The sequence below is a fragment of the Sinohyriopsis cumingii genome, chromosome 2 (genome assembly GCF_028554795.1).
Source record: "Sinohyriopsis cumingii isolate HCF-2022 chromosome 2, ASM2855479v2, whole genome shotgun sequence".
Classification (NCBI taxonomy): Eukaryota; Metazoa; Mollusca; class Bivalvia; order Unionida; family Unionidae; genus Sinohyriopsis; species Sinohyriopsis cumingii.
The window spans coordinates 55,982,931-56,055,019 of NC_142962.1; the positions used below are offsets into that span (position 1 = coordinate 55,982,931).

Below are 72,089 nucleotides of genomic sequence, written 5' to 3' on the forward strand. Positions count from 1 at the left end.
TGTGTGTATCGTAAATTTCTGCGTTAATTGTATATTTTCTATAAATTAGTGTTTCTCTATGAGCTCTCTCGCCAATTACATGCAACCAAGTTATACAGGTAAACTTAGTCTATGTTTCACACAAAAATTAATATTAACTGAAAGTAGGCTACTTTAAATTTTGTTAAACAACATCGACAAAGTCAGTCATTATCCTGTCACAACACGATGGGTTTAGTTGTCCCCTGCAGATATAGGCTATGAACTCACATTTCTTGTTTAATCCTCGACCTCATATTTTATTTCTTTGCAGTCATATATATTTCAGACAAAATACGCTACACTTTGAATTCTGTATTTTAATTTTTATGTTGGTTCCTCTTTTCTTTTCTTTTTAATTTATGACCGGCAGTCATTGTGCAAAACAAATGATTGTGCTGCTTCCATATTAATTTGCATTCAAAGCCGACCCAAAATTTTTCACATATCTATGATGGTATAAATTAAGAAGGATTTCTAATGTGAGGTCTTTTAACGCTGCTGTACAAAAAAAGTAAAACAATATACTAGTATCAGAATCTAGCATCTCATTTCTTTACTTACTCGCGTAATGATAAGTGTTTACTCTTCCCAAGTGATATGTTCTCAAGTAAAGAAATGCACACGAGCTTTAAGGTATTAAATGGTGTTAATAGTCAACAAAGTTACTCACAATTCCATTTCATGATATTCGCTTTCTCCCAGTAACTTGTAAACAATAATTGATGCCATGGTTGGAACCATTATTATTGCAACGATGATACACTGACAATCAACTTTGTTAATAATAAATATTTATGTGTCAATCAAAGTTTTCATTTTGTCATTTGTTTTTTTATTACTGACAGACGATAGAGTGTTTGGTATAAAATACATATAGCAAAAAGAGATTCAATTTGATCACGCGGTGAAGGTGCAGCATGAGTCAGTTGACGGACGATATCATCATCACCCCACCCCCCATCTTCTGGCTTTATTTTTTCTTCTGTAAAATAATTGTGTACTTGGTAAAGCGGCCACCTGATCATTCGCATCTTTATGTGGAGTGCCCAGAATGTAACTGTTAAATACAAAGCTAATTATCATTTCACAATATCACTAAAAATTTGAAAATTCAATTATATTGATTGATTGAATTGTTTTCATTAATTACAAAATATCTCTGCGATATAAATTATTACTAAAAATTGACTCCTCTTTCTCGTGCCTATCAGAAAATGTATATTTTGATATCAACTATTAACAAGCATGATTACTCATTTTTTTAAAAGAATTAAGGTATCCTATCTTTAACTTACCGGAACATAAGTGATACAATTCTTTCACTAAAGAAATGCAGTTGTCTCCATTGAAATGCAAGGTGGACATAGAACACAATTAATTTTACTATATGTTTTCTACATTTGTTTCTCAAAACTGGCCATTCCACTGTGTGACAATCAATACAAATGATATGTTTATCTAAAATACCTTCAAAGAAGTTCTTGTCAAAGGTTGACCTGCATTTTTTTGAGAGGCTGGACTGTCAACAGAACAGCAAATAAACAGAACACAGATTTCACTTCCGGGTCATCACCAAGGCCTTATTACTAACTATGCACTGTCGCCGAAATACACACGGAACACCACACCCTGAGCTCATTTTCTCAAGAATAAACAATTACCTTTAAATCCCTACCAAAAATGCATAAATATAACTCTTCTCTCACCACCAAAATGAGAGTGGAAAAATGTTCTAAAAATAGACTAGAACTACATTCGTGGGTATTGAACTGGAAGTACTAATTGTGACCTATTTCCTGGCGCCTCTGAACAAATATCAGTTACGTCCGATTGTGCAACTAACACACTTTTGATCGCGCAGCGCGAGGGCATCAGCATATTTCTCTCTCTCTCTCTCTTTCTATATATGTATATATATATATATATATATATATATATATACGGTAAATATATGACAGGTAACTCTACTTGCCATCCCACCTAAGTCTACGTGGCTTGGAATGTTAGAAATCTTGCCAGTAGCTTCCCGTGGATCGGTGTTTCTTCCCGGGTTCTTCATCCACCAGTTATACTGGCCGCCATTTATAGCCTAGATTGCTCTGAGACATGGCGTCAAACCCAAAACATTGACATTGCTCCTCTGGTTTAACCTTAGGTCTCATTTGATAGTTTCGTATTTTGACATCACCCTAATTTTTAAGGTAGAAGGCATGAACCTAATTATGATAAGCCTAGCATTTATTAATTCACACAGAAGTTGAATCTGTAATGTGGTTTATATTTACTTTGAATTAGGCTTGACAATGGGTTGGCTTGTTTGGTGACTTACTGTCACAGTTAGACTAGCATTGGAGATCAGTTGCGTAACTTGGGCTGCAAATAAACAGCCGATTTGGCTTACGTATTTACGTATGTCTGCTACAGAGGTAAATATCTAAAAATTGAGATCGGTTGAGGGGTGATGAAAAGTATGATAGTTTGTTATAGTACTAGTGCATTTATTCATTCATTAGGCACATACCGATTCTTTTAGCTGCATTTCACAGGAAAATATTCAAAATAGCTCTTTGCTGTCAAAATTGAATGGAAAAAAAACAGGGATTGCCCTTAGGCAGTCGAAATCTTAACCCCCCCCCCATTGTTTATGTACTTTAAGTTGTCAATGGGTACATTACATCAATACAGTATTTTCTCTAAGGAGTCTTTAACGTAAAGTTGCGTTTCTTTGATTCATTTTTTCTATCTTTTGAAAACAATTTAAGAAAACTTGATTGTAATTTTATTTCAAGATCAAATTAATATTATTTTGATCCGTTGTCGCCGTGCCCCTAAAAGGCGTGGAGCCCATAGGCCGATTCCTACTCTGCCTATTTGATAATCCGGCATTGTATAAAAGCCACCAGTTGTATAAGGAATTAACCTGATTGCCGCAGTCAAAATTTCACATGCATGCTTTCTACAAAAATCATTAGTTTGTTTTTATTTTTATCTTCAATGTAAAATTATTCTCATTTTTCTGCAACAGCACATTGTCGGATGAAAATTCGCCAGATAAAACTGCCCAGTGAGACCTTAAATTATTTTAAAATGCAAGAGATTTAACTCCTTCAAACAAACAAAAATCATTAATATAAGGATAAGAGAATTATGTCCCTGACAAAATTTTCGTTGATTTTAAAACGCTCGTCTGCGAGCCTTTAAATGCACCGTGTATCTTTATTGTTGATAATAAGTTATACTACTGACGTCTTTTATATTAGTGTTATGAATAAACTGAACTAAAATCACTGGTTGGCACAAACTTCATACGTTCCGGTGTTTTTCAGACCACTTTCATAGCCGCGATGGTGCACGGTGTGACACAGATAATTTTAGCCTGGTTCCCTGTACGTTTGCGGATGCAGGATGTAGTGGTATTCAAGTCACAGTCTATTCGTCGTAAATAATGAGGTGTAGTCCAAAAGTCGGGTGACAAGTATACATAAATAGATTTTTACCAATCTACTGGTTTGAAATGGCAGATCAAGAACAGAAAGGAAATGAATATATGGCAGAGGCGGAAAAGAAGCTTAAGTCCTCACAAGGATTCTTTAATTCATTATTTGGGTGAGAGGATTTTAATCACGTATCCAACACTTCAATTTATTCATCTGCTACAGACCGGATCGTTAAAGTTGTACCATAGTATTCAACAGGGGCTCGGTTAGTTGCTTACAATCTCCCTGTTAGTCATAATTATAGCATACCATCCCCTATTGTTTATACCCCCTACCGATTTGTAAAACCAAAAGCGTCAATGATATCAAATATGCACAAAACTTAGTCCTACATGTTGTTGTTGTTGTAGGGTTTAACGCCATTTTTCAGCACACGATAGGCTATACATGGCGGCCAGTATTAATGGTGGAGGAAGAACCCGGGAAATCCCCAGAAAGAACCATCGACCCTCGAGAAGCTACTGGCAAGCTTTCTCACATACCCACATTAGCCGAATCCAAGACTCGAACCTACGCAGACAGAGGTGAGATGGCAGTGATCCGTAACGGAGAGCGCTTTAGACCACTCGGCCACTCGGGGCCCCAGTCCTACATCTAGAACCTAGCCACTGATATGTATGTTTTGCGCGTCAGGGTCTTACTGCCTAAATAATGGCGCTGTGTAGCATGTTTTGATATCGACTAACATCGGGGTTTCACTGTAGAAGCAATAAGCAAGTTTTGTTGATCCTTTTTGATTAGCTCTGTTGTTTTTAAATATTTATGAAGCTCTTCAGCACAGAGTTCTCAGTAGTACCATATTAAAGCTCAGACTCCGTCTAAGAGATTTCAAATTGTCTTTTTTAGAAAGAGCACAGCTTTCAGGCACATTTTCTGATTATACAGATTTTAGTTACTCATACACAAGATTGAAATGCCAGAAGAAAAGCATTCTGGGAGAACAAATTGGGAAATTATTGTATAATAAAATGCAGACAAACTAGTCCTACAATGTAAGACCTCGACGCCTATATTTGTTTTTGGCATCTGGGTCGTACTGCCTAAATAACGGTGATGTGTACTATGTTTTGATATCGATTAACATCGTAACGAAAGTAATATTTTCAGGAATTTCTTAAACAAGTAGCAACTAAAATAACAATGCTTTTCTACAAAGTAAAGTCATAATGTTTTAGTCAGACTTTACTTACTCTGATTTCTTTTCTCTAATAAATTCAAATTCTCACAAATGAAATGGACCTGTTTTCAAATTTGTTGGCCTACATTTTATTTGGCTGGAATGCTGAAATCAGGTTAAGTTGAAATATTATTCTTTAATGAAATGAATAAAAATATATTATGCCTATTGAACTGTAAGCAGCATTTTGTTTTGTTCAAGTAAGATATCTCCCACATGAACCTACTTGAACATACTTTGGCATACCTCAACTACCGTCGCATTTCAACAAATTCAAATGTATATCAACGGGAATATGAAAATGGGCCCATTTGCTAGTGTCAGATTTTGATTCCACTAGGATAAACACAGCACAATAAGTATATTAATTACATATCAATTTGTGGAGAGTGTTGATATGGGCTGCCAAGTTATGAGATATTCCTAAAACTTTGATTACTCATTCCAATTTCAACTGATATTTATGGTTTGTGGGGTCGAGGTCTTACTGCCATAGTAATGGTGCTCAGTAGCATGTTTTGATGCCAACTGTAGAAGTCACATGGGTCATGTAGGCATTCAGCAACAACTATTTCAGTAATGGGTGTCATTTTTTAGAATCTGATTAAGTGGCAAGTATTCACTTAATTTGGATTCATATACATCCATGTTCCTTTGAAAGCTCATCATTTAGATGCCCCCGAAAGGTGCATGCAGCAAAATCAATGTTAAAGTATGTAGACAGTTTTGGATGAAATGACCCTAAATGTGTGATCCAGTATAATCTGGATTGAATGTCATGCACTGTGATGTCATAATGATAGCTATGCATATTGATAAATTTGTACTTCCCTCGATTGTGACGATTCCACTTGGTGCTCTCTTATTTTGACCCAAGTTTAGTACCTTGCCACCATTGTAAAAGTCCATAGCCATAGATAATTTTTGTCTGGAAATTTTGTGGTGACAATTAAGGCCCAGAGCATTTAATAATCAGGATTGAGTAGACTTTGGTTAAAGAAAATTAGTGTTAGATGTTAAAAGAACAATTTATATTTAATTTTAAATGAATAAATGCGCATACATGACCCATGTGATTTGTAATATAACATCATAACGAGAAGTCAAATTTTCAGGAAAATCTCACACTTAGCAGCCCATGTCAATGCTTTCTACAAATTAAAGTCTTAATGTCTTAGTTAGACTTTACTTACTCTGATGTCTTTTTTCTAATAAATTCAAATTCTCATGAAATAAAAATGGACCGCTGTTCCAGTTCTGTTGGCCTACATTTCCATTGTCTGGAATGCGATGGTAGCTAGGAATGCTGAAATTGGATTAAGTTAAAGTATTTTTCTTTCATAAAATTAAAAAAAAGTATATTAATATTGAAGAAAGTGTTTAGATAGCATTGTTTCATTCAAGATACTTATCATCCTTTTAACTGATTTCAGCATTCCGGACTTCATCAATTATTTTTACGATGGCATATACTTGTCTTAATATAAGGATCTTGATGTATATGCTGCACAAATTGTAAATTAATTCAAAAATTGGATGCTACATTATTGGCTCTCATTTGATCACAACAGAAATAAATCTAACAGAATTAAAACAATGCAAATGCAACCACTTGTTATGGGGATGGCACCAGGATTGTCAAAGAGAATGGGCACACCATCATGAGCATGAAAGTACTTGTCAACCAGAGTTTGTTTAAACAGAACCAGGTGTTGCAGTGAAAAGTAATAAATTGTGTGCAACAAAGCTTTCAAGTCAATATATATCAATTGCAAAAGCAACCAGAAAACAACATTAACATCCTTCATATTTTGACTAATATTTGCTACCATAAATTTGACCTCTTGCATCTTGACAAATATGGTAATCATGGGACCTCAGTCTTGCATAAAATCATTGGACATTATCAGACAACAAACTGGTTAACAGATTCGTTATAGTGATATCAATTTTAAGAAGCTATATTTGTTTTTTTAGAACACGGGGTTTGGTCATGTTTTGAAAAAGTTAAATTCATGGGTGCATTTTTAAAATAGTTTACTTGCCAGCAGTTCCAGCACTTTCCTGAAATAAAATTGGTGATGCAAAACTAGTAATTTATGATCGTACAGTGTATATAAGATAAGCACATGATCGGTGATGATATGCAGAAAATTACTGAAAACAGAATACCACAGTACCAAAGAAGCTGAGTTTTAGGACACTACCATATACATGTGTTTAAAGTGATGTAAATCCAGAATTTATGGAATTATTGAGATTTTGAAAGATAGTGAACTGCATCACATGTTGCTTGAAAATATAGACCTGCCCAAGCATATATGGTGACCGTGTTGGTAAAGAAACCACATTTTGATTCAGACCACCAACAGTTGACAGATTTTGGATCCTATGGTGACAGTTAGATTAGAACTTATAAATCAGTGAATGATACAACTAAGTTTTGTGCATTTGTTAATCCTTGATGACATCTGATTTTGAAATCAGTAGTGGGTACAAACAAACAGGATAGTGTGAGAATACAATAGAACTATCCTTCATCTCCATCCCCACTAGCCTTACTCTTTTTCCCTGCTTTTTCGACACATAAACACACTCTCAACAATGGGCTTCCAAAGCTATCAAAGTTACCTTGTCTATATCCAGTGGTCTCCAATATTGAACCACTGAATATGCCATCCAGGATTCCTTCCAAGTCAAGACTCTGCCCTGTAAAGATGAATCCCAATAACAAAACCTTTTTATTTTTGCAATAATTCAGGACAATATGCATGCATTTTTGGGTAACCAGTATATATCATCAGATCACTAACATTCATTCTTTTGTGAAATATTTAATATTATGGTGAAAGAATCCACAGTTTTTCAGTGTTTTGTACCATCATTTTTAAATTATTTTCATATGCGCAATCCTGTGGTGGCAACTTTACATAATTACTTTGATATCAAATGCAAGGCTTTAGATAAGCATGATTCTCACAATGCTAGCTTATAATTATTAGTAGATGCATGTGGTTTTGATTAAGAAGACAGACTGCAAAGGAACTGAGAGAATCATGATTAAGAAGACAGACTGCAAAGGAACTGAGAGAATTGTGGGAATATATTCCCATGAGCCGCAAAATGACAAAACAATGGAACATTATTAGCCTCATGCAGATGGTGCCATGACTATGGAAGGAATAAGGCAATGGAATCCCAAGCAACACTGAATCTTCAGAGTTCAAAAGGAACAAAATTGATGGGGTGATTGAGGATGGTCCAGGTTTTAGATCTACAAACTCTAGAAAAATGTGGATGTAGTGTGTTGCTTAAAAATCAAAATGCAAAAGAGCATGGAATATGGTCATTTGTTTTTTATTTCCATGTCTTGAAATATTGTCCAATTTGAAATGGAATTAAGCTAATTAGATTAATACAGGAAAGAATGTGTAATCTATTCCTTGATTCCCTCTCGCTGCAAACAAAATTAAAGAATGGCAAGGTAATGGCATTGGGAATATGTTGCAGCTGTAACATCATAAATAGTGACAATTATCACTAATCAGCAATACTCATTGTGTTCTAAATCACTACATTGTCAGAAATAAATATCATTATTGGGACTGCGTGTTTAGTGCTGGGACTGCAACTTTTAAGATCCTGAGGAGAACCCAGAGTGAGATGAAAGAACGCCTGAGGTTCAATATAAATTAGTGTCAGCCAAAGACTTCATAGTAACAACATTCAGTCCCCACAAAAAATAACAATGTGTGTGGGATTTAGATTTTTAGCGTAGCTTTAACAATTTTTCAGTCATATCGTTACAATATCTGCAGTGTGACAGTTGATAGTGATATCTAACACTGGGGGCATCATGCCACAGACATGTAGCATGATGTCCTACCCAGTTACATTATCCTGACACCTGGCCAACTAGTCCTAGAAAAAAAATAAAGAATGTCTTTGGATATATCAATACTACAATCTACAGTAGGAATATGAATCAACATCTGTGTGAGTCCAGGCATAATATTTTATGTTTTGTGTCAAGCTGGCAACTTAATGTAGGAAATGGCAGTCTCAAAATCAGATAGCAGTTACGATGTGAATTAAATTGCATCTGACATGTTTTGACTATAAAGCATGGCAGACACTTTTGATTATATGGCAAGTGTAAACCATCGTCTATTGATACTTTTTTATCCCACCTGGCCAAAAGACGATATAAACTTATGTATATGCCTACTGGTGTCACTTGTTTTGTGTTGTCTGTCAGGCATCCATTACTTGTTGCCACATTGGATTTTTTATTTCTGATCTGACTGGAATCAGACTTGGAATACAAGCTTATATCATCAAAATCAAAACCTCAGTCATGTTTCTTAATGAACAGTGAAAAAATATGCAAATCCGAGATTAAACCAAATAGCATTTCCAGTTGTACTAAATATTGTCATTAGATCAAGACTCTGTTTTAGGTTAATTTGTGGAATAACTCCAGATAGCACTGGTGTATTAATAATGAACTCTACATAAACATCTGTAGTTTGTATCATAAAAGGACTTTTTAAAATTTAGCAACAGTTACCATAGTCAGAGTTGTACAGGTCACATAGGAATTCATCACTATTTCAGTAGTTGGTGTAACGTTTTAGAATTTGATTCTATATTCCTTTAATTTGCAATTATTCACTTTATTTGGATCCTCATACATCCATATTTCTTTGGAAGGCCATTATATGCACGGCTTGAGAATTATATATGGTTAAGTCAATGTTAAAGTATGTGGACATTTTTTAACAAGATCAACCTGAAGGTGTACAATTTGAATTGAATGTCACATGCTGTGACAGCACACCAAAAAGCTATGCATGTTGAGAAACAAATTTGCACTACCCTATATTGTGATGATTAGACTTAACCATTGTAAAAGTTCGTAGTGATCGATTATTTTCTTCTGAAAGTTTCTTGATGATAGTTAAGGCACAGAACATTTAATAATCAGGATTGAATGGACTTTGGTTAAACAGAATTAGTATTAAATTTTAAAATAATGATTAATATTTAATTTAAGATGAGTAAATGTACATACAAGTCTGTATGACTTTTATTATAGTATGTACTTGTTTGTGAAATTTATGTTTTCCCAGAAAGTTGTTAATTTCTCCCCATTTTGCAAGATCACATATCAGCTTAAAGGGACCCAGGATTTACCTTTTTACTGATCTTTCATTTGACTGAGGGGAAAACATCTCCATAAAATGTATTACCATATCAGGGATCAAAATTTGCAGTATAGTTTATGTAATATTCAAATTATACTTGAAAGGTAATGCCAACTCTCAAGTTTCTTTCAGATTTGTAATGTTGCACAAATGAAGTTTTAAACAAGTTACCATATATATTTGCTTATAAGATGAGTCCAACTGCAAACTGCACAGACCCAGATCTGCTGTCACATAATGCATCATGCAGTTTGTTAGGAGTAATCAGTAGAGAAACATTTGGCTATGGCAGATATGGATCTTTCTTGATTGCAGTTTGCTTTGACTTAAAAGTGGAACTTTTGTCATTTAAAATATGGGGGTTGCATCCAAAAAGAAAAACATAATTATTGCATTTAATTAGATCATAATCCAGGGTGGAAAGATGATTTAATAGTATAATTTGTGATGATTAATAAAGTCATATCTAATAATTAAGGACATATATTATTTATAAAATGCTTTTGATGCCAGCTTGTCAATTTTTTAATTCAATTCCTCATAAGAAATGAACTGTACATTTATCTTTACAGTGGGTCATCCAAAATAGAAGAGGCTGCAGAGCTGTTTGTACGTGCTGCAAATGCTTATAAGATGGCAAAAAAATGGCCTGGTTGGTAGTAATTTTAAGCTATATTCTTATATTACAAGCATTTTCATGTGTAATTTAAAAGCGATACCAATGGAGTGTGAGTGATGTATGCATACAGATTATTGCCAATAAATGAGAAATTTAGAAAGTATACTATAAAAACATTGATAAATCTGATGTGTGCATCTTTTTTTCAGAACTACTATTTCGATTTTAAAAAAATGACAGATTTATTTATGCTGACACACGTATACATAAGACCATTTTACCACTTATTCTGGTAGAATATTTCTTGGGACATGATAAATTAATAAGTAATTTTTGTGCACTGTTTGTTCTGGGACACATCAGGGTAGTTTTGTTTAGTCATAAGTTGTTGGATACCTTTTTAAATCATTGAAAAATTACATGTCTGAAAATGCTTTCGACTATAAAAAATTTTTTTAAAAATATTAAACTGTGTATTTCAGATAAAACTCTTTAATCCACTGCAGCATCACCCACATCAACCCAACCCTTCTTCTGCACATGTGTGAATCTTCCTTTCCATGCATGAATAATTTTTAACTCCCTCGTGCCATGAAAAAGTATAGTTGGAGGCAACACGTCTGCTATGGAAACTGCAAGGACTAAAGTTAGATTCTTTTATCTAAACTAGTCCTGCAAACTCTCACACTTTTAACCCCATTCTTGTTGACAGTCAGTCCAGAAATGAGATCAAAGTACACTGGAGTTTCATCCATGTTAATGTTCATATTATCTGTGAAATTATCTCCATGTCATCTTGCCTTCAAGAATTCATGGAATGATTTTATTTTCTCCTCCAAATCTTCATGGAAATGCTGGGTCATCAATGTCCATGCACAGAGCACTAGATTGTGTCACTTTAAAAACTGTTCCATTATTTCAGTTTATTTTCAAAAATCCCATGAATATTGGTAAAAAGGAACCAAAGTTGACTTCCCTATGTCGGGCAACTTTGTATGTTAAAAAATCAGCACACAAAAATGAATCCAAAGTTGGCTTCCGGGGTCAGACTGCTTTATAATAAATTAACCTTTGTATTTGATATCTTGCCAGTAACTTAAGACAGTGAGTTTATTTGTTTGCTACCAGTTGTGTTTAGTCACCATCCGGGCTTTATTTGTTTGGTGTCTGTAATTATAATTGATACAAGTAGGCATTAATGTCTGCAGGATAATAGTATACACAGCAATAATTTGATTTAATAATACTTTTTGTAATCCATGCATGCTCACAGTGAATGTATTTTCAAATAATGATTTTTATCTGAGATACTGTCATATAGTTTACCTGGATATAGTTCAATCTTGGTTGTTTTGCACCTTACACTGTGTCATGCATGAGTGGCAGGCAGGTGCCTTCAAGCAGTCACTTGATATTGCTCTCTGTCTGTTATAGGCAGTTTTGTTGAATTCAGTTTTGAATATGATTATGTATTCAAACTTTTGAGTACAACCAAACATGATTCATTTCTCTATATTCATGTCAATGAACAGTGTCTCGTGTGTTACCTGAAACGAGCGATAAACATTACAGTATTGATGCATACACTACATATACAGAGTTAGTGGAAACATTTTTCTCTTTAACAAATTGCTCATGAGGAATAAGTGATAACAATGCATGGTTAGTTTCTATAATTTAAATTATTTATTTCATTGTAACATGAGGGTGGGGTGCAAATTAAAAACAAACTTTATTTCATTTTAAGTTTTTGGATGTATGACCTAGATGAGAAAAAGTTTTGCCATAAGCTCTGAGACAGGAAAAAATAATTTATTTTATTGTGTCCCAACATATACAGTAAATATTGTATACATGTAGTGAAACTTGTATTATCATGAACTGCTTGGCCAGTTTCAAATTTGTGCCTCAGGACATAGTCTACGAAAAAATTTTTTGTGACTGATCCTTCTGACAGGGATCTTGCTTCCATAGCAACCAAAATCAAAATTCTGTATTTTGCTTCTTGCCCAGAACAACTAAGCCAGTTTTGAATCTTTTCCTGGGCATACTCTATCAATCATTTGATTTGGGGTGGTTCAGCTAGATGTGGTTTCCTTACTAACCAGTTGGAAAACATATTTTCATCTTCCCGTAAAGAATGTCCTTGGTAAAGGTAGAACACTTGTGCATTACTACCTCTCCTAACATTCATGAGATTGGGGGAATGTATTTGATGGAGAAAGTATTCATTGTAAGATTGTTTCTCTGAGAATACTTTCCAAATCACAGTGTCATCATCGATATATCATGCAGGTTCATTTGTTAAACGTATGGTCATTGTGTAACCACTAGTTCTTGAGGTGAGCACTTTTTATTCAAATAATTTTCTTTTAAAATTTGCTGCCGAATAATGGATAATTACTGAAATTGAATATGGGAATGATCTGGAATTGAAAATTTCATAAAACAGCCTTTTTCATGTACAAAGTCCAGTCTTAGATAACAATTTTGTCAGGACGAAATTTGGCAACTTAATAGGAAATTATAGTACCAAATTAGATATGATCTATACTATTGTGCAGGTACAGTATAATATTGCATTTTTTAATACTACTTAAAGGAGGAAGAAAACAAATTGTGCAGAGAAAGGGAGGTAAACTTACAATGGAAAATCAATGGATGGTATAAGGGAGTTAGTTGGAGATGGATGATAATGGAATGTAGAACTGAATAGCAAAGAAAAATTACTAATTAAGTCCTGCAGAACTTGGAAGTGGGGGTCTGATATCATATGATAAATTTCCAGTCCTAAAAGGTTACCAAAGTGACCCATAATGGTTGCTGTTTGGGAGTGGTCTTATTATATATGCTTTAGAAGAAAAAAAATAGATATTGTGTTACAGTCTGTCCATACATTCCTACCCACCTAGACACATAAAAGTTTGGTCAATAATGTTGCTGTAGGTCATGCCAGTACATTTTTAATAATGTGGATTTCTTTCCAAGGTGGCAGATATGTGTGATTTGTTCATAAATTTCAAATGACTTGTTTTGTTTTTCTCACATGTCTGAGAAGTGTTCAATAGGCCAGGTGTCAACATGTGACAGTCTTTATAATAATGACCTTATTTAAAGAGGGTAACACAATTAGCTAAAAACTAATCTACCCTGAGGCCCTCATACAAAGGAATTCATTTATTTAAGCTGCATCTCTGAAGCCACTGGATATATTGGGTTTGGAAGAAGGAAGTAGAGTGGGAATTTCTAATCTCAACTGGAATTCTATTCCAGAGCATGGTTCCAGAGTATTGGAAACTTTTTTTAAATAACTCCTTATTTGGTTTGGGAATTTTATACTCTTTGGTAGACATGGATCGCAGGTGGGGAGTATTACCAGGTAGCCTATACTGGAATAGTGACTGTAAATATTCAGGAGCACTATTATGAGATATCCTGTACACTAATTTGGCTTTTCTCAAACAGATTCGGTCTTTAATAGGTAATATTTTTAACCTACCAGCTAAACTTTCCTTGATAGTAGCCCAGATGCTCATTTTTGAAGATGTGCCAGCTTTGCAATGTTTTTATCATTTGAATTACCCCATACTGTACTACAGTAGTCCAAATAGGGTTGTATGTAACTGTTATAAAATAGTTTTCTGTGCCTTTCAGGGAGAAAATGTCTTATCCTATTGAGAAGCCAGAATCCCCTTTGATCCCCTGTTAATGTCATTGTATCATTCCCAACCCCACTACGACTTGGCCTGAAGCTTTTAACATTGAAACTGTTGAGATTCCCATACTAGAGAAGACATATTTATACATGCAGCTGACTTTTTCCCCATGGTCCATTACTACCCACCGGTTTGCAACTCTGAAACTGATGAGATCTCCACCTTCTAACCACATGTAAACTTACTAAACATAAATAGATGAATTTAGATATAATTGGTCTTCAGATCTGTTCTTATGCTTTGGGACTTGACCCCAGTGCTACATATTTTTTGTTGGGTTGGTGAAACAAAGAAAGGGAATGCAAGAATGTTTTATAAATGCACATGTTTTAGGGATGGTTGATATGGAAGATTTTAATGCATTTTTTTAAATTCATTATCAGCTGCAGGAAATGCTTTTTGCCGTGCAGCCACCATTCAGTTACAGCTCAACAGTCGACATGATGCAGCCACACAATATGTAGATGCTGGAAATGCCTACAGGAAAGCTGACCCACAAGGTAGTATGATAGAAATCACAAGTCTCTCTTTCCAGAAAATATTTTGTCATGTCATGGCTCTAATTAACCTGGGTATTTCATGCCCAAATTTCAAATATGATGCATGACATAGCATACCAGTCAGATTTATGTAATAAATTAAATTTCTCATGATACTGTAAATTACAATAGAAATCTGTATTAAGTATCAAAGTGTAAAAACCATATGAACAGTAGAATTAACAACTGAAAGATACCTACATATCTGAGGCTGTTAACATTGAAAAGCTAATCTTATGATGATTGTTTAAAGTCATAGTTCCAGTTCTTGGCTAGCTTGGTCCCTTTTGATGTTTTTGCTGCTTGCAATGCCACCTGCCTGTCGGCAAATATAAATGTATCGTGTTGAGTCTTGCATTCAGTTAGCATTCTTATTTACAAGGAATAATAATACAGAGAGCTAGTAAAGAAATTAGAGACGATCTTCCTTTACCAATCCAATCTGGTGAAACTAAGGGGGAAAGTACTTGTCCTTTTACAGAAAGGGGCAGTTGAGAGGGTCCTGAACAATCAGTCACCCACCTATTTCTGTATCTTCCTGGTCACTAAGAAAAGTGGAAAGTTTTGTTGCATTATAATTGACCTCTCCCTTTAAACTGGTATCTTCTGGAAGAACCTTTCAAGATGAAGACCACCTCCTCAATCCGGAATGTGATTCGAGCATCTGATTGGGCAGTCTCCATCGACCTTTAGGTTGCCTTATCTACACATTCCCATATTTTCTCCTCACAAATATCTCCAGTTTTGCTTAGACAAGGAGGTTTTTCAAAAATTTGGTGCTATCATTCAGAATTTCTTCCATATCCAGAGTTTTCACTCAAGTTATGAAAATAGTGGCAAGATTGCCCCAGTTACTGGGAATACCAATTCTTCAGTATTTCAATGACTGGTTGATCCACAATGTTCATATCCAGACTCTTTATTCGGATCTGTACCCCTGTTGGTCCATGGTAATTCAATTGGGCCTTTTACCCAATCTCATGAATTTCCTCACAAACCAGAACATAGAGTCTCACTGGATCAGGTAGATTGAATCGTGGCCCAGTTAGAGATGCTATGAGTTACCTGTCTCTTCTGGTAACCTTGAACTCCACTGCAGACTTGGTTCTATTAGGATGTCTTCATATGTGACCTCTACAGTTCCTTCTTCTTGCAAGGTGGAAACTTCACAAAGATTCTCTGTCAATACTATTCTTTCTAGGACCAGCATTTCATCACCGTTTGCAGTGTTGAATGAATCAGGATAGATTCATGATAGGAGTTCGCATGCATGCACCTATACCCCACTCCTGTCTATTTGCTGACAAGTCAGATTCCAGTTGGAGCGCTCATTTAGAACTGGAGGGAATAATTCTACAGGGACTTTAGACTCCCATCCGAATCATCCCTCCACATAAACAACCTAGAAATGAAGGCTGTATACTGAGCATTGCAAGAGTGCATTGACAGAGTTAGGGTTGATGTGTCATGGTCTCCTCCAGCAACACATCTGCCATAGCTTATCTCTGACATCAAGGAGGCTCATGTACCCCTTCTCTCTGTGTGGAAGTCTGGAACCATCTGCACTGGGCCATTTTGGTGGACAATCTCACCAGACCTGGCAGGACCATCCTCAAAGAATGTACTCTTCACCACTCTGTTACAGAGTCCCCACTCTGTTACAGAGTCCCTATTCTTGTTGTGTGGAAAGCCCTTAGTAGATCTGTTTGCAACCAGGCTCAACAACAGACTTTCATTTTAGGTGTCTTGGATCAAGGAGTATGGGCATTGAACTAATTCAGTTTTTAGTAGGGTCTACTGTTTGCTTACACCTTCCTACCCTTCCAACTCATTCCTCAAGTTCTGCAAAAAGTTGGAACTTCCACTGCTCATAGCCCTTTTGTGGCCTCAGTGCTTGTGGTTCTTCTAGACCTGTTGATCACTCCACCCAGGTCTCTCCCACTCAGGATGGATCTTTGTTACAACACCAGGGATCTGTCCTCAACAACAGCCCACAAATTCTCCACCTTCATGCTTAACTGATCTCAAATGATCTCTCCACCAGAAGTTTTTTTAGGTCAAGTTGCCAGTTGTATCATTCAGGCCAGGAGAACCTTCTACATCCAAGTTCTGTCATGCCAGGTGGAAAGTTTTCTGTGATTGGTGCAGTCAGAAATGTGTTGAACCTAGCTGCCTCGCTAAAAGTTGTGTTGCTGATTTCTATTTATTCATCTTTGACAACTAAATTAAAACTATATCCATGATCAAGGGCTATAAAGCAGCCATTTCAAACACACATAAATTCTCTTACGGAATTTTGAACTGCAGAGACCTGTCCCACACTCTCTTATGTCTAGATGGTATCTTGCGTTTTATGGTCATTAACCAAAACCCTCTACAATTCACTGTTGTCAGTGTACAAGACCATATTTATTCCGGGTGGTTTTTGCTTGTAGCTTTTGCAAAGAGAAAGAAATACTATTTTCAGTTACCTGATGATTGGGATAATCCTCATGTATTACGACCCTACTGTATTCCATTATCAATAAACACAGCTAAATCAACAATTTATTCTTGTATTAATAATGATGTACATTGTCACAACAATCGTTTGGCTATGCAGTGTTATTTACATGGTAATTAAACATGCTTAGCACTTTGGTTAACAAGATGAAACCAGATTGAGGGCAAGCATGGACAGAAAAGGTCTTATCAGCAAGGATATCAGTTGGGAAATGAGGCTGCCTTTAGGGAAATGAAAATCTGTCGATGTGCTAATTACTTGTTATTCAAACTCGTCAATAAAGATAATAGTGGGGTATATTGTAGAATAGATTTGCAATAAAATGTTAATTATATCTAAGTCAAAACAGAACAAGTACTTAAAAGATAGTACATATGCTAATCAATTTAATGGAGTCTGTGACTTTCAAATATACAATGGAAAATGGTAAGATTTTTATATTTTATGTTTGTATGACTATAATGAAACAATAAGCCTAGTTGACCAATGGTCTGTGGTCTTCACTTTAGTATGTACTGAGATGTATATTTTGTTGGATAAGAAAACATCAACGGGCTTCCAAACTCATTTTAAAATGCGCTTGGTGTTTTGTTACGGTATTGGGCTTAATAAGGAGAACTAATTAACTTTAATACTTAAAGATATGGTCTGTGAAGTCATTTGACCATTTGTTAATAAATACCAGTAGATATTGTAATGACAGTAAGAGAGCTTAAGCACATGGGCACCCGCATTTGCATGTTTAAACTTGTCAGAATTCATATATATATATCTTTATATATTTGCAGTATAATTTCGGAGGGGGGGATCATGTGACCCATCCTGTTGACCTATGCTACAGGTGCCTATGCTTATGCAACAATCATTGTATTTTCTCATCAACAATTAATTATTAATTTTTGTAAAAACAAAAAAGCAGTAAGGTTTTTTGGATCATTTTTGCAGATGTAAATCTTCTTAGTAGAAATTTTTTGTCTGATAAGTTAATGGGTTTTTTAAAAAAAATACAAAGTGATATGTATGAAAAATTATGATACGTTTAAATAATTATTATTTTTATAACTGGGGTCTGTAAGAAAAATTAAAGGGTATGAAAAAGTACATGAAATACGGTATCTGTTGTCACTGGCTGTCTCCGGTTTAATGGGAATTATGATTTTGTTTAACACCTTTTTCAACTTATATTTATAGCCAAAAGTCAATTTCCTTCCATAGCTCCACTACCAGTAATAATCCCCAGTCTCAGTCAAATCTATGATGCAAATGATACAGATAGACTTGCATGCCCAATGAGAGCACTCTGTTTCTGTCTTAATACACCCAAAGGAAAAATAAATTGTAGAAAGCATCTTTTCCTCCTTCTCAAGGGCTCTGTAAACATTTCCGCTGCTACTATTTCAAGATGGATTGTCACCTCGATCAAAATAGCATACCAGTCCCTTATGGATCGAGACCTTTCCATTATGGACCTTAAAGCCCATCAGTTTTTTAATAAAATTGCACACAAAATAGATAATGCATGAAAATAAGGCATCATATGTTTGTTTATTCTTTCATTAAATCCATCCTCTGTTCAGAGATTCTACCCCTCCCCTCCAACTTTTCAGTTTTAGAATAAACATTGCATTATATTAAAACCCTGTATGAGTGCATGTACTTCACTGTCATTACAGATAACAATATCTCAATTTTTCAGAGGCTGTAAATTGTATGCTAAAAGCTGTTGAGATATACACAGACATGGTAAGTCTTAAAACATGTACTCTCCCTATTATGTGTTGTGGTTTAACTTCTTTTATGTTGAAATACAAAATGTTGTCACAGTCAATATGACATTTTTGGAAGCATCTTTTTCTTAATTGAATGGTTTTCATCTTGTTGAGAAATTTTCTTTAATAGTTTTAATGCATTATCACAAACTTGTTGGGGCATGTGTGTGTGTAATTTGGATTTTCAATGTAGCTTAACAATTTTTCAGTCATATCGCTATGATGTCTGCCAGTTGGCAGTTTATAGTGATGTCTAGCACTGGGGCATCATGCAGCAGACATGTAGTGTGATGTCCCACCCAGTCACATTATTCTGACACCAGGCCGACCAGTCCTAACACTAACCTCTTAATGCTGAGCATCTAGTGAGGCAGCTGCTGGTATCATTTTTATAAGTCTTTTGCACCACTCTGGTGGCCTAGTGGTTAGAATGTCCGCCTTGGATTCTGACACCAAGCTGACCAGTCCTAACACTAACCGCTTCATGGTGAGCATCTAGTGAGGCAGCCGTTAGTGTCATTTATACAATTCTTTTGCACCACTCCGGTGGCCTAGTAGTTAGAGTGCCTGCCTTGGATGTGGGAGGTTGTGGGTTTGATCCCCGGCCAAGTCATACCCATACACTCTAACCACTAGGCCACCGGAGCGGTCCTCAATCATGTTGGGGCATATAATGTTACCTGATTGTTTAAATGTGTTTATATATCTGTACAGATATCTAGCTAAGTTTTGACTTAATGTCAGTTTCATAGACATAGCAATGAGACATTTGTATTACATGAATTTTCCATTTGTGCCCGCTTATAGGTCAAATCCAGATTTGGGTCTATGCAGTTTGTTAGGAGTAATGAGTAGAATCAACCACAAAGACCCAGATTTACTTTCTGCAGTTGGAATGAAAAGAGATTGTTTTGTTTTATTAGTTTGTAAAGCTCTATGTATTCCAAGTTTTATTTTTTACATTCTTGCTACATTGCATGCAGTCAAACCTGCCAAAAGCAGCCACCAGGGGAAAAGGCAGAACTGGCCTTGTATACATGTGACCTCTGTACACAGGTTCACCTTTCAAAATTGTTTTTGAGCAAATACCATGAACCAAATATTATTATTATTATTATTATTATTATTACAATCATTTTATGTGCACAAAATCATAAATATGCATATATGTTGTTCTCTTACAGATTTTTATTCCAGTGACCTAATTGGCTTAGACCATCTGCCTCAGATATGAGAGGTCGCGGGTTCAAACCCCTGCTGAGTCATACCAAAGACTTATAAGTAATGGTACTAACAGCTACCTCACTTAACACTCAGCATTAAGAAGTGTAAGACTGTTCAGCCTTGTTTCAGGATGATGTGACTGGGTTGGACTTGATGCCATATGTCTGTGGCATGATACCTCAGTGCTAGACATCATTATAAAAAGCCACACTGCAGACATTGTAGCAATATGACTCAGACTGTTAAACCTACTTCAAAAATCCAAAAATACACACACACAGATTACTGTAACCTGCTTAAGGTAATCCATCCTATAAGTTAAATCCTAGCTCACTTAAAATAATCACTGATCTTTGTTTTGTGCACCATGAGAAAACACTAATATCAGTACTGATTTATGGCTTACATATGACTGAATCAAATGGCTTACTCTTTGGTCAGCCAGCCTGTATAAATTAGGCCCCGAAGCAGCTGTTCACACTTCAGAAACAATATCTGGATTAGCTGGTTGTTAAAGGTGCTGAAATCACGAGACTGTTGGCTTTTGTGAGAGGCCTATTATGAACAGCGAATCGAAAGAAGCAGTATGGCTGTTTTTATTGCACACAAACTGATATTTTGTCTGCCTTTACACACAAGTTTTAACTTTTGAATAACCCTGACCCTAATGAAAAGGGATGTAACTCATACCCATTCTCAAAGATGAACTTTTTCAATCAGGGAGAGCTTTAACATGATATTCATTTATCTAAACATTATTTGGCTCGTGAAACAAAAGTTTAGTTTACATACTTAGAATGGTCACAGCTTATATGCTCCCATGACCACTTAAGGCAGGGAGAAACCATTTATGAGGAAACACCTAGCCACTGACCACAGAAGGCTGTTGTTTTTAGGGTTTAGCGTCATTTTTCAGCACATGATAGGCCTGCCTATGGTATATGGTGGCCAGAATATTTGGTGGAGGAAGAACCTGGGAAAAACCACGAACCTTTTGGCAGGCTTTCTCACATGCCTGCATTGACTGAGCCCAGACTCAAACCTGTGGTGAAAGATGTGAGTGATTTGTATGGGCAGGCGCCTTAGACCACTTGGATACTGGGTGCTCTGACCGCAGAAGACATGTAATCATTACATACAGGATATTTATGTAGGGAATTTGTTTTTTTGGAGATTAGAATGGACATTGTGTGCATGTGACCACTCTGTATGGTGACCACTAGGACAGATTTGACTATATTTCAGCACCCCTATTAGCATTTATGTTTACTGGATGAAGTTTCCTTCATCTATTGGTCCTCGTATTTCACATGATACATTGTCATAATCTGTTACTTTCATCTGTTAGTCAAGGTCAGTCTTGTCACATTTTCTTAACAGAGATGTGAGAATGGGATGGGAAGGCTTGTTACTTGAAGCAAGTTTTGACAAATATGGAAAAATTATTTATTTGAATTCATGGCATACATGTAACCACAGGCAGTGGGTGTGTAGGCTCCTGCCAAAGTGTGCAGGCCAGTGAAATCGCTTGACCAACTTTCTGGTCTTATCAAACTCTCAAAAGGCAGCTTGTCAGAGATGTTATTTTATGCATGTGAACATTTCTATGGTTACCTTGTGATAATTGTTAATAACATTATTTGCCAGATTTCTCTTACAGGTGTGTTTAGAAGTAAAAGGCACTTGTCTCTAATGATAAGTCAAGTGGATTTCTCAAAAAGTGTTCTGAAAGTACTGAAAAATAACCTCTCATGAGCATGGGTAAACACCTCAACCTTGGTATTAAAATGGGTCAGTATCGTGAAATTATTATGTTTAAGTAAAGTCATTCAGTTTAATTCCTTCCAATACATGACTGCTGTCTAATAAACCAGATATTACTATATTATCTTCACTCTTAACATAATTAATGAATTGGACCCATTGTAATACCATGCTTACATCAGGTACCTGTGGCCATGAGCAATGTTTATTATCTGTTGTTTACATTGTAATCACAAGAAAAAATGTCAGCTATTCTACATGATAATCTTTGGAATCTGGCATATCATCTATTCAACATGGTAATTGCAGGAAATCGGCATATCATCTGTTCTTCATGGTAATCACAGGAAACTAATAGATCTATTCTTCATGGTGATCATAGGAAACTGACATATCCGTTTCACATGGTAATCACAAGAGACCAAAATACATGCTGTTTGACAAATAATTACATGGATAAAAATGAGCATTCTCAAATCATTCAGGTGCATAAATAAATAATCTTCATGTACTAATAGATTTGTATTTTTGTTAGCTTTTATTATTACATACTTCACTGTGAAATGTAGAAACATTATTCATGAAACAATTTTCATATACTTTACATTCCTTGTTTTCACACATGAAAAGTATATCCTTATACTTTCAAAAATGAAAATACAAGATTTTCCACTGTGTCATGTGATGGTGTGTGCCTTCAGAAGTCACACCTGCGGCAAGAAGAATTAGCTCTTTGTGAGCTTAAACAGATAAAAAGAAACTGCATTACCTTTCAGGCTTGGAAATTATTTTTCGTAGAAGCAGTCTGATTATGTGTTGGAAGTTATTTCTCCATACAGTCTTAACATAAGTGTTAAACCTGCTGAATCATGCTTGCTTTGTGGTTGGATAGGGTCAGATACTTAAAAAAGGTCAAAAATATAATTTAGTATAACATATTAGGTCATTCCAATCCTACTACTGCTCCCTTAAGTTGCCGATATGTATATAATCATCTATAAATAGGGTCAAAAGTAGAGTGAATTTTTAGAAAGGAGGGTAGAGGTGGTTTGCCGTAGAATGAGCTTTATATTCCAATCTTTGATTCAGGAGAAAGTTTAGTATATAAAGAAAATTTTATTTTTCTTCTTTCATATCAAACATACATTAAAATATAAACATTGTTTTACCACACAATGAAATATATCCAGTATTAACATATGAAAAGGGAGCCCCGAATGGCCTAGTGGTCTAAAGCACTCACCTCTATGGATCACTACCATCTCACCTCTGACTGTGTGGATTCAAGTCTCAGGTTCAACCAGTGTGGGTATGTGAGAAAGCTTGCCACTAGCTTCTCATGGGTCAGTGGTTCTTTCCTGGGTTTTCCCGGGTTCTTCTTCACCAATTATACTGGCTGCCTTGTATAGCCTATGTTGTAATGAAAAATGGCGTTAAACCCTACAACATCAACATATGAAAAGAAAATGTCCTCTTTTTCTTGGCATGAAGTTTTGAAGTGCAAAGAAACATGAATAATAATATAAGCTTTTTAACTATGGTTTTTATTTTGTGTTGTCTCTTGGGGAGGATGGCAAACTCTGTTCTCCATAGGACAGGTTCAATGTTCTTTTTGTCTACCCTGGAACAAGATGACTTTTGACAAATTTGTCATGTCCTGGCTCTGTTGTTTTTTCAGTAGACATTTTTCTTTTCAGACTAAAACTGGTTTAAGTGGGTTTATAAACAAATTATGTTGTCTCTGTTGTTTTGGGTTTAATAAATTGGGGATGACTTGTTTGAAGTACTATTTTCATTATTGTACTAACCACTACCACTGTATGGGACAGGTTCATTTAATGTACCTATCAAAATCATTTTTCACATAAGTAAGATCAATATTTGTAAAATGCTCTTGGTAGAGCATCAGGAACCAGCAAATCACACAGACTAACTTGTAGGGAGTTCACTTTTGTTTTGTTTTAAAAAAATAAAAGCATGTTAAAAACATTTGAATGAAAGTGTTTTAAAGCCAGCTTGTCATAAGCAGCCTTATGCACCATGTTTTCAATTCTTGCTTGCATGAAAGAATTTTGTCAATGCTTGTCATGTTTAATTCTGTGAAGAAAAAAGCTTTACCCAAGTATTGAGCACAACTAATAGCTTTTAAAGTCAGTTTCATGTTTTTTTTTCTTGTCTTGTGTGAAAAAATAATTAAGGCATAACTTTGCAGTACTACGCCAGGAGTTTTTTTTCTAGTAAGAGGGGGTAATTGAACTGCAGCATGGCCTTGTGTAGACTTTAAATATTATGCACTGTTACAAGTCATGGACAAAAGTCTGCTATGTTCTTCCTTCACACGTGGCTGCTGTGACATGATTTTCTCAGATTTCATGAATATCATAAACAAATATCTATCATCAAAATAAAATGAAACCAGTTCTTACATATCAGTAAAAGTTCCCTTCTTTCAGATGATACATGATTGTGTTTGAAAGAGAAACCTGATTGGCTCATTCAGTCAGCATAGGAAGCCATATTGTGCCAACTTTCTGAGACAATTGTGCATGGGCTCACAGTGATTATGTATATGCATTGAAAATGTGGAAATATCAGATGCAGCCATGGATGAAAAAGAAGCATTTCAGATTATTTCCTGTGGCTTGTGATGATGATGTATCAGACATATAAAAATCCAAATTATATTGTTACCCCATGAATAATAAGCAATTCACAGTATTTTTTTCAAAAGATGACATGTCAGATATAGTAGAATTATTCAACAAAATTTCTTATTACAGTAAAAATATGCCATGGTATTGTGACCTTGTCACAGACTCTAATGATTTGTTTTCCAGGGAAGGTTTACAATTGCAGCCAAGCATCACATGACAATAGCAGAAATTTATGAAACAGACCTTGCTGATATTGAAAAGGTAAGATTTGACTATCCAGATACACGTCTTGAACAATTATACCTCAGGTAAATTGTGCATAACATTTGATTTTCATGTTAGCAATCTAGATATATATATATATATATATATATATATATATATATATATATATATATATATATATATATATATATATATATATATATCAGTTTGTACAGTTTAGTCAGTCTAAAACGTAAATACTAGTTTTGCAGCAGTTACGTGGTTTTGGCCTCCCCCCCTCCCAAAAACAAAGTCTCCATTGTTCTAAAATGGCATGGATGAAACAGTAAGAAACAAATTAACATTGGTGACAAGGTCATGCAAAAGCAAACCAGTATTGCCAGGGTTAAGTTATCTCCCAAAATAGAAATCTTATTAGGTTGAAACTGCACTTTTATTGGAATTTTTCTCTCCGTATTAACTCTTCGAATGTAACTTTTTTCAGGCAATATCAAGTTATGAACAGGCAGCAGATTATTACAAAGGGGAAGAATCCAAAAGGTAATTTCAAATAGTCTTAAAGAGATTTTAGTCAGTCAGTTTTTGAAAGTGTTGTTAGGATAAAACATGATATAAGATTCATACATGCATGCATATCTTTTAACCACCTTTTCATACAAATGGTTTTAAATTAACCTGTAGGGTGTGACAGGATGTAGATATTATATCGTAATTTCTCAAGTCATGCAGTATTTATTTACATATTTATTGATTCATCAGTCCCGAAAGTTCATTTACAGAAATGATAATAATAAAAGTAATGTATAAGAACATATTGTAAGGTGGACTGACCTCTACATCATGTATCTGTGCACATAGAAATAATGCAAATAAGAACAGTGTGTGTATCCATTCAGGAATGATGAGTTAATTTGATGAGTTTTTAAAAACTGTAATATTGTTAGTCATACTATCAGTGTTGTGTGTTTTCTAAAAATAAGTTCAAATTGAAACATTGTATGCTATCTGATTTTTTCTTGGAGCAATGTGGACTACTTGATTTACTTTTTTAAAAATGGTCGGAATGACTATACATTTAAATAGATACACTGACATTTTGCTGATGTACTATTTACAAACATTCAGTCTGACAGATGGTTATATTGACAGGATTTTCACTACAGCTCGTCTGATGTCAGACTGGTCCTAAATGAAAATGTTTCCATTCTGATGGCCATAATGATAATATTGCTGCAATTCATCCTGAATGGATATCCATATCAGTGTCAAGTTTTTCACTCTTATGTATGTACTTGGTTCTCAATGAAAGTGGTGCAGATCTTATGACTGACATGGTCGCGATCTTCACATTTTGTTAGTATCACTACTTCTCCAGAACAGTTGGTCATATCAGCAAGGGATTTCACTAAAAGACTTCACAATATTTAGTTGATTCTTAATGAAAATGTTGCTAATCTGACACATGGCTGCCACTATGCCCATCTTCAAGTACTCTTACCACTACTCATGCTGGATAGATCAATATATTAACAAGGATTTGTATTATGATATGTAGTTGATCCTAAGTAAAAATGTTCTGGTCTAACCTCCAAGATAGTGGTAATCTCGAAAATCTTGTTATCTCGACTTTTCCTGAAGTGATGGCCATATTGAAGTGGGAATTTCCCTTCAAGGAACTCTGGTTGCTATCGTTACAGTACTATGTTATACTGATGAAATGAAGCTTAAGAACGGTAATGTTTGTTTTGTATTGATGTTATTATGCTCATATAATGTTAAGAAACTTGTGTTTTCAGCTCAGCCAACAAATGTTTACTGAAGGTGGCACAATTTTCAGCACAACTAGAGAGGTATGATAAAGCTGTGGAAATTTATGAAGAGGTAAGAATGGTGGCACACAGTAAAATCAGAATATATCCTTGTATTAACAGTGTTTTACATCATTTCTGATTAAGTCTCCATACCAGGATATTAACAAATTAACAAGGTGAAATGACCTATTCTCGCTACAAATCTAATTGTCTCACTGTCTTCTTTTTTGGTGTCCTTCCTATGTCTTTATTTGCACCCTACTAAATAATAAAGGCAGTGTTTTGTTAATATTTACATGAAACTACTCTGTTTCCAGTGGACTACTTTGAATCTTTGTACATATTATAGTCATTATCAGAAGATATGCATGTTAACCAGTCATTGTATTCACACTATTTACAGAAGGGTTTTGCACTTTTATAACTGTAGACTTCATAATGATTACTGCTTTGGGATCTGGGAGAGGTGGAGGTATATTTATGTGACCAGTCTGCTCACTGCTCCGCTAATTTAACTTTGAGAACAGAGTCACACCATCTTTAGGGCTGGCCAAAATTGGCTGTGATATATATGGAGATTGATAAATTTGATCTAACAAAAATTCCTTTTTTTCTTATTAAGATGGGTGTCTTTCAGATGTGACTTTTTGATTAAGTTTGTTTGTTTGTGCAGTGTATGTGTTATTTGTACTTCAGGTGGCAGTGTCATGTATGGACAATTCCCTGCTGAAGTACAGTGCAAAGGATCACTTCTTTCGAGCTGCTATATGTCACATGTGTGTTGATACACTTAATGTTCAGCAAGCCATACAGAAGTATGAGGACATGTTCCCACAGTTTGCTGATGACAGATGTTGTAAATTGTTAAAGGTACCAGTTTTAGACCACTAATCACAGTATGATCAATTCCATTTTTCAACACAATTTTTAATGTAGGAAAAGATTTCAAACCAATGTGTAATTAATATTTGTTCTAGTTTTTTTTAATGAAATTTAGTCTTGACAATTTTCAGAAGTTCTTATTGTTTCTAGTAAACAGATCCAAACAATATCTTTATAAAAGCAGACTTTTTTGCACTGCTTGACTCATTCTTTTGGAATGTTTGTGGTATGGAATGTTTGTGGTATTGAACCTAATCTTTGCACGTGCAATATAGTCTGGATGCTGATTCATATTTGCAGGGGAAATGCAGTCATATTTCTGAAAATTCTTTGCAGATAAGATTATGAATTAGAAAATATAAGTTGCTTATTAGTGGTGAAAGCATAACAAGTGGAAAAAATGTAGAGTTCTTTCAAGAGTAAAGGTCTTAAAATAACAAGCTCCTATTGGCTTTTGTCTACCTCCCATATGAAATAGCTTTTGATTTGATAAAATATTGAGGGGCCCCGAGTGTCCGAGTGGTCTAAAGCGCTTACCATTATGGATCACTGCCATCTCACCTCTGTCTGCGTGGGTTTGAGTCTCGGGTTTGCCCAATGTTTGTATGTGAGAAAGCTTGCCAGTAGCTTCTCATGGGTCGGTGGTTCTTTCATGGGTTTTCCCCGGTTTCTTCCTCCACAATTAATATTGGCCGCCATGTATAGCCTATCTTGTGCTCAGTAATGGCATTAAACCCCACAACAACAACAACAACAAAATATTGAGCAGTATTGACAATGTGCTATGTCGTAATAGCGTCCTCATAATTGTATGCATTTTCAATGGTTGAGGCATGGATATTAGTAAATCCTTGTGTTTGTTCATCTGTCCTTCAGTCTGGCTCTCATTAGTACAACAGCTGCAGTTTTTATTAAATTGCCTTGAAACTTGGTCAGATTTATGGTCATAACCTGAAGATACTTATGTTGACAAATCACTTTGCTCTCAGAAGTGTTTTTAGAGTTATTGCCCTTTTGTGGCTTAAATTAAGTTCATGTAACAACCTCATTAATGCAACTAATCCCACATTTTTTTGCTGGTTTGCAATGAAACTTTGTAAATATTATCTTCTGAAGATGCACATGTTGACAAATCATTTTGTTCCTGCAATTTTTGTTAGAGCTGTTGACCTTTTTGCCTTGAAGCATTGTATGATACAATCTCCTTAGCGCTGGTGATCTGCAGTTTTTGATGGATTGCTATGAAACTTGTTAAGTTTTATGTTCATCACTAGAAGATGTACATATCAACACAAATCACTTTGCTTCTGTGATTTCATTAAAGTTATTGCAATTTTTGTCTTGTAACTATAATCTAATTAGCACAGCTATTCCCAGATTTTGATGGATTGCCATGAAACTTAATAACTCATTTTGCTCTTGCACTGTTTGAGTTTTTGCCATATTTGTCTGGTGGCTTAATGCCAGGTATGATACAATGTCATTTGCACAATTAGTCCAACAGTTTATCTGGGAGTAATTTATGATTGCTGTATTGCCCTTCTTGACTTTCATTTGAAAGCAGTGTATGATATAATTTGTAAATGCAGCTTTGCTGTGAAACTTAATACATATTTTGGTCTTCATCAGAAAAAATGTATATTGAAAAAAAAATTGTACTATCACTATTTTCATAAGATTTGCTTTTTTTTAAAACTATGGTTTCTTTCTCATCATGGGATAGAAGCATGGTGTGGGAGATGCATGGGTGTATTTACTTGAACAATTCTGACACCACCTCCTCTGTTATATAGTTTCTTTACTTAAGGGTTCAGCAGTTTTGTACGATTCTCTTGCACTGTTTCTGCTTTATAATGCTGTCCATTGAAACCCTAAAAATTACCCACATTATAAGAGATTCATGGTTATTCAAAAATGTTATACAATCAAGTTTTAATGGGCTATCATTAGCCAAGAAATAAAATTAAGTAAAATGATTCAAACTGATGATAAACAAAATTCAAAGAATTGAATTGGGTCCATGACTGTATTCTCGTTACAGGAAGGGCAACAGTGTACTAAGGGGCTTTGTAGTGAGAAAAAAAACCTCAAGTTCATTACAGAAGTAGGCTTTAAATATTTATAGCATTGTACTTGGATTCTATTTTTCTTTCTTAGAGAATAAAGTAGAGCGAGAGAGATGTATCATATGGCTAGACTATAACATAGTTTACATACTTGTTGGGAAACAAAATATAACATTTTTTGGGCAAGAACTTTCATTGTTTATGGTTTACTGTTATAATTTCAGACCCTGATAACTGCATGTGAGGATGAGGATGTAGATAAATTCACTGATGCAATAAAAGAATATGACAGTATTTCACGACTGGATCAGTGGATGACTACAATGTTTTTAAGAATAAAGAATCGCATAAATCAAGATGACCTGAAATAATGCAGAAGGGTTGTATAAGAAAGATATTGCAAGAATATTCACAGTTGAGGGTACAGAAGAATTAAACATGGTTCATGCAACTTTGAAAAATCCTTGAATTTCAGGGCTTACCTTGAGAACACTTAGAATTTCCAGAAAGTTCATTTTGTCCTTGAAACGCCTTGAGTTTTTCCAAAATCCCCTTGAATTTATGAAAGGGAATGCACAATGTTGAAACTGAATAAAATACAACACTTTTTAAATTCAGGGTTTGGCTTTTTGCTATTTACATATTGTTTAAACATAATGAATAAATCAAATGGGATAGATCTGGTTGGATCAAATGCCACATGACACAGTATGTACCAGATGGAGTGGTGACCTTTTAGTGTAGTCGCACACTAATCACATTTACAAAAGGATAACTAATTTAATCAGGAATGAGCTGTAATTTTAGTTCAAAATTGGTGTGAACCACATTCTGTCATAAAACATATTTCTTGAAAAAAGTTGGAGGTCATTGAATACTCCTTGAGTCGTGAAAGAAAAACTGCTCTAGGGCTGTACGAACCATGATTAAAACTCTGCCTATGTTGATGATTCAGTATTTTGTGTTGTTTTGTTCAGATTGTACCATGGAAAATGATATTACATGCTTTTCACTTTGATAGTACAGTGAACCCTCTCATAACCAAAATCCCATGGGACCAAGTAAAAGCTGTGGTTTTTTAGGGGTTTCCAGTGTACCTAGGTTCTCAGATTTCACCCAGAATCAGATGTAGTTATGTCCTATTAGTTATAATGCCTATATTGATCACTGCCTGCTTTAGGTTTTATTAATATTATTTTATTTCTGTTGACATATCAGAGCCCAGAAAATACAATAGCCCAATGCCAAGGGCTCCTCTAAAACTGGATAAGGTCCCTCTTGGATTATAAATTAGTTGCCCGTCAAGCCTGTTCAGAAAATCTGTTGTTGTCTAATTTGTCTGAAAACAATCATTGAGCCACCAGTAAAATGCTGCTTACTGTTTAAACGTTCTGGAAAGAAACTGGTAAATTATTACTATTCAGCTTCCTTCTGGGCCCCATCTGTAAATCCCTCCACATTGTGAGGATCGTATGCTTAGGGTATCAAAAGATGTTCATAAACTTTGTGTGTACAAAATGAAAAATGTGACCTATGAATGGGGAACAGTACTATTTCTGTTCTCTGTATTTAATTGGTTACTTATAATTAACTCACTTGTAGAAAACTAATAAACTATCCATTGCTCACGCTGACTTGGTAATGCATTTCTAATTATGAAACAGTACCTATGCACTTGTTTGACACTTGAGCTAAGCTAATGGATTAGCAACTTATAAAAGCCACCAATACAGTGTTTTTCACTCTCAAGAAACTGAGATTGTTATATTATATTTATATGCATTTAGTTCAAAGAGTTGATAGCCATTAGTTTTAATGGTATGGAGTGTTCTTTCTGTATTTCTAACACATTCATAGTACTATCACATGAATTAATTACAAAAATTGAATCTATTGTTTTACTGATTGATATATAAAAAAAAGACAAGTGGGTTTTAAGCCAGGACAGATTTCTTTTATTTTTAGTCTTAAAGAGACATGCCCTGAACTGTGTCTGAAAAATTCTTTGTGCACTGGAATAATTGGACAATGAATGACATCAGGACCTAGAGGAAGACATTGCTTTAAATGAAATATTTAGAGAGCCAAATATACACCAGAGTCAATATAATATTATTTGTGTGGTTTTTTCCCAGATTTAGAGTATGGCAGCTTCAGTATTATGTCAAAATAACAGTAAAACAAGGCCCTTTCAGGCACACTGAATTGGGGTCAGACTAGTGGAATCTGACGTGTTAAATCTGCTACTAACTCTCAACTCCACCATCTTAACTACACTGCAACGTTCAATTTTGACCATTCATAATTTGAACTGGTCCAAGCCACCATCACATTGGAACAAAGAGCAGTCCTTTTTTATGCCTCTACTGCCCTCATACTTGAAAAAACAAGCTGACTAGATCTCTTTTTTTGGAGCATTTTCCTGACCTCCTGGAATATGAGCATTTGGTAGGTAGCAGCCTGATTATTCTTGGAGATATCAACTTTCACTTTGACTGTCCTGGCAACCCATATATACAAAATCTCTTTGATTCCATTCACATTCTCAACCTCAAACAGTCTGTTAGCCATCCCACCTGTAAATACTGTCATATTTTAGACAAGATTCTTCATAGACTTGATAATATTCTACAGTCTTCATAGGTATCCGACAAACTTACATCAGATCACTTCATTTGCCATCTCGACATATCAGTCCATAATCCTCAATTTTTGTTTTCAACTAAGAGAAACCTCAATATGATTCCTGATGAAGATAACCCCAAAGTCATGTGAATTCGATCAATTCCAACATCACTGCTACTTGTGTGCTTAGATTCAATATTGCCTTCACTAGCCAATGTTATTATTACTTCTCTCTTATCAAGGGAATTTCCATTTTTTTAAAACTGCCATCATAAAGCTTCTGTTGAAGAAACCAGTGCTTGACCCAGATATCCTAAAACCATTTCTAACATCCCATTCATTTTGAAAATCTTAGAAAAAAGTTGTTCTATCCCAGCTGGTATCTTATCTGAATTTACATAGTCTTTTTACATATCACCCTTGCCACAGTATAGAAACTGCCTTTCTGAATTACCTGGCTGCTTTGGATAGTAGAAATATTACCTCCCCCTTCCTGAATTGTCTGCTACATTTAACACAATAAACCATGATATATTCACCATCTCCATCATGTATTTGGCATTTACAATACAGCCTTGCTATGGTTCAGGTCATACTTTAGTCGACAGGTCACAAGTTGTGTCCGGAAATGAAAAACATTCCAAACCAGCTGATCTAGGTTTTGGTGTTCCACGGGGTTCTATTCTTGGTCCCATTCTCTTCAATCTATACACTCTGACCCCTTCTTATGTGTCATTGATCATCATCTAGTGTCGCACCAGTTGTATGCTGATGACATCCAAATATACAAATCTAGCTACCAGCTGAAATTGAGGCTACCATTCATGGCTTAAAGAGGTGCATTTCCAATATGAAGTCATGGTTGAAATGTAATTAGCTCCAAATGAATTAATATAAAATCAAAGCCATTTTGAACACCACACAGCAACTTTGTCATTCCCATCCTTTACCTCAAACAATAAATATCAGCAGCACCAACAGTAAATTCACACAATCAGTACAAAACCTAGGTGTCACTCTCAACTACTCTCTCATAACAACCAACTTGTTATCAGCATATGTAAGGCTGCATGTAATTCTCTTCTACCTGGTTCATCTCTGTATCTTCTACAGAAACCCCGAAAAGTTTAAAACACACGTGCTCAGATCATCCTTAGAGTACAAAAAAGCTAGCGCTCCTCTCACCCAGCTATGTACCCTCCACTGGTTACCTGTTTGCTCCAGAATCAAGCACAAAACTCTTCATGCTACATTTCATTGACTGCCTTAAGTCCAAAATGCCTATCTGACCTCACCCACCTGTAATTCCTTAAAAATACTTGCACTTCTTATTAGTCCCACTTTCAAAATGAAGTCCTACAGACATTCTTTTGCAAGCCAGGGCCCAGTTATCTGGAACAAATTACCAGTTGAACTTGAACACTAGTGTTATATCATTGCTCTTAATATTCAACCTATTTTGTCTGTTTCATTTTCAGGAGGAGTTTGGTTTAGTGAGGTTTTTGGTCTTGAGAGGTTTCAATATGTTTGATCTATTCATGCAGAGACAGGTGGAACATTATGTCATGTCTCTTGTTTCATTTCAGCATACTTTTACTTTTAACAGAGAATTTTAGAGGACATGAAATTTGTAGCTTTTTCTCTTTGCAGTTTTTGTCATATGCAAATGTGAAAGTTATATGTAGAAGTGATGTGAAATTTGTCTTTGTATCTTCATCATTAAAATCAACTTCATCAGTTTTTCTAATATTTTGTATGAAATTCATCCATGTTGCAGTATTGTAATACAAACTTATTTTATTTGCTATTCGATGATGCCGTGAAATCCCTCAAAACTGAAAGCCCATGGGGCTAAATTCAGTTTTAGCTTTGAAAGGTTTTTGGCTTACTGAGGATTTTGCAAATATGAAAAAGTATGCTGTTTTATAATCACTTATATGATGTGAAAGAGAGAGAGAGAGGATGAAAATGTCATTATGAGGCAACATCTGTTTATATGTGCAAAAATTAGAAAAACTTTTTTGTTTTTGTTTTGTTTGTTTTATTTAATGAAAACATTTGCTGAACAAGGCTTGTTCCTTTCGAAAAACACTTCAGGTCACATGAATAAATACAGTTGCTCCATATAGAAATACAGTTTTTGTCTCAAGAAACATTTAAGGAATGCGATACTGTTACAGATCCATTAGAATTATGAATGATAATCCATGTTTAAAAACTCTGTATATTTCATGATGTTCCTATGGCAGATTCTTCTCCTAGCTTCTCAACTTAGGTTTCGTCACAAATTCATGCTGTTTGATCAGACTAATTTTATCCTTTTGCTCAGATCCTATGCTGCTTAACTGCTGATCATTCTGACACCTTGACATGCGAGTGAAAACAAATGATACTTATGGCTAATTAAATTCATGTACATAGTGATTTTTTTCTACTCTGAAAATTATATAAGTGAATCTGACTATTAGAATATTGTTTGGTTCATCTTCATCTGCAGAAAATCAAAAATGAGGTTGCCTGCCAGGTTAATAAAGTCTAGGTATTTCATTTTTTTTAAAGTTCTTCAGGTCATTAATAAAAATGAATAGCATGAATCGTAATTAGATCATAAGCAGATTAAAATGATATTTATTCGGAGACATGTCTGCAGATGTGTAGTTCTTAATAACTTACCTTAAAGGCTGTTTCGGGGGGGGGGGCAAAGACTTAAGATAAGCCTGTTGTTGAAACTGATTATTGTCAGTGCATGCGTCAATTATTGTATTGTTGGGACATTTTTTCACTGATAAGCCTACAAGTGTGTGTTTACTGCAAATAATCTTGTCAAATGTATATCAGGAATTTAGTGGCTAAAATACATTTCCTAGTGAGTGAGTTTCAGTTTTATTGGGGAGAAGGAGAACATGTAAAGTTAAAATCTGGAATCAGATTTATTTGTTTAACTTTTATGAGCAGAAGGATTTCAGTTTTCTAGGGAAAATTTTTGATAGTAAAGAATAACAAATTCAGGATGGGGCCCAAATGGTCTAAAGCGCTCTCCATTACGGATCACTGCCATCTCACCTCTGTCTGCGTGGGTTCGAGTCTCGGATTCGGCCAATGTGGGTATGTGAGAAAGCTTGCCAGTAGCTTCTCATGGGTCGGTGGTTCTTTCCGGGGTTTTTCCGGGTTCTCCCTCCACCATTAATACTGGCCGCCATGTATAGCCTATCATATGCTGAAAAATGGCATTAAACCCCACAACAACAACTAATTCAGGACCCCAAAAGTTGCAATCTTGAGGGGAGTCCAGTTTAACAAGTTCGGTTTCTTGGGAGTTTCACAGCAAAAGCAATAAACAAGTTTTGTTGATCCTTTTTGATTCAGCTCTGTTGTTTTTAAATAAACATTTATGAAGCTCTTCACCACAGAGTTCTCAGTATTTCCATATTAAAGCTCAGACTCCGTCTAAGAGATTTCAAATTGTCTATTTTAGAAAGAGCACAGCTTTCAGGCACATTTTCTGATGATACAGATTTTAGTTACTCATACACAAGATTAAAATGCCAGAAGAAAAGCATCTTGGGAGAACAAATTGGGAAATTGTTAACTTGGATAATAAAACGCAGACAAACTAGTCCTACAGCGTAAGACCTCAACACCTATATTTTGTGTGTCTGGGTCTTACTGCCTAAATAACTGTGCTGTGTATCATGTTTTTGATGTAGACTAACATTGTAACTAAAGTCAAATGTTTTAGAATATCTCACAACTGGCAGCCAATAATGATGCTTTTCTACAAAGTAAAGTCAAACTTTACTTACTCTGATGTCTTTTCTCTAATAAATTCAAATTCTCACAAAAGAAATGGACCAGTTTTCAATTTTCATTGGCCTACATTTCATTTGTCTGGAATGCAGTGGAAGACAAGAATGCTGAAATAGGGTTAAGATGAAGTATACTTCTTTAACAAAATGAATAAAAATATATTAATATTGAAGAAAATGTTTAGAAAGCATCATTTTGTTCAAGATTCTTATCATCCTTTTAACAGATTTTGGTGTTCCCGGCTTCCATTGCATTCCACCCAACTAAAATGTAGGCCAACAGAACTTGAAAACATGTCCATTGGCTAGTGTCAAAATTTTAATTTAGTAGGAAAAGGCATCAGAGTAAGCAAAGTCTGACTAAAACATTATAACTTTAATGTGTAGAAAAGCACAAATATTGGCTGCCAAGTGTGTGAGATATTCCTGAAAATTTAAGTTGTTCCGATGTTAAATGACATCGGAACACACTACACAGCACCATTATATAGACACTAAGACCTAGCCACCCAGAACATAAATATCAGCATCGAGGTCTTTGTAGGACTAGCAGACAAATTTGCCTTAAGGTTCACTTATACTAAGAAATCACCTGCCTTAAAAAAGTCAGTTTTCTAAACCATATTATTTCTGAAGCAAACATTTTCTAAATCAGCCACAGTCACATAAATGTAAGAATTGATAACAGCACAAAATTCAAAAGATTTCCCAATATTTTGAGTTAAACAAGCTCTTCATTAAGGAGAAAACATTTACACAAAACACTCGCTTCACACAAGATCTACTAAAAATTCTGGACTCCTACATGTTAGAATATCTATTGGCAATTTAAGACAAGAGATATGACAATATAAAGTTATATATACATAACAATTTTGCACATTGAACCTGTACTAATTGTTTCCAGACAGTTTTTTGTCCTAAATTGTCCCAATCTCAACTCAATTGGTGCACACCATTGGTCATGCGTTTTTTGTCAGAAGAAAATTGAAAATATGCCTCCAACTTCTCGTTGGTTGACATTCATCCATGTCTCTGTTGCCACAAGCAGTGGCCAAAGATGTGAAAGGTGATAAACACTATTAGATGGCAATAGATATCTATTTTAAACCAATGCATCTGGCAATGAAAACATTCAAGGTTTATGGTAGTCCGCCAAGTCGCGATGCACATTGTTCATTGACTGGTAGTGTAATGTATTTTCAAGGTTCAAGTCACTCCTATGATGAAGTTTTAATTTTATTTTGAGACAACAGAGGCTGAATGTATGCAAATATACAATTTTGGATTTTACTAATGATTTGTTTGTTTAGAAAGATAGTAATTCAGAAAACATAGGTATTTATTGTAATAAATGCTGGTAGACAAAGTTAAATAAGAACCACGTCCAGAATGGAAAACTCTGATGCATCTCATTTAAGGTTAACCAGATATTCAAACATCTTAATGTTCCAGATGTTACTTGAGCACATGATGAAACATTTATTATAATAATGTAAGTGCTCAAGCAGAATATGTCAGTACGGTGCATTCTGCAAAGTTACGGTGGCAGACTGTTGAAGCAAATAAGATTTCTTATTTTTATAGCACTACTAGTCAATAATTGTACTATTATTTTTCTTTTTTCCTATAAAATGTTGTGTCCCCCACCCCAGATTTGTAGGATGGGGGACACATTGTGCCCAGTTCTTAGGTTCCTGTGTGCAACACTGAAATGTATTTCCAACTTCAGGATAGTTTTAGAACTGGATTTCGGTTTATGTATCCATTTACACAGCAGCAACTCAGCATTGTACAATATGCATTTGAATCATTTGTCACTATAGCTGTGGTGTTACAACAGTTGCAGTGTAATCTAGTTATTCTGAACAATTAGAATTAGTTGCAGTTTATAGTTTCTGTTGTGCTGTTTGAAATTGTGCAGCCAAAATGTCATGTAATGAGCAGAATGGGAACGTATACCTTACTATAATATGTGAAGCTACTGGGTATCATAATACTGTACATACAAGTCATTTTCCAACCACGAACTGCAAAAATTTTGATCTGCCATTGCATAATGTTCTGGTAGATCTGGGTCTGTGTAGTTTTTTAGGAGTAATCAGTAGAATGGTTCTACAGACAACATAGACCCTGATCTGCATGTGCATTTTGTGACAGCAGATCAGAGTCAGTGTTGTTTGCAGTTGGACTTGTAAGAGAATAAATGGTATTTATACGGCGAGATGAGAGGTTGTCATGTTTCAGTGGTATTTATCTGGCGAGATGAGAGGTTGTCATGTTTCAATGACTTTTGCCTGTAAGCTGTTTCAGCAGTAAAATGCAGTTATGTACACTTCTATATTTGGTAATTGTTTTCTTGATAAATGTGTAATTGTTGTATTTCATTATCATTGGGAGAGGGTAATTTAGGCATTGTTGGTTGCCCAGTCCCTATTAATATGTTAATGAATATTGTTTCTCATATTTCCAAAAGGGTAGAGTACTTGACAAGGACTAGGTTTAAATTGTGTTTCTGTTATTCAGTATTTATTGCATATTTTGTTATATTCCTTTTTCTCAGGAAATCTTCTGACAAATTATTGTTTAAAGCTAGTTTTAGCATATCTGTGCATTTGATAAATCAGGATGCAACATGATGCTTGGAAGTATCACATAATGTATATGATCATGCAGGTAATAAAATCATGTTGTATATTGACCATACATAGATGTGTCGCCCAGTACATGGTCATGCAGGTAACATCAAGTTGTATATTGGCCATACCTAGATGTGTCGCCCAGTACATGGTCATGCAGGTAACATCAAGTTGTATATTGGCCATACATAGATGTGTCACCCAGTACATGGTCATGCAGGTAACATCAAGTTGTATATTGGTCATACATAGCTGTGTTGCCTAGTATATGGTCATGCAGGTAACATTAAGTTGTATATTGGCCATACCTAGATGTGTCGCCCAGTACATGGTTATGCAGGTAACATCAAGTTGTATATTGGCCATACCTAGATGTGTCGCCCAGTACATGGTCATGCAGGTAACATCAAGTTGTATATTGGCCATACATATATAGTGTCGCCCAGTACATGGTCATGCAGATAACATCAAGTTGTATATTGGCCATACATATATAGTCGCCCCGTACATGGTCATGCAGGTAACATCAAGTTGTATATTGGCCATACCTAGATGTGTCGCCCAGTACATGGTCATGCAGGTAACATCAAGTTGTATATTGGCCATACCTAGATGTGACGCCCAGTACATGGTTATGCAGGTAACATCAAGTTGTATATTGGCCATACCTAGATGTGTCGCCCAGTACATGGTCATGCAGGTAACATCAAGTTGTATATTGGCCATACATATATAGTGTCGCCCAGTACATGGTCATGCAGATAACATCAAGTTGTATATTGGCCATACATAGATGTGTCACCCAGTACATGGTCATGCAGGTAACATCAAGTTGTATATTGGCCATACCTAGATGTGTCGCCCAGTACATGGTCATGCAGGTAACATCAAGTTGTATATTGGCCATACATATATAGTCGCCCAGTACATGGTCATGCAGGTAACATCAAGTTGTATATTGGCCATACCTAGATGTGTCGCCCAGTACATGGTTATGCAGGTAACATCAAGTTGTATATTGGCCATACCTAGATGTGTCGCCCAGTACATGGTCATGCAGGTAACATCAAGTTGTATATTGGCCATACCTAGATGTGTCGCCCAGTACATGGTTATGCAGGTAACATCAAGTTGTATATTGGCCATACATAGATGTGTCACCCAGTACATGGTCATGCAGGTAACATCAAGTTGTATATTGGCCATACCTAGATGTGTCACCCAGTACATGGTCATGCAGGTAACATCAAGTTGTATATTGGTCATACATAGCTGTGTTGCCTAGTATATGGTCATGCAGGTAACATCAAGTTGTATATTGGTCATACATAGATGTGTCGCCCAGTACATGCTCATGGAGGTAACATCAAGTTGTATATTGTTCATACTTAGCTGTGTCTCCCAGCAATCGGCGATAGTAATATGGACCCAAATCAATGCAGTCAACACAGACTGTATCATGACATGTAACTTGTATTTGAACAGATTATTGATGGCACTAAGTCCATGTAATGGCCCATCTATTTAGAAACAGTCTATGAAGATCTTGTTTCACTTTTTCAATGATTGGCATTTTATTGAATTCATCAAAGATTACGGCAAAAGGCCATCTAAAATGGATGCAAAAATGATACTGTTTGCATACTGAAACTAGGTTACTCTTTGTGATGTCATACATTATACAACACTGGTGAATCTGTTATTGTGGCTTTATTGTACATGCTTGTCTTCTTAGACACCTATTTTTTTCTATTTTGAACACATATTGACTTAAGTCCAGAAAGCAGTCTATTTTGAACACATATTGACTTAAGTCCAGAAAGCAGTCTTTCTGAGAGAAAAACATTGAGATTTTGGTCCCATATTCACTGTAAACTGTATATGACAAAATTTAACTGCATAAATGTACATTGATACTGTTATTAGCACAGAATGAATGGACTTTGTTGCAATGTTTACGAGCTGTAATGAGTTCTTAATAAATAAACATTTTTATTCCCAAATGTTTGTATGTTAATATCTCAGCTCTTTGTCAATGGTACCTAAAGCTTATTAATTAAAATGTAACCAATCTACCAGTTATTAATTAAAATATAACAAATCTACCAATCTTTCTTCTCTTGCTTTTTTAGCCCCACAGTGAACAGATCATATGTGTCTTAGATGCTGAAAGCTTAAAAATAATAAATTAAAGAAATTTAAAGTTTTGATACTGTAAGCAAGTTACAAAGTCTTAAGTTATCAGAAGCTTTGGTTGGTATATTTTCACGCAAGTCTTTTGATAATAATTAAACCAAGTCAGCTATTATTATTGCAGGATACAGGTATTACTGTTCGGGCAGTGATATTGGTGGCAGTGCTAGTGTTAAAACTTTATCTGATGTATGTTAAATTTTTGTGTTCAAGTTTTGGAGTCAGATATAGTGGGGATACAGTATAGCATGGTGTTTAAGCAGGTGTCTCATGGAACCATTGGTAGGTTCTTTGCATGTTTTACTCTTGGAAGTAGTATCTACAAGTAATGATGACATTTAATCAATGCTGTCCTCTAGCTGTATTGTTTACATTGTTGGGATCTTTGAACACAGGAAGTACAGGCATGTTTCACTGGAGCCCTCCCAAAATTGCAGTGTCATCATTAAACATGTTTTTCAGGATTTTAAAAAACAAATGAGCTTGCAAGTAACCAGATGCAATGAATACAAAATCAATCCAAATCAGATTTACTTCACTGGTAAAACTTTTAAATCTTCAGTATGAATTCCGCATACACTACTAGTGAATCACACTAGTGACTCTAATATTGTTTTACCTTGGCCCAATTTTGTTTTCACTCTTATTTTGATTTATAAAGTCGGATAAATTGTCAGATGAATTCAGCAACCACTGTTAAATATTTTGTTATCCTTAGATTAGTTTTATATTTTAATACTACTACAGTACTCTTACTTAGACTTCCTATATTTGCGTTGAATATTACCTTAATTGGACATAAATCATTTCACATCAGAGTAATTCTGTACAAAAAAATTATTCCAGACAGATGGAAATTTTACACAAGATTTGTACTATTTGTAAATGTTTAAAGGAGAATGTAGGTTAAAAAACACATTTTGTATGCTGAAAAATTGCATAGATGCCAATCATCCCAGTTATAGTGGAATCCTTCATATTTTTAATCACTGGTCAGATAAAATTGCATGCAGGCAAAACACATTATAAACACCAGCATATCTAGATCACATAAAACCTTGTAATGTTAGTCTCCATCAGTCAGACCAATCCATTGCTCAGTTAGATCTTTGCCAAATGAGAATTTGAAGAAAATATCCCCATTTTCTTTGTAACACCAGAACAAGGCTTTCCAGAAGGTGGGTGAAGCGATTTGATAGGCTGATGAGATAAGGGTATGTAATATATCATTGTAATCTATAGACACCGTGTTTCTTGACAACAACATGGAGAGTTTCACTTGCTGATTGAGACATACATCCCTCATTGACATATAAATAAAATGATGTTTACTGATATCCTTTTTAACTTACAATAAAAATCTGAAATACTTATATATTCATGTACGGTTTGGCGTGTCAGGATTTATAAAACCATCTTCAGTGTTAATGTATCATAGATATGAAGCAACAATAGATATGTCATATATTCTTCATGTTCTATAATGATATCCTAAAAGATATATGAATTTTTTTTTTTAAATATATAGTTCAATTGTTCTTATTACTTATCTCTTTTGGGAAGACATACCAAGAACCAGTATTAACAGATATCTCGTGTAATGGGCAGTTGCCCCTCAAGGCAGAACATGTTGCTTCTTTTATATTTATAGTCACTTTTGACCTCTCAATATATAATACCTGTTCATAAAAGACATTTTGTATGGTCTCTTTAATATACTTTAAAGACCATTTTCACTGTAATTTGCTAGAGGTTTAATGTTTCAGGTAATAAGTGTTACATTATCAATGAGAATATGTGCTACATCTGTAGATAATATGGATAATTTATGCATCTTTAATTGAAGTACTGTATTTTTTCCATTCATAAGCCTATACTTGATGATAAGACAACCCCTACTTTAACAAATTTGGGCTAATAATAATCCATTGTTTTGTATATAACATATTTACTCATTTATAAAGAAATTTAGATAGAATGTTTTGATTTGAGGGGTTCCATTTGTACTTTGTTATAGTTTTGAGTTGTCTTTGTGTTTATGATTTATTTCACTATTCCAGTCTGACAGTGATTATTCTGTTCTTTAATTGTAAATAGTACTAGACACTCATTTATCCTATATTAACCATTTACCTCAAAGCATCTGTTATTGTGTAGGTTGTCAGTAGTCATGTGCCAAAACCACAGAGTGGAGTATACTATAAATAAAACACTTGTTACCTAAATGATTCAGTATGAATAGATTTCCTGTAAAATGTAGAGCACTAGAGTAAATGTCAAGTGCAACACAAATTTGAACATTTTAGCACTCTTGTTTAAGTTTGTTTACGTCATATACATTCAAGAATAAACTCTGATCTTTATGGCTATCATTATTTTTCTCGAAATATTTTTTGTATGTGCTTCAAAATCGAGATAATTTATTCACCTTCAAGTCAAGTGAAGGTGAGACCAACCATAGCTGACCTTTCTCAACCTCTAAATCTATATGCCATGACATGCCATGTCAAACGAAAGACATGATTTTGGAAAAACACACTCCACCTGACACAATTGTGTTTCAAAAAAACATGATTTTCTGAAATCTTAGCCCCAAGGTTTTTCAGCAACCCCCAAAACATGTACATTTCTTGACCACAGTGATATATGCCTGCAATCGTTATTTGTAGTATGTGTTTAACAGTAAACAGTCCTGCTCACCTTTCAGAGATTATTTAATTGCCTGACAATAGCTAAGGTGAAGTGTTTTATCAAATTCTGAAGTATTAACACCTGTACTGGATGCAGGTGTTTATTACCGCTGTATTACCTGTAAAGCTCCCAGTAAACCTGAAATGATTATGTTCTCCCACCTCCCCCAGTGAAATAGTCAGTCCTCAGTGTTCTGACCAGGGTTCACACAGAATCCAGCAGGGATGTTTGGACACCTGTACCAACAGTCTCTAGTATTAAATTCAGCATATATTTTGTTATCCAATGGATTTTAAAGACAGAAACTTAATGTATGTTTTCATATAATTTTACTGTGGTTGTTGTGTTTGCACATGTATATGTGTATGGTGTTGATACTTGACAATGCTAAGTCTACCAACTGTATCTAAGTGTATTAAATGCTTTGAGAAAAAAAAAAACAGACAAGTTATTATTTTTACTCATATTTAAATTTCCAATCATTTTCTGTAGGCTTATATGAAAAGATTGCTTATTCTCAATTGGATGACAGCTTTTTTGTTGGTCACATGCACTGACACAACAACCCCCCTCTTGGAACCTCAAAACACACTTTCTGAGTCTCAAAAATATCCCTACAATGTCTGGGAATATGTCAGATATGAATCTACCACTTCATTGTTTACAATCATGTGAATTTGATAAACTGTCAAACGTTAGACCTATTGAAACCTTCATAGTCCTAATTCTAATCATCCCAACTCGAAAAGTACTGAAGGAAGTTGAAGGACTCCATTTTAGATAAGCGAGAATCCAACCCAATTTACAGATTACGACTGTATTTTTAATTAGCCACCATATAATGTGATATATTGGTCATTTACCTTAGTGCCTCTAGTTTCTAATGGGGAGTTTTCCCTCAAGGTGGTGCTACATAAACCAGCTCAAAATGACCAATGTTTATTGCTGGCATCAAAAATATGCTTCTATGCAGATGCTGCATGGGTATCTAAATGTGCTCATATGCAAATTGGACAAAGGCATCAAAAAGTACTTCCACTGCAAAGCAGTAGAAGGGTTCAAAAGGTATGTAAGAGTTAAATACTTAATTACTTACATTCCATCTATAGTGTATGCACCTACCTTAAATTTTGGATCCTGCTTTAAACTGTACAGAGACCCAAAACTCGGGTTGAAGTTAAAAGTTCCTAAACTTAGAAATTGTATAACTTTTTTTTATTAAGTCAGACTTGTTTGACATTCAGGATCTTCTCAATTTTTTGTGTCTTCTGTAAGCACGATAAATTTCATTTATACTAGTATACTCCAATAAAAATATTGGGAGGTTTCTTTCTGTACGAGTTTTGAGAATACAATATCGGAGCTTACCACTATTTGCATGTTACAAAATTACTACAAGTATATTACTTTCCTTGGATGGTTAATCACAGGTTAAAATCCATCACCACTCCTCAACCAATCCAACTAGTGTGTCTAGAGCAGACATCTCAAAAGGCACAAGACACTACTTATTGATGCTCCCCCTTTACTTGTATATTGATATGGTCATGTTCATCTATGTGTTAAAGCCACTATCCAAGATTAATACACAAATCATTAGATTAGATGACCATGGCAGCAATTTTCCATTATTGTATGCACATTTCTTAACTTTCTGATCAAGACATTTTGATAAAAAGCTCATCTGCATGATTAAGGTGGACAAATTAAATTTAATAGACTTCTTTGGATTCACGTGTAGATAACCTGATTAGATTTTCATGACTTTGTTGCAGTTGTGCAGTTTCTTTAGACCTTTAATTTTTTTGTACTTTTATTGATGGAAATATTATTAGCATAAAACTTTCAGCAAAAACCACCTGAGTAAAATGAAATTTGGCATGCATGTTTGAATGCCTATGTAGACAACGTGAATAAATTTTCTAGCCATTATAGCAATTTGTCACATTTTGATCAAGTTTTGGAATATTTTCTTCGCAGTGGGGACATGTTCTAAAAACACATATATAATTCTGTATTTTTTTTTTCTTTGATTTTGGGCAATCTATCAGTAGGTTGGCATGAGACTTAGCAAACAAGGTCCATGGAAGTCATGCAAAGGGGTTAATAAGTAACGAGTTGAAAGGTCCGAGTCAAATGAGCAAAACTCTTCTGGGTTAGACTCTCTTGATCTGAACTTGTTTTAACGGACTCTTCACAAATCTAGGAACCTGTATATAGAGTAAATTAAAGGTCACTAATCAAAAGAATAATTGAATCAATAATTACTTTTATGTATAAAACTTCATTTCGTTTTTGTTATGTACTATATCTGAAATTCTGTGCAAATATTTTTTCTACGTATGACTGCCATCAATTTATTAAAGACCCAAAGAAACTGGAAGTGACCATATAGAGCAGATTGAACTGATTGCCTTTCTTTTCAAGTGATTATATTTTCACCCTGTCTCCTATGTCTAGATATAGGCGACACTTTTCTAGCAAGTGTCAAACCGTCATGGATTCTGTATTCAAATGAAATACAAATTTGTTTAGGTATACTAAGACCTGCATAGCTTGCCTGTATAATTAAAAAGTTACGTTATAAAGTCAATCACAGCCTAACACCAGTATTTAGAATGGATTTTACACATGGCTAAATGAAAGAAACATATATGTGAGAAACATGAAAAGACTTGTTAAATAAGGGCGTTCCACACTGCTAATAGCAACCTATTGCTGGTTGAGTGGTCATAATGTAGTTTGTTCTGCCCATTATTGCAAATGATATCGGCATCTGACTGCAGTCAATTTTAAGGTAGTGTAAATAAATACAGCTAAAAGTAACTAATTCACATCACACATGAAGATTTTCAACATTGTTTGAATTGACATAGAGTGCAACACAACTCCTAAAATACATCATAAAACATACCACCATGACCTGTGGAAAAGTCGATTTGTTTAACTAAGAAATGTCTTTGCAGTATCAAAACTGGACTCTTCCAGAACTCGGGATGAACATGGTGGATTACATGTACGCAGACCAGTTCTTTTTCAGCATGTGTCAATTGAATGGTGTTGTACTATATTCTATATTGACATGAATTATGTTTAAATCATCTGTGCATGAAACGAAATGGTAATTTTAGCTACATTTTGAGACACTGATATGAAAATTCAGAAACAGACATGTACATCACTCATGATGCTGTGCAGAATGAACTAAAGTAAAGTTTTCTTCAAAATTCACTTGCATATTAAGTTTTTTGTTGTAGCAGTATTAGGATATGACGAGGATGTAAATACAAAAAAATGAAAAACCTCTGAATTTTCACCAGAGTGCCAAATAAAGACCAAATATATATTTATTTGGTATAGGTATCAATGCATATACATATATTATATTCATGGACTTATTGGGAAAAGAGACACCTAATAAACCAGAAAGTAAAACTGACATTGTAAACAATAACGAAAAAGTCGATATGATGTAGCATGTTAGCATATATTTTAACACTGGTAGCTCTTCTGCACTTTCTATATAATGAAGACAAGAAACTAGTCATGTTGATTTTTGTTTTATTTTTCATCCCAGCGTAACTAATAATTTATGCAGCCATAAAGATAAAACATTGAAAGATTCCCGATGTGTACTAAAATAGACTTAAACAACTGTACATGAAGCAGTATAACAATTGGATAAAATTATCCACATTTTAAAAAACGAAAAATGTATCATTAAGTAAATATGATTGGAAATTTATAGCATTTCCTAATTTATTTCAGAAATATTACCACATTTCAGCTTTAAAGTATGTTTGTCTATCTCCTAATTATATGCATGCAAAATTAATCCAATTCTTGTCAAGCATTTTCATGAACTTCCAAAACTAATTTTCTTTTTTATTCAGCAACAGATACTTAATAAGATGTGAATTAATAACATAAAACATAAGATCCTGATGAACGATTTTAAGGAAATTAAAATGTGTTACACAAAAGAGCTTTGGGCTCTTTAGCAGGCAACAGTCCAGTGTTCTCCCCAGGGCCATTTACTGTTGTGGCCACAATACACCATCTTTTCAGCCCACAAATGTTTTTAAATCTGTCAATATGTTATGTGCAAGCGACAGTGTGTTTATGTTGCCATCTATCCTTTAAAAAAAATTGTTAACTGAACATTCCATCACTCCATTCCTAACTATATCACTCAAATGGTAACTTTCTTAATGCTTGTTTATATGTAATTAAGATGTAATTACCCACAGACTCATCATCTTTTTTTACCAGGCTTGGCATGGCTGCTGGGGCATGACATTATATGCTGGTTCAATCTTTGCCCACATCACAGTCATGTGATTGGTCTGCAATGATGGTGTCAGTTGGTAGTGTTATGTTTCAGTTATTCTACTACCAGCTCAAAAGGTGTCATATATTTTTTATTTTTAAACTTTATTCAGTAAATTGGACATACCACCATGAAAAATGTATAATTACCCATCACCCATCACTCAGCTAACCAGGCTAAGATCGGGTACAGAGCTCACAAATTTAGATTTGACAACAGGAAAAGGAAAATAAAGATAACAAAAAATGAAAGTCAGATTTTAAAACTGAATGGAAGATTTTCTGTCCTTTGGTAGAAATTGTTTGTAAATTGTTCATATTACTAACTTAAATCTTGTTAGCAATAGGCGAGGTGGATGGGCTGGGTGGGGGACTGTGTCAAATTTCTTGGGTACTATTACAATATATTTTTGGTTTTGCAGTAGCATTAGTAGTTCTTCTAGTTGTTGTGACTGATGACTTTGTTGTTATTTTCTGGAACATTTGACCAGTAAAATTTGTGAATGAAAACTGCATCTCACTCGTAATACATTTCAATAGCTGTAGTATACTCAGGAAGAAGAAAAAATAGTTTGATCAAGAAATCTAAGTTGGTTCTGCCCTGTGATTTTCTTTCCTAGCTTTTCCAAGTAAATAAAAGGATCAATTTTTATCTTTAAATTTTACCTGTTTGGAAAATGTAAAGGAAAATTTGGGAATATTCCTTCATTTATATTTTAAATATTTCTCCAACAATAAGCAACTAGTGCTTACTGTGTCTACATCTGGTAATTAAAACACTTAAAACATTTGAAGAATGTTTTAGCCCTCTGACATGAAATGAATCAAACCAAAACATAGATATAGTCTTCCTAATGGAAATTAATAGATCTTTCAGTAGTTGCTCTTTAATTATTATTTAAAAACATGACAATGTCTTGACTCTTGAAGGATATGTCCTTGCTAGTTCACCTAATAAGGAGTCAGATAGTGTTGTATTTTTTCTTACATCATTAGTATACTTTATCTTCCATTGTTTTTCAGACGGTGAAAGGTCCTTTTCAATCAAAACTGACCAAATGTGTATTATAGGAACATGTTCAACCAAGAATATTTTGTCACATAAGTTAATACATGGAATACCCCACTATCAAAGATGGGAGCCTTGAATATTGTAAAAATCTGTGTACATCTGAAAACTGATCTTCAAAAATACACATCTGTAGTGTTAGCCAACATTCATGACCATACAAATTATGTGGGACATAACATTTTATAGCATTATCCTTGATTTAATTATTACCTGAACAGGCATACTTTACTGATCTAGACAAACAAATCACTATAATATATACTGACAGCATAGTGAAAAATCTTTTCTGCAAAGGTACAGAATCATTCTGCTGGGCATAAAAATTAATGGCATGCTAAGGCATAGTTTTCTAAAATTCAATACAAGGGAAGAAATGAGAAACATTATATTCAGTTCAAAATGTGTCAAGACAAGCTGTTGAAACATTGTTATTTACAAAAATAATCAATGCAGTTTTAAGGAAGGGTATTTCATATAAAGTCAGATGTATCTGGGTTGTTTTCAATAGATCACTAACAGATGACTGTGTCACTTATTTCATAATCTATTTTTAAATACAGATAGTGGTCAACTATCTATAATTAGCGAATGTCTTTATGTCTTTAAAACAAAATAAAAACTTTTTCTCAAAGTAAATTCTTTACACAATCTAACATGAAGAAGAAAGTTGAATCAATACATTTAAAGATGAATCAATACATTTACAGGAAACTATACAGAATTACTCCAGAGGGCAAAAATAAATAATGATGATAAAATACATAATATTTAGTCATATTTCTGGATAATTACTTGCCCTTTTTGGTGGGCACTGAAAATAACTGGAGAATTAAAAGTATTGAGAATAATGGTTTCTTACAGGGATTGGTTAATACAGTACATTAAACAGGATCAGTGGGATAAACATAAACTGTAAGATACTGATGTGATAATTATGTTTGGTTCTTATTATCACAAGCAAATAATATTATCTCTTTAAAAAAAGGAAACCTTAATTTTAAATATTTTAATGTTTTATGTCTTTTGCTCTCATTAAATGTTTAAGCAATAACCTTATGAGTATTTACTACAGAAACTAATGTACAGTTTCAAATATTACACAGAATCTGTCAAACTATATAAAAGCAGCAACCATGGTTTGTAATAATTTCCTCTCAGGATTAAGGTTTGACTTGTTTCCTTTTACACAACTTCTCTGATTTTCAAAAGCCAATAGAGCTTAAAAAAAAATTGTCTTTTAATAAAAATGCAAACTGTTCTTGGAGGGATTGAAATTCCTTCCAGCTATAAACAGTCTATTTTTTCCTCACTTACTAATTAATGATAATGTGCATGAATGACATTTATCATCCTTAGTCCCAATTCTCAAGCCTACCTTCAACTGAAATGAGCTTTCTTTGATTGGCAATTTCATGAAATGGTATCTTCAGCTGAATATTAAATTTAAAAGTAGGTCATAAATGGTAGCTGGTCTCCAAATTTCCTGAACGACTCTGTGTAGACTATCCTTGAGCAATGTTAGCTTTGTAGTGTCACTTGCAGGTTTGTATATTTAACTGCAAATCCTATTATCTGATCATTTGCAGGTAAAAAAAAAACTGTATGTTTAATTGCAAATCCAGTTATTTTATCACTTCCAGGTATAAGCCTGTGTGTTTAACTGAAAATCAAGCTATCTGATAACTTGTGGGTAGAAATCTGTATGTTTAACTGCAAATCTGGTTTTCTGAACTTGGAGTAATCGCCCAAGCTGAAGTCATCCTTTCATGTAGCTATATTCCAAAGTTTACAAAACTAAATGAGCACAAAATCTGAACTTTAACCCTCACAAAATCTTGGAAACTGCATGTAAATATTACCAGAATTTCATATTTATGTGCCCCAATCAAAAACATTTCAGAATTTGTTTAATGCTACTGGGTTTTTTTGCACATTTTAACCATAACTGTTTAATTGTGAGCCTAAGAACAAATACCGCACTCCAAATTTTTTGTGATGGGGTTCAGTAGTTGAATATCAATTCCACAATGAGACCATGATTAGCTGCCTTAAGGAGCAGGGTTCTGTTGAGGAAAAGGTGATTTATCATGACCACCATGAATTTCTGGTTGGTACGTTAACAGTACTATCATCACCCACAGGTGTAACAAAACCTGAAACCAAAAACAAAAATACAATCTTATTTTGAAAAGTGAATGTGAATAGAATTCTACTGAATTAGTATGAATCAATACATTATAATATCTTCAAAAGTTTACAAATTTAGCAATTCAAGAATTTTTTAACAAGAGACTGCCACTACACCCAACACTACTTTTACATACTTGTGTTGTCTTTACTACTTTGTGGATCACAGAACCAGTAACTAGTATTTTTCAAGATATAAAGTAATGAAAATATTTGTGCTTTGTGAAGAAAAAAAAAGAAGCAAAGTTGGTCAATTAAAGGTGACTTCATAATCCAACCTGGACTTTAATTATAGGTAGATACATTCCAGAATCTCCAGAATCCTGCAAATAATGATTCGAACATTTTAAAGTATCTGCAATTTTTAATGGATTTTCTGATTAAAAGCACTGAAATCACCATAGTAAAACATTAATGTTTATTTTCTATTATACTGAAATGTTCGGCTCAACATTTTCTAATGTATTTTGCATGCTGCTTTTTTATCTTGCTTTACAGAAATCAAGTAATACAGGATAGATGTTTACTGTTTAATTCTATTTCAGACAGTCAATTTACGGTTGCATTTTTCTTTTAGTACTTCTTTTTAATCTAAACTTCTGAAAATAAATATTTGAAATTTTGTCAATATGGGATTCTTGATAGGAATGAAAAGTATGCTATTTATTTGTATAACAATTTGTTTTTGTACAGCTGGTACAGTAGCATACCCTCATTCATTTTATTTGTCTTATACTTGGGCATCTACGCAAAGAAAGTTATGAAACTTTTAAATATTTGTTTTTCATCACAAGAGGTTGTGAATTTTGATATGTTATTCTTTAACTGGTTATTTTTTTGTGGGAATTTAATCTTCAGTATATTTCTGATCAATCATTCTGCAATAATTTTGCAACAACAAAACATTTTGTTTTCTTCTAAATATAAATAATAACAAATAAAATAATAATGTCCATGAGACGGCAGCTCAAAATTAATAGATTTCCCAAAAATATACGATTTGATGCATACAATTTTTGCAACCCAAAATTGGTTTAGATTTTTTTGTTTACTGGTAATTAAATATATGTTCCCTGACGCTAGTAAGTATATATCTGTCCGAAAATTTGTACGAGTAATTAATATGACCTTTACTTACCATGTACGAGTAATTAATATGACCTTTACTTACCATGTAAACTATAACAAAGACTCTTGCAATAGGATATCGTCTAAGGAATACACCAAGTCTTATACTGAAACAGAGAACATGGTTCATAAGGTAGATTATTTGAAGAAAAAAAACGCACTTATTGATTGAAAAGACTAGATAGAAATCCAAGACCATATATTCTTTTTAACTTCCGAGTGCTGAAACCATTTCTGACGGTCTTAAATGATAAGATTTTCAAGATGTTAGGAAATCATTTTCATTTTAGGCTGAATTAGGTACCATAAGTGTCCTTGGACGAGATGTGACTATAAGGTTCTTGACATGGGAACAAGGTTCATGTGATTCTTCTTGCCATAGAATCCTTGTTCTCAGGATGAACAGTCACATCATGTCTGAAACAGTTGTAGACAAGAACAAATTTGGTGGAAAAATGTTGAGGGTTGATTATTATGGTACAAGATGGCCACTATCGCTTAACCGGCTTGAAGCAGCTGTTCCGTTTTTTAGTGCCGTTTTCACGATATTTGTGCTTGTTGCCTGTTTTCATCTTCGTTATTGTGTTCATTATGTATTGGCTGTTAAATTTGTATGTGTTTCTTCATCTCCTTGTTTTGGAAACGAGAATAATTAGACTTTTTCTCAGCTGTCTTACTCCACTGTTTTTGAACAAACCACCATCACGTGATACTCGCCTGCCAACCCGTTTATGCTACGATGGACCCTCATTAATTGCTTTAAATGTTCACTCCTTGGCTCTCCACACTACATTGTGCTCTAGACTAAATGAACTGGGACTACATTCATCATTACCTAAATGTAAACAGAAGCGAAAAAAGAAACGTTGTTTCAAAGCTGGCCGGCGTAGAACAAGAAGAAGAATTCCAGTTATCTCCCTTATTTTGGCATACCCATTTAAAAAAATTTCGACCGTTAATTTAGATAACCTAATTCAAATCCCAATTAATTCGTCAACCTTTATGTCAACTATCCAAGAAATATCTCTGCGCATTGCATTATTCAATGCCCAGTCAGAAGGACCACCGGAAAAGCACACAGAAATAGTTAATTTTATCAACGACGAAAATATTGACATATTATTCTTGACAGAAACATGGCTAAAAAGATCAGGCGATGAGCCCAAGTGTGCGGATCTAACACCCACTGGTTACTCCATCAAGTCGTTCCCCCTTTATTCTCACAGAGGTGGAATTGCTGTCATCACAAAGAACTCCATGATAAAACGTATGAACTACACCACAACATTCAATTTCGACCACAAATCGTTTGAACTAATCCAATCCACACTCACTCTGGAGCAAAGGTCAGTCCATTTTTTCTGCCTATACCACCCTCTTCCTAGTAGAAAAAACAAGCTGGCTGACTCTCTCTTTTTGGAGCAGTTTCCGAATCTCCTGGACTATGGAAATTTGATAGGTGGCAACCTGATTATTCTTGGAGATTTCAACTTTCACTTTGACTGTCCTGGAAACTCAAATACATCAAAACTCATAGATTCCATTAATGTTTTCAACCTCAAACAGTCAGTTAACCAACCCACCCATAAACATGGTCACATTTTAGACTGGATTCTTCATAGACCTGATGATAACATTCTATGGTCCTCCCTGGTATCCCATCACCTTGCATCAGATAACCTCTGCATTATATGCCATCTTGACGTATCAGTCCCTAACCCTCCACCTTTATTTGCTACTAAGAGAAACCTCCGTATGATAAATAGAACCAAGTTAATGCATGACATCCAAGCTAACCTAACAATTTGCTTACCTCCTACTGCACAACAACTCGATAAATGTCGGCGTTCATTACTGGACAAAACATGCCCCAGCTACCAAGTGCAGAGTATCAATTAAAAAGTGTTCTCCATGGTATAGCAGTGTTAGGGACCAGCTTCAAACTGCTAAAAGAGACCGCCGTAAAGCTGAGAGGCTCTGGCTTTCCACCAGGCTCACTATTCATAAGCAAATCTATAAAGTCGCTAAGAAGAATGTCACAAATATAGTCCATGCAGCGAAATCAGCCCACTACACTACTAAGATCATGGAAAGTTCCAGCTGCAAAGAGCTCTTCGAGATTACTAACAAACTAATGTCAAGGAACAAATCAACACCACTTCCAACTACCTTCTCTCCAGTCGACCTTCCGGACATGTTTGCAAATTAGTTCCGTGACAAAGAACAAACCATTAGAGATAAGCTTGACACAACAATTTCAATTGACTCGTCATCACCATACAGTTGGCATACAGAATTTGAACGGCAACCATTAGCTGCATTTGAACCTGTCTCTATGGATTTCGTACGTACAATCGTGATGAAGACTGCACCAAAGTCATGTGAACTTGATCCAATTCCAACATCACTGCTGCTCGAGTGCTTAGATCCAGTATTGCCTTCACTAACTGATATTATTAATACCTCTCTCTCATCTGGGGAATTCCCATCATTTTTCAAAACTGCCATTGTAAAGCCTCTGCTGAAGAAACCAACACTAGACCATAACAATTTAAAGAACTACCACCCAGTTTCTAATCTCCCATTCATTTCAAAAATCTTAGAAAAGGTTGTTCTATCCCAGCTTGTATCTCATCTAAATTCAAACAGTCTTTTTAGCAATGTACAATCTGCATATCACCCTTGCCACAATACTGAAACTACTCGTCTAAAAGTAGTTAATGACATTCTCTCTGCGTTGGATAGCGGAAAGATTACAGTCCTCACCCTCCTTGATTTGTCTGCAGCATTTGACACAATACACATGATATATTACTTCACCGTCTCCAGCATGTATTTGGCATTCATGATACAGCCTTACTGTGGTTCAAGTCCTACTTGGTCAACAGGATACAAATTGTATCTGCAAATGGAATACACTCCAATCCAGTTGATCTATGTTGTGGTGTTCCACAGGGGTCTGTTCTTGGACCTGTTCTCTTCATTCTGTACACTCAGTCGCTCTCAAGTGTCATAGATCATCATCCAGTGTCTCATCAATTGTACGCTGATGACACGCAAATATACAAATCTAGCCACCCAAATGAAGTTGATGATACCATCCAAGGTGTAGAGAGGTGCATTTGTGATGTGAAATCATTGATGACTTGTAACAAGCTGCAGATGAATGATGATAAAACTGAGGCCATTCTGATCACAACACAAAGACTTTCTCATTCACATCCTTTACCTAAAACAATAAATATCAGCAACGCCAACATTAAATTCACACAATCAGTACGAAACTTAGGTGTTACTCTGGGCAGTACTCTCACATTGCACCAACATGTCATGAACATATGCAAGGCTGCATATCTTGAGCTGAGACGCATCAGCTCAATTCGCAAATATCTTTCAGTTGATGCCTCTAAAACACTTGTGTGTTCACTAGTACTTTCAAGACTGGACTATTGTAACTCAATTCTGTCTGGTTCATCTCAATATCTACTCCAGAAACTTCAAAAAGTTCAAAACACAGCTGCTCGGATCATACTTAGAGTACCACGATCAGAGCACACCTCCCCACTGCTCTGTACCCTACACTGGCTATCCATTCGATCCAGAATCAAACACAAAATTTGTTCTATGTGCTACGTTTCACTGTCGGACTCTAGTCCAACATACCTATCTGACCTCACCCATGTGTACACACCAGCAAGATACTTAAGTTCTCTTCTGACAATCGTATACTCATTATTCCAAGTATGAAAACAAAGTCATATGGACATCGTTCTTTTGCATACCAGGGCCCAGCAACATGGAATGAATTGCCCACTGAACTTAGACACAAAGACACAGTGATCACATTCAAGAGAGCTCTCAAAACTCACTTATTTCGACAGCAAGAACAAACTTAAAGACCTAATAATGTTTCCTAATTGAAATATTCTCAGCATGTTTTTTATTTTATTTTTTTAATGTTTTTCTAATTTCATGTTGTTTGTTTTTGTAATAATATTATTATGTTTCTTATCTTATAGGTGTTGTCTAAAGTCGTAAAGCGCTTAGAGCTTCTAAAGATTAGGCGCTATACAAAGTCCTCATTATTATTATCATTATTATTATTATCTGCCATGTTAGTTTGTTCTGAGATCACCTGAAGTTCTTTTTATATGCACATTCAGGAACAAAAAGATATGAGAACATGTTCTCTGTGCTTGGGCAAAAACCCATAACAGGTTACCCAAAGATGTCCCATTAGAAGCCTTTCAGTGAAAACCCTATCTCTATATGACCGTCCATTCAGGAGTAGTAGTATTTAAGATATCCTCCAAGTAGTTCTGGAGCAGTATTAATAAAAAAACTCCTTATAACAAATATGTGCTAACATATGGACAGAGATCAGACAACAGACCATCACACAAGCTTTCCAGTGCAGCAAAAAAATAATCGACAAAACAGTGATAACATAGCCAGGGGACACTGTCTGCTAATGCAAACAGTGAAAACATGGAAAACTGGAGCCAGTGACAACTGAAGTAACATTACTGCTTCTGTACTATTTCTTGCCTTTTGCATTGTGGAATCTTTTCAAAAGAATCATCTGCAACCAAATTTAAAACCACTATTGCATAGATCAGATAAAACATGAGAGCAAGCTACCTGTATAGTAAATACATTATAAATCTGACCTGGTAGATACGTCTATTTAAACAGCTCCTGAAGCCCTAAGATGACTTTATTATATCCATAATTGGTTATATCCATTGTTATGAATCTATGGTAATAAACTAAGTAACAGAAAGAAGCAAAACCAACAAGTTCTGCAAAAGTTAACAAATAATTTAATTATGAAAGTTATAAATACAATTTAACTTTACTTACAGTATTATGAATTAAATCCAAAATATTCCAAAAGTTCTATCACAAGTCCTAAAGGATCAAATGATCAGAATGAATTAAAGATCCTCAAAAGTACTTGTCTGCCAACAGTCCTGATGTATCACAATGGCACTTTCCATAAATCATTTGAATAAATACACAACAGTCCCAGAATAATATTTGAGTCCAATGAGCACTAATTCCAATGAACAATCCAATCAAATGTCTCCCCTCAAATTATATCTAAACTCAACATTAAACACATCTGCAGACTGATATTAAAACAAGAACATATGAAATAAGAATTCAAAAAAGGAATCAATCTGAAAATGGAATGAATTAATTGCTCAGTCTTAACCTTATATAATTCTCCAAGAGTCTATTATGATTATATGTTACCATATACCCCATGTGACAGACCTTGTTACTTGATCAAATATTTCATTATATCTACTCACATACACAACTGACTTTAACTAGCCAACCATAAATAACTCTAAAACTTGTAAATATGTTTATTGTTAGAAATATGAAAACACCTATTTATAGATTCTGTGTAATCTATGTGCCAAAACTGAAACCTACCAAATAGATAGCCATTCACCAAAAGCTACATAGATATAAATATACATAACACTATATATGATATAATAATACTTCGTTGGATTAAAATTCGCTTGGTAAAACAACACATTCATTGGATCCTTGTTTTTACTTTGTTGGCCTGTATCTATTTTGATCAATTACCACCTCTTAGGATCTATGTCATAAACACTCTCTTGACTCAAAATGACTGAAAGCAAATATTACCATTATTGCTCATGCTGAGATAGATACTTGAACTAATCTTCTATACTACCTGAATTTATCTATTATATTGGCAGCTCTTTTCATCTTTCTTGTGACTGGGGTGTCTGTTGGCCCTTCTCTCATAAAACCTGGAAGTCGTGGACGAACTGAAATCATGAAAAACATGTTATTTATCCTGTTTTACACAATATCCTGATGCAAAAGAAACTCCACATCCTAAACTTAAGTGATTTCCACTAAATTTATGTTAAGTCAATAAATTTAATACTCTGTAAATGATGGCTACATTGAAAACTGATTTCCCAGTAACATCATATTTCTGATTAGATAGTACAAATTGTGTGTAAGATTTTACAAGTTTAACTTACATAATAATCTTGTATTTTTATTTTTTTTTATTTTTTAATAGTTTTATTTTTTATTTTATGTAAAGTGCTTAGAGCTTCTAAAGATTAGGTGCTATACAAAGTCCTCATTATTATTATTATTATTTAAATATTTCATGACAATAATGGCAGTTTTACAACATAAATTTTTCTTGTACAAATTCCACTACTCCAATACCTATAGAACTCTATTAGACGTGTAACTTTCACATTATCATCTTCAAATCCCAAAATACAATACTGATATTGATTAAGTTTCTCCAGTAACTCCCATGTCATAATGCCTATACATTATTAAAATAATCTACATTATACAATAATAAAAGCCCAATGCATTACACTACAGCATCTTATATAATAATAATCATCATGTTGTAATACTCAACCATTTCAAATTAATCTACATTATATAATAAGAAATGCTGAGTCATCACAATCCACCATTTCAAATTAATCTACATTATATAATAACAAATGCTGAAGTCATCACAATCCACCATAAATGCCCCCGTATTACACTCCATCATATTAAATTAAAACTTCATAATATAATAATTAAAGGCCATTGTCATTATGCTCCACCATATTACTTTACAACGTTAATTGCCCATCCTAGGATGGGAATAAAACAAAACAAAAATATAATAGGGATGAGGTTGTTTAAAATAAAGTTTAAACATAAAAATACAAAAATGTAAATTAAATTGGGATACCGCCTTGAGTTTCAAACTCACAACTTGTTTGGCATCTGGGACACAGACAATTGTGGGTGTTTATATATAAGATTCTACATTAAATAATAATAAATACCCAAGCTGTTACACTCCACCACACTAAATTAATCTAAATTATACGATAAATGCCCAAGTCATTGCACTCCACCACACTAAATTAATCTATATTATATAATAAATGCCTAAGCTGTTACACTCCACCACACTAAATTAATCTACATTATACGATAAATGCCCAAGTCATTACACTCCACCACACTAAATTAATCTATATTATATAATAAATGCCTAAGCTGTTACACTCCACCACACTAAATTAATCTACATTATATAATAAATGCCCAAGTCATTACACTCCACCACACAAAATTAATCTATACTATATAATAAATGCCTAAGCTGTTACACTCCACCACACTAAATTAATCTACATTATACGATAAATGCCCAAGTCATTACACTCCACCACACTAAATTAATCTATATCATATAATAAATGCCTAAGCTGTTACACTCCACCACACTAAATTGATCTACATTATACAATAAATGCCTTAGTTGTTACACTCCACTATATTTAATTAATCTACATTATAAAATAATAAACAGCCAATTCCCAAATAACCTTCATCTTCTTCGTGGACTGGAATGACTGCTGTATTGGTCCGTACACTGGAGACCTGCACATCTCTATACTGTTGCTGAAATTAATAGAAGATAGAGAATAATGAGCAATAGTCCTTGCCAAGTTGACATGTACATATACAAACTTCCATTCCACGGTAAAGTAACTAATGATTAAATTTTGAGTACACAGTGAACTCACTCATAATAATGTCTTCAATTATTACAGTCAACCACAGATATTACAAAGCTAATGGGGACTCTCAATTTGTTTGATATCCATTTGCCATGAAAACACAGACTCATTTTCAGTAGTGTTTATATAAAACGGATAATACCCAAGTTAGTTTGATGCTTTCTAATGCTTACAGTTTTTAAGAAAGGATTTTCCATTTTTTACTAGCAGAATTGCACCAGCAGTACAAGCAAAAAATAGCTTTATGGTGGATGCTTTCTGTCAAACTTGGTAAAATTCAGTTTCCAGTCTAATTTTGTTCAGTTCTGCTACCTACTTTTGAGAAGTCATTAAAAGTTTGTCTGTTCTTAGTGAGAGTGCCACATTCGATGATGGATCAACATTAATTGTTCAAATTTGTGAAATATTTGTGCCTGGATGCTTACTGTCAAATTTAGTTAAATTCTATTCAAGTGTTTTCTTGAAGCGATCATTTTAAGGTTCTTCTAGTTTTAATAACAGTTCTGCATCAGTTTTGGAGTTGTTTAAGCAATTTCTGGGGGCATCAACTGTACCAAATTGAAAGACCTTCATACCAAATAGTTTTCTGGCGAGTTGCATCAAATTGAATGCTGTGGTTTCGGAGAAAAGGCAATTTTTTTCTAATGGTAACCTTAATCTATGGTTTACCAGCATAATTTGCAGACTCAAAAGGTCTAAATGTCAGAATGTTTTAAGTCAAATCTGTTAAACTTCTATCAAGTTACTTGTGAAGAGCAACCATTTAATGGTTGTTCTATTTTTAGTATTGGTGGCCATATTTGACGGCAGATCAAAATCAGATGCATACATTTTAAAATCATTAATGCCAAGATGATCTCTCTGTTGAGTTTGGTGGAAATTGGTCCAGTGACAATTTGACAACTGGAAGAAGAAAAAAACTGCTGATGGACAACATATAACATATGAAGCAGGCCACATAATGTGCAACACATGCCATATGCAAGACCATACCATAAATTCACTAGATTTAATGGCCACATGAGCAAAAAATATCAGTATACTAACACATCATGCATGTTGCTTTTTGACAAAAAAATTATCCTGCATGTGATACACAGGTGTGGAAATGAAAAGAAAATCTTACAAGAATGAACTGTAAAAGCATGAACGGAAGACGAGTTCGGCTTTCACTACTGCAACTGTGTAGTAAAATGATCTTTATGATTTTTATAATAAAATAAATTTCCGATCATGGGCTGTTACTTTTAATGTAAGAGTTTTTAAAAGCTGCAATGTTATTTTTAAAACGATATCATTATCCACTGTTGGCAAGGAAGATAATTTCACAAAGGGTTTTCAACATGGTGGACAATGCTTGCATGTATATGGTACAGCATTGAATTTTTCTGACTTTAAAACTGGGCTTGTTATAGATTAATAAACATTGTCTGCATTAATAATACAAAATTGTTTACTTAGTCAACATTATCAAATAAATAGATCCAAATACAAGCTTAGCAAACAGTCAGAGAAAATCACACATATCTAGGTTCTCTAAGCCTCTGTTTACAAATCTTAGGTGGGCAGATCTTCTGTGAGTGAAACAAGGTTTACATGCATTTCTTTCTGCAATTTACATTTCTCAGCTGTTAGTTTTTGTTACCTAGCACCTTTCACTAGCAACCTGGACCACAGAATTGTTTGCATTACATAAAGCTAGCCATACTGAATGCAGCACAAAATCTTTAGATGTCTTAGCTTAGCAACCCAAGTATAAATGCAACTGGTTGTTGGTCTTGGAAAAAAAATATGTCCAAAGTCGAATATGTTTTATTCTATATTTATTTTCAACTGAAATTTACACAGCTTACCTCGAGTCTTTCTAACTGAAGAGCCAGAGAGTTCTTCTCTGTGCTTAAAGCCTCTACAATGGTCTGCTTCTGAATCAAGCTCTCTGTCAATGCCCGAACTCGTGACTCCAGCTCATATTCTGTCGTACTACTCATGGATTTGGTTGATAACTGTAATAGTCAGATTGAAACTTTGTCATTATTGGGAAATGATACTTTTTACTAACTTCAAGGTTTACTTTAACAGTTCTCTAAATGCGATGATCCAAAATATTCAAACATTATTATTGGTCATTATTCTTAAATCCAATGAGCTATGACTTGGGTACAAAGTAATGTCAGAATGATGATGCATTAACAGTTGCCAAAATGAGAAAGAATCTTGAAGAATAAAAGAAAAACATGGTCATGCAAATCATGCCATTGTGTATGCAGGTAAGCAACAAAATACAGAGAAAAGTGTATTGCAGGCGAAACAAAATACAATGAAAAGTAAATTTTTAGTAAATTATATTTCTCCAGTAATACTTATGTCATCATAATAATATTGGGAATAAACCCAGTTACCTCTCAATCACAGCCCCTCCTGGAAAATATTACCAAAAGGGAAGAAACTCTTACCCATTACCTGCCCTGAATAAGGCTAGGTTGCTACCCTTCAACTAGATTCTTACCCATTTAAGCTGAGTAATACATCATCAAGGATTCTCTCATTTATGGGAAGATGTGGGATTTTTTAATAGTAACATGATTGGTTAGGTATTCTTGGATAAGCACAATCCACAACAAAAATTTCTTAAAATCAGGGGAATATGTAATATGAAGAAGAAATGCATAAGCATCCAGCTCCTACCAAGGACACTCTTCAAGAGTCAAATGGCAGGATTCCACATAAACCATATAATAAAAGCATCCTGCCCCTACCATTGACATTCTTCAAGAGTCAAATGGCAGGATTCCATATAAACCATATAATAAAAGCATCCAGCCCTACCAAGGACACTCTTCAAGAGTCGAATGGCAGGATTCCACATAAACCATATAATAAAAGAATCCAGCCCCTACCATAGACAATCTTCAGGAGTTGATATAAGCATCCAGCCCCTATCATGGACATTCTTCAAGAGTCAAATGGCAGGATTCAACATAAATCATATAATAAAAGCATCCAGCCCCTACCATGGACACTCTTCAAGAGTTGAATGGCAGGATTCAATATAAACCAGATAAACCACTCTCATAACATGAGGACAGTAAAACTAATAGTCATGCAACCCATGAAGACAATTCACAGATAAGAGCTACTTTTCCTTATTGAAAATAATTTCTGCCAAATCTAAAAAGCTAGATCGTGGTGTGAAAAACTTGAGAAGATTGAGTTTGCATGCCAGCCAATAGATTCAATTATGTCTAGGATTGAATTCATGCTAATTTCATGAGCTGAAATCTTCATGAGACACATCTATCTCCAGATATCTCAGAGAATCCTGAGCACATTGCCCACTTCAGCTATGATGCTAGGGTATGAGGGGTTATATTATCTTTTTCAGCATTCACTGAAAGAAAGAGAAGATGTTGAGTCTTATAGCCCTTCTCCATGCACTTCAAAGAGTGACTGAGAGTATGGATTGTGTCTTGCATTGCTTCTCTCAATGTATCAATTAATGAGAGGTACCAGATGACCACTTTTTGAATGTGCACTGACTGCAACCTATTCTTAGCTACAAAACTTGGTTATGTCATTAGGATAACAGAACAATACAATCTTCTGAATTGGAGACAGTTTGGGTCCAATCAAAGGAATGCAACTTGCCCAACATGCCCAAAATACATACAAAAGCTTGAGGTAACAGACATGTTTTATCTGACACCAGCTTCAGTGAGGTTCTAACTAAAGGCTTGAAATGATCCTAGTTGAGAATGTTAAAACTCATGAAAGATTTAATTTAGGTAATGTGTTGAAAGATTTAGTTCTGTTCAAGTTCCAATTGGCCAGCAGGTCTGATAACAGTGACCAATATCCCCTCTACCATGATGCCTGAAAGTGCTGGACATCATGGAGCAGAAGCCTTCGATATTAACTGTAGCAGCGATGAATAACAATCACTGTCACATTCAGTAAACTGAGAAGTTGCAGCAAAACGCTGGGATGGGTTGAGATCCAAGTTCACTATAAACCCTAACTGACATAACTTGAAAAAAGAATGTTCATGCCCTTTACCCAAGACGAACTTACTTTATGTGTTTGAACGATGTAGTTCAGATATGATATGGTCACTACTGACATTGCTGACCTGAAGAAAGTGACAATGCAGATGATGGTCTTTGTGAATGCCCATGGACTTGAGTTGAAAATGAACAGGAGTACACAAAGATTGACATCTTGTTCCTTGGAAGACACACTCAAAGAACTTGCATGAACTTCGGGAAATCAAGACATGGAAGTATGTTAGTTCAGTCAAGAATGATCGTAAATTCTTTCCTCATTATGGAAAGCCTGACCGACAGTACCATTCCTGTTCCATGACCGGCCTTAGGTTTTCCACTGGCTTTGGTCACTAGAATGAGGCTAAAATAAAAAGCCTACTTGAAGGGCAACAAGTAGATCTTCCGCAAAATGTCTACCTTTTCCAGATCAGATGACATGTCCAGCATGGAAAGGAAAGACAAAAGGCGAGGGGCCTGAATAAATGAAATCGGAAGCTGCCCTCCAAAACAAACCTGGATAACCCATTATTTTTCAGAAAATGGTTGCTCCAAGATATGAAATGAAGGAGTCTGGCACCTACAGACAGGTTGTCAGTGGGTGGCTAATCAATGACAGTTATTGGGAGGCTTGGGAAAGGAGAAACCTTGCTTCCTATCCCCTTTATTGAACTGTCTTTGAAATTAAGTGGCCTGTTTCTACCTAAAATTAGACTGAGACCAAAACTGTTCTGCTGGGCAGTGTTCAGCTTCTTGTCAGTTTTCATCTCTTTATTGTGTCTAAAAATGAATCAGTCAGAATGACAGTACAGCTTCTTGTGCTGCCTACTTCCTCAATTCTACCACTGAACAGCAATGGTATATCAAAAGGCATAAAACTGAGCCAAGGAATGATGCAGCTTTAGTAAAAATTAGCAGAAACAGGTGTCTATTCTCACCAGATCCAAATTTTGTGGATGCCACATGAATGGTGTGGCCTTGTTAATTACCATCGCAATACAGGCCATGAACTCCAATGCAAGTTCACTGCCCAATTCCTCAGCAATTCAAAAAACTGCCAGCAACGCTAGATAAAGCACCAACAAAGCTGCCACCATATTCTGCACCAACATGCAGGTGGGATGGAAAGCATTTGGATCCACCTTATAAAACAATGGGGCTGCCATATTAACTACCACAATGTTTTTGTCAGAGCTCATTAAATCAATACTCTATGTGTCTGTGTGCATGAGTTAAAAGCATGATGAGAGTGATACTGGTAGTTGCATTTCCAAAAAGAAAGCCTTCAAGTTTCTCAGGTCCCAGTTCTTGTAAGACAAATAATCAGATATCTTTTTAATCTTTGACATCTGTGACACCTTCTCTAGTCAAGGTTCCAAAGATGATAATCTATCTACACCTTGGCATATCGAGCAGATATATTTGTGCTTTGGGTCAGTGATTTTCCAATCAAAATTTAGTTGTTAAAATCTGAACACTGCTTCTACACGATTGAGACAAGTGGATCACACAACCTGATATGGAATGATATATAAGCAATTTTCCACTGCCGGTCTGTGTTTCCACAAATACCTTTCACTTAAATAGACATGTAATGGATTCCTTCTGGTACATAGTCATACTTTGAATGTTAAACTTACAAAGTATCCTTTTCAGGTAAGTTGCATCTACCATTTTTGGCCAATGTACAATGCACCACGCTATTGGTTAGTTGGCATTACATACTTAGGAAGGCAACACATGAGATCCAATAGGTGTAGCCAGGACAAAGCATCAATATATCTGTTAGATCCGACAAGGATATCATATCGGAACCATGGCTAGAGAAGATGGCAGTAGATGGAATGAGGGCCCTTCCTATTGTCTTCGTAGTCTACTGAAACCATAACCATACTGGCTTTGCTCAAAGATGGTGGCACTGAGCACTCTGACATTGGCACAATATCTTCCATGGCAACTTATACAGCTGAAATCCATGCTAATTGATCACTGTTAGCTATAAATTTCTTGGACTTCATACATGTCATCATCATTGTTCAACTAAATGACAAGAATGACAAATATATCAGACAAGCCAAAAGTGTTCATATATAACACTTGTTACTTAAATGAATGAAAATTGCAGGCAATGTATGAGAGTAAACAACCAACAATAGGCATCCATGATACAGTGCTGGAATACAAGGCCAGAAGAATACAAATGCAAAAACAAAATTCACACAAATATTGATATAAGTAAGAATAATGATTGCAACATGTAGCAAATACATTTTGGACAAAATCAAAATATGATTCTGGTTGGCCAACCATCCCTATTTTTTGCCGTTGACCCTAGCACTTTTCCCCCCCAGGTTAAAAAAAAATGCAATTTTTTTTCAAGCAAATACAAAAATATTAAAATATCCAAAAATTGATTTGTCCATCTAAATGAACCAGTTTAGCCCAGTACTTTAAGTGCTTAGTACATTATATATACTAATCATTATCATATATATATAATGTTTACAAAAAAAACCAACCCCACCTACCTAGTCTAATTGTAAAACCAGTACAATAGGAAACATACGTATTTTCGCTATTCCTAATAGACAATATTATATTGACATTCTAGTTTGATTAGTTGAAATATTCAAGACAAACAAATTCTGAGAGGCCAAGCAAAATGATTTGGATTGTACTGAGATAGAGCTTAATGGCTGAGTTTATTCCCATGATCTTTATGGTATTTAAACAGGAAAAGTAAAATTTTCCTCCTTGCAGGTATAATCTATTATGTGATTATATTAATGCCTTGATCTGGTAACTGCTGTGCAACTTCTTTTAATATCTTGGTGAAAATTAATATAATTTACCTGATTTCTAAGCTTGTCAATCTCAGTCTCTCTATCACTGAGTCGGCTCTGGAAAGTACTCTTCTGTTTGTGCAGCTCCTCTATTGCATATTGAAGTTCCTGTACAAATTAATGGAAAACAATTAAGGACAAACCTAACCCATTTTAATTAATGCTAAGCAGAGTTAATAACTGTTATTCTGAGAAACCAATATTTAAAGTTAAATATATCTATTGAAAAATATGATCATACTGCAATAGCAATCTTTTCACTATCTTGTACTCCAGCCATCCCAAATAAAAAAGGCATTAATAAATAATGTTGGTTGTTTTAGCATTCAAAGTGCCAAAACATTGTCTACTTACCAAGATGGAGGTCAGAGAAAGGTCTGCAACTGGGCAGAGGGACTGTGCTGAATCCTGCCATTTGTTAGTAACTAACTGAGAAGTACATGCTTTTCCAGAGATGAAACTATCAAGTGGGCTTGGAACAGACTATGTGCATTATGAATGAGTAAGTATTACTGAAAAAGCATTTTTCTATAAACATTGTTTTTATTCTTCAAATACATTATCAGATTGTAATACGTTGGAAGAATAGGTATGATGCTGAGGAAGTCACATCCCCATACCCCCAGTATTAGTCTGCATCTAGTCAACTAACATTTGAAAAGCAGCATCAAGTTCTTGTATGAGATGTTAACCAACAATAGCATAGATCAATGAAGTTATGTGATCTTTGGGGGAAATATACACCCTGTCACAAATCCAACAGGAGTACTTACAAAGCTGCTGGTGGACCTGACAAAATATAGGCCTTTTGTGATTAGAGATTTCTTACTGAAACTGGAGAAGGCTGTATTAGGCCTCCAACCCACAGCCTGAATGAAGGCAATCAAAGAGCATTTTCACTTGAATGCTTGGTTTGTTGCAACTGCCCTAACCACACAAGCTGATAAGTGTATGAAATTTACATCGTCTTGGGTTTGTTCCTTGTATAAAAATCCTTTCCTTCTTCGAGTGATAAAAACATGCAAGATCCTCCTCTGACTGACTCAGTATACTTTGTGTACAACTTCAATGTCCTGAGGGAATTATGAGAATGTCCTTGATAAGGGTCAATTTAAGACAGAGATACACAATGAAGACTGATTCCCATGAACAGGAACATGTCTTGGCAATGAAAGCAGGGACTGTACGAGAGAAACCAAACAATTTTTGTGTCAGAGCTGTTGGGAGTTTAGGTCAACCAGTGAGGCATAAATTTAACCGATTCTAAGTTTCAGGTGACTAGCAAGGAGGACTTATATGACAGATGAATTAGCATGGCTTTAAACAGTGTTACAAAAGGATGAGTTTTTTAACAACAAGCAAATCTAAGGTAGGTACCAGTTTGAGCAAAGAGTCAAGGTCTTTAGTTGGGACCAGTCAAAATTGGCTAAAAGTTTGGAGAAGCCATCCTTGTCAATTATATCCTTCCTTCAATGATGTCAAAACATGTTGGATATTGTGGATTAGTTGCTCTCGATAATGATCAGTGCCAATTTCTAAAAAGCCAAATGTGGAAGAGAAAAATCTGTGGTTTTCAGACTTTTAATAGAGTGGCATTTTTCTGCTTGCACTACTGGGTTAAAGATTCCATTTTGACCATTTTCACTCAAGTCTTTCAAAGTGGTGGATTTGTGTACCCAAGCAATTCTGTCCACCACCTATTTTGCAGAAATGTTTCTTTCTGATGCTGATATAAAGATACCTCTCTTCCCCCCTCCCTCTCTGTACAAGCTGGAGGTAGATGCAGGTAGCTGTGGAATTGAAAAGCAGTGTTGAACTACTCTGAGTCATGCCTGAGACTGACTTCTAGGTGCTTGTGTCTAGGGTTTTCTCAGTGGTGGAATCTTGGCTATGCCCAGAATGTTGGAGACCAGATCTAGCATGTAACCAACAGACATGACACTTTGAACTGACTGTTGCATGTTTTAGAATGAATTCTGGTACATGTGTAAAATGTATGAAGACAACTTCAACATGCCCAGCCTTGCAATGTTTCTGTCAACAGCTGGAACTCTGGTATGGAAAAATGGTGAGTTTTGTAGAAGGTTGGAGTTAAGTTAAATGGGAGTCATCACTGTGCGAAGAAAGACTGAGGTCCCGTAGTTGCCTCTTAAAGAAGTGCAATGTGTTAGTGATTAGACCAGATTGTGGTATCTGTTTATAGGAACCCTGGAGTTTCTTGGCAAAAATATAAAGAGATGCAGAAATTCTATTGTTCACCATTGACAGAGCAGGATTAGCATGAAAGAACCATGAATGTAGTAGTTGGAAGACTTCTTCTTGAACAGATGGTCAAATCCATTCAATATCAGAGCTGTGGGGTGACATTGAAGCCTCCTATGATGGTGGTAAAGGCTCAACAGAAAAGCAGACAAAAAAAGGGTTGTGAACCAAGCTCTGAGTCCATCCTTTGTTATGAAATGGTAAGGCTATGTATTGGCTCTGATTATCATCAATAATCTAAGATGGGTACTGTGTTTTCAGGGAAAGAAAATAACCATACCTGGCATTGTGTCAAAGTCACAACACAGAAAGGACCGATAATGGAATGGTCCAGTGTTGGTCCCCAATTATTAGTCCAGTACTGGATATCAAATGAGGCTTGATCATTGAATCCAAGGCAGGTTGTATTGTGCATCGGTGAAAATGCGTAGACTGGAAGTTGCATGGCTGGATATTGGATACCATCCACTTCATGGGTTCAAAACAGGGTACGTCAGAAAGACTGATCATACTCAGAATAGTTTACAGATGGTGTATGTCAAGTTGTTGTAAGTGTAGTATTGTGTTCTCCTTGGCTGGTCCACACTGGCTACCATACCATGACAGTATTGGTCTGTCCAGTCCTAGAATAACCAGAAGAGAGTGGTGGCAAAGTAGACAAAGGTATTTCTGAGTTAGTGTACAGATTTCACAAGTGTTGTCCACTCCATACAGGTAATGCTGGTGAAATTATTATCTTCTGACAGCTTAAATATCTTTCATACACATCTAATCCTGCCCATTTACTTGGAATAAGATGTAGTTATGTTTAGCATTGAGATGTGGTGTAAGTACTACTGACCATTATGACAGAGAAATAAGATGGCATTGTAGACAACTGATATGCAAAATATTCATCTACCTTGAAGACAGAGTAAAATTCAGTATAGAAGTAGATGGGACATACTTTCATTGTGATGAGAAAATTCCTTGGATCAGGCAAACTTGAGAAAAAGAACTAAAAACTGTGAGGCCTTTGAAAAAGCACCAGTAGTAACTGGTACTAATCCCTCTGCCAAGGAATGAACACTCTCATCTGACATATATCTCAGAGGCTAAAACAAGTGAAAAAATAATGTGAAATCTTTGTTCTGAACTGGTCCTAAAGGCAATGCCATAATGACCTGTTCAGGTTAAGGAGGCAAGGGAAGAACTGGGATTGTGAGTGACATATGAGCTAAAATGGTCTGCTTATTTTTTCTTTTTACACCAGTGACCTCTCCACTTTCAACGTTTCTGCCAGAAGAAATTGGTTCAGTGAGGTGGCAGCAGTAGCACTACTAATGGTGTCCTTCTCTTTGTTGGTGCACTTCTTTGCCTTTCTATTATTCTATGTGCTACATCTGGCCAAGACCATAGCCCATTAATTCTCTATCCACTGTCTGCAGATGTCATATATATAGCTAGAGACACACCACATATATTCTAGACACATAGCATGGACATCATCTGCCAGTTTAAAATGCTTGTACTCAGAGCACTTAGACCGCTGCGTTGTGTTGACACCCATAAAAATAGAGAATAAAATGATAGCATCTAAAGGTGAAAAAAATCAAGTATCCCATAAACTTACTGTGAAGTGGATGCTAATGAACAAAACAAATGCATATAAAAATTACATACATAACCTTTCTGGTAGGTAGTATTAGGCAGTCCAGATTGAATTTGTATATTAGGTCAAGTATGCATTATTTGCATGAATAAATTAGTAAAGGTGTGACATGTTTATCACACGCCAAAGTTTGGTTCTCATAAAGTTAGAAACTTTTGTCTTGGATAGAAAAGAGCAAAAAAGAGGTAGAAATATAGATGGAGTATAATTATCTTGTGTGGGAGGGGCCCCGAGTGGCGAAGTGGTATAAAGCACTCACCATTATGGATCACTGCCATCTCATCTCTGTCTGCACAGTTTCGAGTCTCGGATTCTGCCAATGTGGGTATGTGAGAAAGCTTGCCAGTAGCTTCTCGTGGGTTCATGGTTCTTTCTGGGGCTTTCCCGGGTTCTTCCTCCACTATTAATACTGACCGTCATGTATAGCCTATCTTGTGCTGAAAAATGGTGTTAAACCCTACAACTACAAAACAACAACTTGTGTGAGAAAAATCATCAACTTTGCCCCCCCCCCCCCGCCCCGGATATGAAAGGATGCCACCTGATAAAAGGCTTTGTGAGGACTCTACAATTGTGCTTCTCAGCTGCAACTGAAGTGTGGATGGGATTTGACATGAATTGCTCTATTAAAGAGGAGATCACTCTTGCCCAACTCCCACCTCTAAGAGCAGAGAACATTTAACTTTTTAAATTTAGCATGGGAGGACTGGATTTGTGAGGCAGTGGTTATAATCCTAGGATATTATGATCAGGCGACATATTTGAAGAAGAAATGAAAGCCGAGTTGAAAGATGTTTCCAAAATTAGAATGTTCCAATAGCAGCTTCCAACAGTATTTAAATAGTTTACTTTTTTCATGCAGTAAGTATATTTCCTTGTTTCTTAGCCTAACAATCTTTTATGAATATTTTGCTCTTGATTCATTGAATGCTTAAGCACACAGTTTAACATATTCTATTATGCGCCAACTGTATAATCTAAAATATTCATGAAACTGAAAACATAATGGCCTGGAGTTAATGGACCATTTTGTGCAGATATGATTTTCAAGGGGTCACACATTTTACCTGAAAACTCAATCAATAATGCTTTTTTTTCATGGTAGACCAAAAAAAATTTAAAAAGAAATCCTTGATGAATATTTTCATTTTAAAGTATGCAACAAATCTGAGATCAAAAATTCTTGTAATGGAAAGATTCTGAAGATCCCTATGTCAATTATTGTCAATTATGTCACAGTGTATTTGATGTGACTTACCTGTCAAATGTGTAACAATGCATGTCATATGACTTACCTGTTAATTGTGTAATGATGTATGTTATATGACTTACCTATCAAATG

General features: G+C 35.0%; 2 protein-coding genes across 8 annotated transcripts in view; one reads left to right on the top strand and one right to left on the bottom strand.

The window, feature by feature from the left end:
• Positions 1-3,430: 3,430 nt before the first annotated feature.
• On the top strand, positions 3,431-40,849 carry LOC149804908 (alpha-soluble NSF attachment protein-like). Of its 5 annotated transcripts, none has more exons than XR_016416998.1 (10): positions 3,431-3,627; positions 10,475-10,554; positions 14,621-14,737; positions 18,976-19,022; positions 24,874-24,951; positions 25,400-25,455; positions 26,712-26,796; positions 27,423-27,596; positions 29,899-39,625; positions 39,685-40,849. XR_016416998.1 is itself a non-coding variant. In XM_089945744.1 (9 exons), exons 1-9 carry the CDS (start codon positions 3,536-3,538, stop codon positions 30,043-30,045), a joined length of 876 nt encoding a protein of 291 aa, XP_089801870.1. In that variant the 5' UTR covers positions 3,431-3,535; the 3' UTR covers positions 30,046-40,849. The 5 variants fall into 5 exon arrangements, 1 of the variants encoding a protein (XP_089801870.1); XR_016417000.1 differs by having other exon boundaries at positions 29,899-39,144; positions 39,265-40,849; XR_016416999.1 differs by having other exon boundaries at positions 29,899-38,964; positions 39,025-40,849.
• Positions 40,850-47,172: 6,323 nt separating this feature from the next.
• The window catches only part of LOC149804909 (golgin subfamily A member 5-like), a 63,687-nt gene continuing 38,770 nt past the window's right edge, over positions 47,173-72,089 (bottom strand). For all 3 annotated transcript variants that reach the window (XM_089945782.1, XM_089945776.1, XM_089945771.1), the window contains exons 10-15: positions 66,844-66,942; positions 61,808-61,957; positions 59,760-59,835; positions 58,064-58,160; positions 52,388-52,451; positions 47,173-51,182 (exon numbers count right to left, since the gene is read on the bottom strand). In XM_089945782.1, the coding sequence (XP_089801908.1) occupies positions 51,078-51,182; positions 52,388-52,451; positions 58,064-58,160; positions 59,760-59,835; positions 61,808-61,957; positions 66,844-66,942 (591 nt within the window). In that variant the 3' untranslated portion in view covers positions 47,173-51,077. The remainder of the gene's footprint in view (positions 51,183-52,387; positions 52,452-58,063; positions 58,161-59,759; positions 59,836-61,807; positions 61,958-66,843; positions 66,943-72,089) is intronic.

Coding starts and splice junctions, on each gene's coding strand:
- LOC149804908 (XM_089945744.1), top strand. CDS start 3,536: ATGGCAGATCAAGAACAGAAAGGAAATGAATATATGGCAGAGGCGGAA. Junction 10,555..14,620: donor GATGGCAAAAAAATGGCCTG/GTTGGTAGTAAT, acceptor ATTCATTATCAG/CTGCAGGAAATGCTTTTTGC. Junction 19,023..24,873: donor TTGAGATATACACAGACATG/GTAAGTCTTAAA, acceptor TTTGTTTTCCAG/GGAAGGTTTACAATTGCAGC.